We start from the raw sequence: 70,011 nt of genomic DNA, 5'->3' as shown, positions 1-70,011 counted from the left end.
AATTAAAGAAACATACACACATGCACGCACGCACACATAGGGAGAGGAAGGCCATGTGACCATAGAGGTACAGACCGGAGAGATGCAGGCTACAAGCCGAGGAATGTGAGGATTGCTGGAAAACCACCAGAGGCCGGAGAGAGGCAGGAACCAATCCTCCATCTGGATCCCCAAGAAGGAAACAACCCTGATGGCACCTTGACTTTGGACTTCTGGTCTCTAAAACTGTGGGAGAAAAACAGATGTTGTCTTAAGCCACCTGGTTGTGCTACTTTGTTACAGAAGCCTCAGGAAAGTAGTACAGTAAGTTATCCGGTTTTCCTCTCTATCTAGTTGCTTGAACTGTCTTGCCTAATGACTGGCTAGTCAGCCATTCTATGTCTATGTCTATGTCTGACTGTCCCCAGTACAAGAAAACTAACTCAGTACCTACCAAGGCAGCAATCCCCTCCATCTTTGAAAAAGTCTGTCATTAAAATCATTCATTCAACAAATATTTGATGAGCATGTACTATATGCCAGGTGTTCTCTGGGGCACTGCTGATACACTGGAAAATGGGCAGCAAACAATAAAAGCTTTCTCAAAGACCATTTCTGATATTGTTATGAAGGAAATAAAACACTCTAATATAATGAAGTACATGGGGTAGGGACCAGGAGGAAACTGTTTTAGTTGACAGGGAAGGTCTAAGGATATGATATTAGAGCAGTCTCTTGAATGACAGGGAGCCAGCCAATGGAAATTCTGGTGAAAGGACTTGCCAGTGCAAAGGCCCTGAGGCACAGTGAACCGGATGTGCTCAAGGCACAAGAAGAAGATGGGATTTTTGTGAGTAAGAGAGTGGTGACTTGTGAAGCTGGAGAAACAAGAAACATCAGCTAGCACTCACCTGGCACCTGAAGTAGAACACAATGAGAAGTGAACTCAGTCCCCAGAGTACTGGGAAACCACCCAGAGAGGTATGCTTCCACCCATAGCTTTTACAAGATTACTTTGGCATGATACAGTTCTTAAAACTAAAAACTTCCTGAGGTGCCTGGGTGGCTCAGTAGGTAAAGCATTTGCCCTTGTCTTGGGGTGTGACCCTAGGGTCCTGGGACAGAGCCCTAGTCAGGCTCCCTGCTCAGCAGGGAGCCCGCCTCTCCCTCCACCCCTCCCCCTGCTTTTGCACTCACTTGCTCTCTCTCTCTCTCAAATGAATATGTAAAATCTTAAAAAAAAAAAAAAAAAAAGAAAGAAAACTAAACTAAAAAATCTTCCTAACTATAACTTGTGTCCTTTGGTTCTGGGGCCACTATACAACAAGTTTATTAATGACAGCCCTGAACCTGTGACCATGCTCCCCAGATCCTCTGGCCCTGCTCCCCAGATTCTCACGCTTGCCAGCTCTAATTCACTCACCACCACAGCAATTTCCAATGACTATCCTTGATTTTTTTTTCTATGTCCTTTTTATATGTGATGTCCAGAAAAGAACACAATACTCTAAGCATGGAGTCATAGATTGGAACTGTCATCTTTCTCATTAGGGACTATACATCTATTGCTGTGCCCTAAGATTGTCTTGGCTTTTTTTTTTTAATTTTTATTTATTTATTTGTCAGAGAGGGAGAGCACAAGCAAGCAGAGCAAGCAAGCAGAGTGGTAGGCAGAGGCAGAGAGAGAAGCAGGCTCCCCGCTGAGCAAGGAGCCCGATGCGGGACTCGATCCCAGGACTCTGGGATCATGACCTGAGCTGAAGGCAGCCACTTTAACTGACTGAGCCACCCAGGCATCCCTGTCTTGTCTTTTAATTCTGTTTTCTACCACTGCACATTGAGGTATATCTCAGATAACCTCCCTCTGAAGACCTTTTCTAGATCTAGATGCCCACATCTAGAAAGTGGGATTAAAGCATGTTCTTCTCTAACAAGAACAGCTGTGCCCTGTTTAAAAAAAAAAAAGGTGGGTGCCTGGGTGGCTCAGTGGGTTAAGCCTCTGCCTTCGGCTCAGGTCACGATCCCAGAGTCTTGGGATCGAGCCCCGCATTGGGCTCTCTGCTCGGCGGGGAGCCTGCTTCCTCCTCTCTCTCTGCCTGCCTCTCTGCCTGCTTGTGATCTCTGTCTGTCAAATCAATAAATAAAATCTTTAAAAAAAAAAAAAAGGTGTCACCATAACCCAAACGATGCCATGTATCGAATACTGTATCCAATAAATAAAACTACTGGGTCAGCTCCCCTCGTTTCACAACCACCACACTCTTCTTGCGGCTGGAGGACAAGGAAAACTCTAAGGGACATTTCCCTAGAATTGCTTTGTTCTCTTGCGTCATCACCACCGCTGAAGACGCCTAGACTATGTGGCAACACGGGGCAATTGGGCAAGAGGCTCCTTGCAAGCCACTTCCTACTAGATGTCTCAAAGACGTATAAACAAATCTGAGTAGATGCAGACGCGCTGGGGCTGTGGTGGGGGAACCGATGGTGCAGGAGCACTGGGGAGCTGAGCTGACTTACTGAAGAGGCCTGTGGTGGCAGAGAGAGATGTTCGGCCCTTGGATGCTGGGGAAGCCCTCACGTCCTCCGAGGCACCGTAAACTGTCCTGTGCTTCCCTCACCCATTCCACAGGCTGATGGCAGACTGCTGCATCTGGTTAACCCCAGAAGGTGAGGCTTATCATGTTGCTTTGCCGCTAGGACCTAAGTGACTCTGGGTACTCACTTGGCCTCCGTTCTCTCATCTGTGACATGTGACTGGTAACACCACCTATCACTCCCAAGTTTATGGTGAAGCTCAATTGAGATGTTGTGCATGAGCCCTTCCTAAAGTACTCTGTCATGTAAAAGTGAGGGGTTGTTATGAGCAACAGGATTTTACGCCTCCCTTTGTGTATTTTTCCTGCTGCTGGTCGAATTTTCAGGACTTAAAAAATCTTCCCAAATTGCTTTTGATGTTTCTTTTAACCTGATTATTTTCTTTTTTTGAGGGAGGAAGCAGTGGGGGAGGGCATATAGTGTGACTCATTCCATTTTAAACCTTTCTTGGGATTATCCTAAAAGATGTCATCTCTGGAGGTCACCATAAGGCAATTTACCTCTGAAGAGCCAAGGTTAATTCTCATACAAAGAGAATCACTATTGTCCATTCTCTGGAATTCTGTAGCAAATTATTTAAGGTTTGTGATTCATTCCCATCACCCAGTAGTAGCTTTTTACTGCCTTTTGTTGTTACATTTTCAAATAACAGAAACCATCTTCACACTGACACATGCCATAGGAGAGACACATGCTACAAAAAAAAAAAAAAAACCAAAAACAACCATGGGAATGCATCCCAAAACCATACAAGAGGCTAGAGATAATCTGTAATCACTGAAAGTGCCTATGTGTGAGTCCCCAGTCGTTTCATTTCTTTTATAGAAAAAGAAAATCTCATGAGTCAACTTTTTCATTGTGAGCAGGTCTCAAAAGCCTTTCGCCCCAAGCTTCAAATGCGTAAGCGCCCTATTTCTGAACAAATGGACATAAAAACAAGTGACAGGGGTGCCTAGGTGGCTCAGTCATTAAGGGTCTGCCACCCGCTCAGGTCATGATCCCGGGGTTGGGGGACTGAGCCCCGGATCCAGCTCCCTGCTCCGCGGGAAACCGGCTTCTCCCACTCCCCCTGCTATGTTCCCTCTCTCTCTATGTCTCTCTGTCAAATAAATAAATAAAATCTTAAAAAAAAAAAAAAAAACAAGAAACAAAAAATGAGTGACAGTGGAAGGGAAAGACTCTGAACAAAGAGAAAACAGAAACTTCCAAACGGGAAGGTGTGAAAGACCAAGGAGAGCGTTCATGTGTAACCAATCAAAATCATCCTTTTTCTCTTTCCTTAACTCCCTGTTCTGTATCTTGGCTGCCCTGGTTTGGTTCCGGGAGGGGGTCCCTCTCATGAAATGACTCTGAAACATTAGCATTAGGTGGCAACGGTCTGGGCGGCAGCCCGTCGAAATCAGCCGGGTCCCTGACAGCTGTCCGCGTGCTTCCACCACTGACTCACCCCAGCGACAACCTCCCCACCAGGCGCCTCACCTGCCAGCTCCGAGCCAAGTTCCTGCTCAGTCTGCAGGTCGGCACCCCCGCCCCACACTCAACCCCAGAGTCAGACGAGCAGGCCAAGACTAGTGCCCACCGCAAAGTCGTCCTCTGAAATCCAGTCGAGTACAAGCCAGGGAAGGGCAAGCCGGGTGCCGGCGGGAAGAGGCTCCCAGTCCCGGGGACCACGGGTTCAGGCCGCCCCGAGCCAGCTGTTCCGCAGCTGCCAACCCGGCGCCCGCGCTGCCCTGCCCTCTGCAAACCTTGTCTGCTTACCGGCCCCTCCGGAGGGCGGGGGAGCCCCGGGCAGGCCCAGGCAGCGCTGGCGCGGCAGCACCCGGTCCGGAGCCCCCTCGCCCGCACCCCGCACCCCGCCCGCCGCCCAGGAGCAGAGAGGCGGCGAACTTGCGCCCGAACACACCGCACGACTTGGCTAACGTCCTTCCCATCCTGGCTCCAGGCACCCCCTCCCCAGCTTGCGCTCCCCGGAGTCTGGGGGCTCTTGCTCCCCGACACTGAGGACCTGACTCCACCCCAAAGCCACCTGACGACACCATCTGCCACCGGGGGGGTAGGGACCCCCTGTCCATCCCCCCCAGGTACTGCACCGCCCCCCGCACCGCGGGCTCCCGGCTCCCCTTCCTCCTCCTCACCCCCAGCTCGCGCCGACCCTGCAAAAGCCCCCGAGGCCCCGACCCCCGCGCGCGACCCCGCGTCATTCCGCGGCCCCCCTCCCTCCACCCGCGGCCCGTCACCCGCCGGCCCTCGGAGAGCCCCGCGCGGCCCGGACAAGGGATGCGTGTTTCCCCTCCCGGGCGCCAGCGGGAGCCTCTCTCACCGCGGCGGGCACTGGACGGCGGGTCCGAGCCGGGAGCGAGCGGCTGTCTCCGGGGTCCGCGCTGCGGCCACTGCGCGGGCCTGAGAGCCGGGTCCTTCCGAGGCGCCAGCCGCGCAAGCTGTCAGTCAGGCGGCCGTACCCGCCCCCTCCCGGCGCCGACTGCGCAGGCGCGAGGGCGGCCACGCCCCTCCCCACGCGGCCGGCCGGAGCAGGGGTCACGTGACGGGGCGGGGCGGCTGCTCGCGGGCGGGGCAGTTACGTTCCCGGTACCCATCCCGGATCTCTCGGTACCGGGGCTATCCCTGGGCGGGAAATCTGGTCCCGCGGCCCCCGGGAGCGCGCTCGGACGGCTCCGGTGGATCGCTGTTGCGGAAAGTCGTGGAACTAGGGTTCCCCGGGGGCAGCTGGGTGGGACGGGCCGTTCTGCGAGCACAGAAAAGAGGGATTTAGGGATTTGGGGATTTGGGTCCGGAGGGCTGGGGGAGCCCCGGCCGGGAGCCGCGGAGTGAGACCGGTTCTGGCTGCGACGGGGCCTCAAGTGTCTCCACCTTTGAGACAAGATGACGTTTGCCGTTTCCTGCCCTCCAGTTCCAGGGATAGGGTGAAGTCTTGACCTTAACGAACACGCTTTCAGAGTGAGTCGGGCAAGGAAGCAGGTACCGAAGGGCACGTGGAGGCCTGATTTAGTTTTTGAAAGGGGCATCTTGAAAAGCTGATAGATCCCACCTCGCTTGCCCCGAAATTTCTAGGCCAGTCTTCATCTTTTCAGCAGATACAGCAAACAACTTTCAGGCCATTTGGTTCCTGGTTCCCCCACACCTCTAAAATTAAGAGAAAAGGTTAAAAAAAAAAAAGTGTCTCCTGTGGAAGCTTTTCTCAGTTCTAGAGGAAGGACGTATAGAAACATAAACTGATGCCCACTCCCAGTAATTTGGGGGGTACGTCATACTTGGGTCCAGCACCAGCAAGATCCTAGACTGTGGGCGGACCTCCCCTGGCTTCCAGCCTGCATTACAGAGCTCTAGGGCTCCATCTGGTGGTTGCTTGTATGAAATGATAAAGCCCGGTCCCAATAAGCGTAGTGTTCTCTGAAACGGGGCGGAGGGGTGGGGGGGATGTCAGTGCAGAATTTCTATGCAGAGAACTGCAGGTTCTCTGAAGCCCTAGGAGTTACACGGGAGGATCTGGGGTTCTGCCACTTTTAGGAAAAAAGGCCACATGGACTGATGACCAAACATGTTTGCTATGCCCCAAGTGCACCTGCTAGTCCCAGCAGATGGTTGGCAAAATTTAAGAAAACGACATGAAGGAAAAAGCCGGGAGCTTTACCCACAAGAATTATGGGGCCTTTGGTGTCAGAGCTACTTCTGGTCCATTCCAGATTTGCCTGACCAGCTCAGTTTGGCCATCATGTATGAGAAGTATTTCAAGTTTAGTATGAACTCAGGAAGGGAAGGAGTGTAAGCTAGCCTTCATTCCCTTAAGTGGACACTACAAAAAGGTGGGCATTGCCGTTGATGCCTCCAGCAGAATACGAGCCCATCTAGTGGACTTTGTGGGAACAGGATTGCATCTGTGGTTGGACAAACCCTCACATAGTTTGGGGAGTGAACACAGCATGAGGCAAGGATCCAAGCAGCCCCGACCTGACTCTGGTGATAACTACTCTTCAGGAAAACTGGAAAATGTGAGCTCATTGAGGGTCAGATTCCATTCAGGCAAAGTATCATTTCTTAAGAGATTCGTATGAACCCTGCCTCGCCATGCCTCAGAAAAGGTCTTCTGACCTTGCCAGCAGGTTGGAGAGAGGCAGATACGTGGCCATTTAAAAAAGGGTGGGGAGCAGAGTTCTGCAAACCACAGGCCAGCGAACTGGACATAGGGCGTGGGAAATAGGACAGATTACTCACAAAATAACTGTGATCCCTCAGAAGAGGAAGCACTGATGACAAAGACCAGGTCATCGCTAGGTTGACCATATTTCTGTTGTGAAATGTACAGACTGCTAAGTCAGGAAATAGGATAGACATAGTGTATTGGGGCCTGGGAGGTGTATTTACCAGGATTCTTTCAGTTAAGAGTGACAGAACTCAATTCACACTGGCTTTTCAAAAAAAAAAAAAAAAGAAAAGAAAAAAGAAAGAAAAAGAAATAAAAGGCTTACATAACTCACCTAAATTCTGGGGTTGGCCCAGTGGGATCCAGGGGTACCAATGATGTCCTCAGAACTCAGTCTTTCTCCCCTACTTGACCGCCTCCCTCTGACCTGGCTTCACTCTAGGATCAGTGGCTTTTTTATAAGGTAGTCTCCAGGAGCGACGGCCCAGGTCCTTTCAACTTAGAGACCCTGGGGGAAAGAAGGACTCTGTCCTTCAACAGTTCCAGTAAAAGTCTTAGGATTTGATCTCAATGGACCAACACTGGTCATGCGCTCATCCCCTCGAGCCCATCTCTTAGGCCAGGTTGTTGGGATGACTGGACAGGAGTGAGGCTCAGCCCCACCCGACTCCTTTGGTAAAGAGCGTGGGGATGGGGGCGTCGCCACAGGGAACTGAGAAGATAGATTCTGGGCAGGTAGGGGAATGCCACAGATAACCAGGACAAAGTGTGTGCTGAGGTATCTCATGGTATTGTATAAAGGACATGAAGAAAGGGTGGGAGAAATAGGAAATTTATTGGATGGCTGAGTCCATACTCCAAAATACCTTCACTAGAGGATGGCTCCGAAAACGAATTCTATGAGATCAACCAGGCAACTCTTCCGCTTCTGGTTGCCCACCATGCCTATTTCCCCCTCCGGCTCTGTAACATATTGCCACAAATGCTGCGGCTTCAAATAACATAGATTTACTCTTTTATAGCACTGGAGTTCAAGTTCTAAGTGACCTACCTCTAAATCGAGGTATCAGCGGGGCTGTGTTCCTTCTGGAGGCCCTGGGGGAGGAGGGCCTCCTTGCCTTTCCAGTTTCTGGGGGGCTTCCAGCATCCCTTGGCTGGGGGAGGGGTCTTCTTCAATCTTCAAAGGCAGACCCCTTTAATAGTTCCTGGTTCTTCCGAGCCCTTCTAGGCACTGATGAGTATTTAGGGCACAGGCTGGTGGTTTTGTCGGATGTCTCAGTGTAGGGTTCTCTGTCTGCCCCTCAAAGTCAGGTGGCATAGTGTGGGCAGCAACAGCATGGATGTGTGTCCTCAGGGCATCGGATCAGGAGGCACAAATATCCCTCTGTCTCATTGCCGGTGCTATTGGCCCACGGTTGAGATGGTGACCTATTTTTCTGCTGTAACAGTATCTTTTCCCCTTTGTCAGTGACTAGTCGTCTGTGGGAAAGATACTTTTAGACTACTTAAATATCCTCTTTCTCCAGTGAACTTCCATCCAACGGCTTAGCGCCCAGTATGATAATGCCGGCTGACTGCCGGATGCTGAATGGTCTTAATCCGAGGACTCTGTCGACAGAGATCGCTTGACATTTCCTTGCGTCTGTCCTTGACCTTCTCCGGTTCTTCTCCGCAAAGCAGCTGAAGTCACCTTTAGAAACCACACATGGGACCAAATCCTCCAGTGGCTTCCTACTGCCCCTCAGATGTGGCTAGAATCCTTCCAGTTGTTTGGGCCATGCACGGTCTGGCCCTTCCAAGCTCTCCAGCTCAGTTTCCTCACTCCCTCCTCGCCGTCCACACACTGGCCCCTTCAGAACTTCCCGCAATCCACGCTGCTTTCTTTTGCAAGGCCTTCCTACCTACTCTTTTGCCTGGAACCCTCCACCTCCGTCCCCTGCATGCCTTTGCTTATGAAATACCCATGTGTCCTTCACCTATCACACAAAAGGAAGCTGTGTAACCCCAGGCCAGGCCAGATGCCCAGGTATACCCTTCTACCACGCGATGTCCTTTTCCTTTATAGGAACACCCCTGTTTGTAATCGGGCACTTATTTACTGCTTCACTTAGTCTCTGTGCTCTGTAAGAGGCAGGGACCGGCTGGTTTGGCTTACTCATGTGTCTGCAGCACCTAGCAAGGCCCAAGCACAGAGCAGATCACTAGATGCTTGTTGAATGAACCAACATGAGTTTAAGAAACGGGTCTGGGGAGGAGAGGACAAGAAGATGATGAGCACACGTGGGCAGGGCCTTGCTCCCAGGAGACTTGGTGATGGGGCCTTGGGCAGCAGGAGCAAGCAAGCCATCAGGGCCTGGTGTAGAGCCGCATCGGTATACAGCCTGGCCTCTGGCTCCTTGGAGGAGGAGTCTGGCACAGTATAAGGAGTAGGCTCTTCGCAGGCCGACAGAAAGAGGTCTGCAAGCTAGCTGGGCTTTCTGCTTCTGTGGCGCAGTCACTTCACTCTGAGCCTCAGTTTCCTTAGCCCTGCAAGGGATCACACCAGCTTCCCAGGGCGGTGAGGATGAGGTGAGTTTATGGGTGTGACAACAGCAAAGAGGACAGATCTGTGTCCGAATGCTGGCTCTCCCCCTCCTAGCTGTGTGACCTTGAGCACACTGCTTAACCGCATTGAGCCTGTCTCTTCACCTCTGAAAGGGGTCACCCATAGTGTGTTCACTCCCTCATTCAGTGCAGGTTTTTTGGTTGACAGGAGCTGGGGAAGCACCAGTGGACACGAGCAACACGGCCCGCAGTAAGTGCTCCACGCAACGTCCACTAGCCATATGCCTGCCCCACCAAGTACAGGCACGGGGGTCCCAGCAGGCTCTATCCACAGCTGGAGGTAAGATGGCCCTGTGCAGAGGAATTAGGACACATCGTACCACTCTGGGTTCTTCAGACTCCCTGGGCTTTGTCCAACACCATGGGCTGGGGAGAGTCAGCCTTCTCGCTTCCCTATTCTGGCCATTGCGTTCAACACCACAAAGCCGTGGTAAAAAATGAGGAACAACCCCAACACCCTTCTGGAAGAAACCTCTGATTGTCCACTGTACAACCATTAGAAGCATCCCTCTCTCTCCTTCTCTCCCGCTGTGTGCTTGAAATCGAGCACACAAATCCCAAGTGTCCAGAGGCGAATGAGTTGACCCCGAGTGGGCACCGATACAATGAGCATCCAGATTAAGACGCGGAATATTATTACCCCCTGGTCACCACTGCCCTGCTTTCTCTTCCTATGCCAAACATCAGTTTTGCCCCATTTTGAAGCTTTTAGTAATGGAATCACATAGTGTATCTTGCTTCTTTTAACCCAGCATGTATTTGAGAAGCTGATTTCGGCTGTTGTGGGACAGTTGGTTGTATGAATGTACACGATCTATTTCTCCTGTCGGTCCCAGATGTTTAGGATGTTTCCAGTTTGGAGCGACTGTGGACAGCGCTTGGGGAACATTCCGGTGCGTGTCTTTTGGTGAACACAGGTTCACGTATGCTCAGTTTCAGCAGATCGTCCTAACAGCCGTCCCCCGTGGTTTAATAATGACATTGCCTCCAGCGGTGTACGGACGTTCTAGTTACTCCCAATGCTTGCTAGTGCTCGGTGCCTTGTCATTTTAGCTGTTCTGGAGGGTGTGTAAATATTTCTTTGTGGCTTAAGTTTGCGTTTCCCTGGTGACTAATGAAAATGAACGCTTTTTCATGTTCTGGAGAGTCTCTTCTGTGAAGGGCCTGTTTGAGTGTCTTGCCCATTGTGGCACTCTCGTTTCGTCATATTTTATGTATTTAAAAATAAATACGTGGTTAAAAAATTAATGAATTACAGACCCATTTCTTGTATCTCTGTCCAGGGATATTCTATGTACATAGAAACATATACATCTCAAAATAAAATAAAAGAAACATATACATCTCCCCATTCTGCTTTCTTAACAAGAACGCACACAATTGGACACAACAGACCTGATATGCCTTGAAGACCAGACATCTGAATTCATGAAAATTGGCCTCATTTTTTTTTCTACAATTGTACATCGCAGCATTCCCATTTGTATGTACAACCTGTCCAACGAATATATTCACAGGCCTCCAGCGTGTTGCCTGTGTTTTGCTTCTACAGCACGCTACCGTATGCACGCAAGTGCAAACAGCTTCATGCATGTGGGTAAGCCTATCTGGAGGATAAACTCCTAAGGCTGCTGGGTCAAAAGGCACATACGCTTACACATTCTGTGGTCCATACTGCTAACTCGCTCTGCGGAGAGATGAACGCGTTTACAACTGCATCAGCGGAGTCTGTGCACCAACACAGTGTTACCAAACTTCCAGCGTTGCCAGTCTACTCAGTGAAAAATGGTATCTCCTTTTTCTTCAAATTTGCATTCTTCCCTTTTACTCTGAATGAAACCTGAGCGTCTATTCACATGTTTGGGTCAAGTGTCTGCTTTGAAAGGGCTGCTTCCAGGGATGAGTGGTGAGCGGGAAACCAGCTCCTGAAGGATAAACAGAACCAACCCTGGACATGGGATGTTTCCCATCCCTGCAAAGGGGATGGGAAATAGTAGGGTTTCTGCTCCCAGGACCTCAGTGAAATCAGGGAGAGGTAAAAAACCAAAAACCAAAACCAAAAAAACTCACAGTCTTAAAACAGGAACAAGCGTTAGAAATAAAATCTAATCTCATATTTTGGAGATTAAAAAAAAAAGTAACAAAAACAAAAGCTGAGGCTTGGGAAGGGGAAATGACTTGCAGAAGGTCTTCTGAAAAAACATACAATTCTGTTAAAGAGATGAAATTTCTTGATAACAGTAGCATTGTTTGTGTCAACCTTTGCTGTCTGTCTTAAATATTTTAATGGATGATTTTACTGTGCCATTTCCTATAGTAAGGGGAGCACTTTCAAAGTTACAGTGGACAAGCTACAGCAGGATTAAGGGACACAGGCAACACAAACAAGTATGGGGACTCTAAGAAGAATCATGGGGGTAAGGATCCCTCCACTCTTCATTTTTTGGGACAGACTTTGAAATGGGTCAAAATGATTATTGGGTGTCTTCAGTGAACAACCAGAGGTCTGGAACACCCTTTGGGGTTATCTGTTCCCTGGGGTCTTCTCTTTTCTTTAAGCTATTTATAACTTTATAGGTTGCAGTGCTTGTCCACAGATATCAGACATAAAGTCAGTTCTTTCTGGTGAAAGTTCAGTTGATCCCCCCCCACCACACACACACACTGTAGAAGCCAGCTCTGCATCTATTAAGCAAATTCATTTTAGCATTCTTGACTGCCTAGATATACGTCTGCCTTTTGGATTTATCTCTGAACCAACCATACGTATCATCTTACATACTTCATTAATGGGTGAGTTACATTAAAACCTTGACATGTGTTTATGTTTGTCTCAGATAACGTTTTTTCTTTTATTTATTTTTTTAAAAGATTTTACTCATTTGACAGAGAGATCACAAGTAGGCAGAGAGGCAGGCAGAGAGAGAGGGGGAAGCAGGCTCCCTGCTGAGCAGAGAGCCCGCTCGATCCCCGGACCCTGAGATCATGACCTGAACCAAAGGCAGAGGCTTAACCCACTGAGCCACCCAGGCGCCCAAATCTTTTATCTTTGAAAAAAGACCCATTCTGGGGCCCCTGGGTGGCTTAGTTAAGCGTCCCACTCTTAATTTCATAGTCTCAGGATTCTCTCTTTTCTTCTCCCCCCCCCATCCCATCATGCTCTCTCTTTCAAAAAACAAACAAACAAAAAAAAAACAAAAAACAAAAAACCCCTATTGTTTTCACAGTGCTCCTAAGAAGGCTATCTCAAATATAGGGCTACCTGAGGTCTTGGAGTTATTCAAAGATAACCGTCCTTTCTTTCGGCCAATGCAGAAGGAACAGACACGGACTGAAGGCCTCGCTCACTCTCTGGCCTTGAGGAAGCAAATCCCCAAGCTAAGAGAGCGGGAGACAGGCGCCTGGGGAGGGATGACTAAATGCACACACAGCGCCGCTGTGAATAAAGAGGAACAAGATCCAGTAACTGAAGTTTAAACTTTTAAATGCACCCCATGACTTCGCACAGCTCAGCGGGAAGAAGAGCTTCTGGAAAAGCAAGGGCGGTAGCCGGTGAGCCGGCGCCTTGCAGAACGTCGGGCTCCGACGGACGCCCTGGCTGTCGCCCCCGCTTCCGTCCATCTCGCAATTCCGCCGGCCCTTAGCAGTCTCGGGACAAACACTGACCGAGCACCCGCTTCCCAGGCCTGCGAAAACGGCCCCGAACACTGCAGGAGAGCCAAGGAGATAACGAGCGCGTGTCTACCTTCAGAGCACTCGGGACCCAGCATCTGGAGGGGTCGCGGGGACGCTCAGGGAGGGCAGCGGAGGCTCAGCGCCCCAGGAACCCCCAGCCCGGGCGCTTCCCCTTTCCCCCACGTGCTTTCTGGCTCAGTCGCCTCCACTCCCGCTCCTCTATTTCCGCATTTTCGAAGTTGTCGCTCCGCGCGCCGCACCAGCCACCCCTAAATCTGGGCTCCGCGAACTGGACGGGCGGACGGCGCGCCTTGGACTGCGCGGCAGCCCGTAGCCCCCATCCTTCCTCTTCCGGACTTCGGTTCGGATGGATCCCTTTATTTTGGCGAGCGGTGCTTTCGACTAAGAGCTGCCCTGGACAGGGAGCTGTTAGTCTTCAAGACTCTCGGGTCCGCGAGGATCCCGGCTCCCAAGTCCCCACCGACAGCCTCAAGCGCCCTCTCCGCGGGGGCAGCGGCGGGCCCGGAACTGCGCAAGCGCGGCGCCGCCGGCCCCGAGCGGTTCACTTCCGGGGGTCGCGCCGCCCGGCTCTCCAGGCAGGGCTCGCTGCCCTCGTGTGTGCTCGGCGGCCGCCTCCCTCCGACCGGCCCGGCGGGACCCACCCGAACCGAGCCGCGGGGCCCGCTCCGGCCCGGCCATGAGCGCGGCCGCATGATGCGTCCCTGCCTCGGCCGCTGCAGTCGCCGCCGCCGCAGGCCGGGAGGAGCCGCAGCGCCGGGCGACTCCGCCCGGGCCTCGGGTGAGTGTGGCGGGCTGGGCCGGGCTGGGGCCGGGCAGGCTGCTCCCGCCCGGGGCTCCCGCCCGGGACTCCCGGCCGCTCCGGGTCCCCGGCCGCCCCTCCCTCGGCCCCCTGCGCCCTCTCCCCCACCCGCCGCGCACCTGCGACCTTTCCGAGCTCCTCAGGGGCACCTCTGTGCCCGTGCGTGACTTCCCTTCTAGGTGTCTCCCCGTCACTCCTTCGTTGATCTCTCGGGACCGGGCGCGAATTGCAGCCCTCGCTTTTTGCCTGACCTTGGGCAGGACACCCAGCTCTCGGAGCCGCGGCTTCCGCTCTGATAAACTAACCACGGGCTTGTTGTTAGGGCCGAGAGAGAGACTGACTGTAAAACCCTTCTGTGAGCTGTAAAGAGTGGTTTATAGGCATGTATTACGATGGGCTCCCCTGAACGTCGCCCGTGGCTCCTCGGATGCTCCTGGGCCTCCCTTCCTTTTAAAAAGTTTAACTGTTCTTGTATTCTTTGCCCCTCTTCGTGGTTATCTTCCCTTCCCCCATCAGTGATCTTTGGCGGCGGGGGAGTGGGGTGGGGGTTGCGGGGCAGGGCATCTCGGACAGTCTGGTCAGCCTTCAGGGCAACGTCTGCATGTCTTCTCGCTGCAGCCAAGGTCCATCTCTCCTGGGGAGTCATTGCTGCGGGAACTAAGTCCCTTTGCTGTGATGGACAAACTTTATTAGCTTATAAATAACCCGTTTATGATGGTAGTTAATGGGAGCGGAAGAGCTGTCGGGGCAGCTGCCTTGTAGCTTCTTCCGCTGACCATTTGCGCAGTGAGTCCGCTTGGTTTACGTACCTTCCGCACATGTATTTGTCTGTTGTACTCTTCCTGTCTGGGATGGTCGAGAAATCTGTGTCAGTAACTATTTCTTCCTAAACTCTTCACCTCACAGATGACAAGTTTAATCTTTTTGACCTTGTTTTACAACTTGTACTTACCCAAAGCCACCTTTAAAAAAGTTACCTTAGGGGCGCCTGGGTACCTGAGTGGGTTAAGCCTCTGCCTTCGGCTCAGGTCATGATCTCAGGGTCCTGGGATCGAGCCCCGCATCGGGCTCTCTGCTCAGCAGGGAACCTGCTTCCCCCCCTCTCTCTGCCTGCCTCTCTGCCTACTTGTGCTCTATCAAATAAATAAATTTTTAAAAAATCTTAAAAAAAAAGTTACATTATTGAACTTGGTTAATGTGAAAGAATCTTGGGATATTTGAAAAAAAGGGGGGATGGGACAGAAGGGTTCAGTTGCATTTCTTGAACATTCTGGAAGATAAAAGGGTTTGAGTTACTGAAGTTGTTTGGGTTGTATATTTTGGGGGGTTAGGCTGGTGGGTTCACCTTCACTTTTGAGTTGAGAAAGGGAGGAGAACAAGGTCATCTGAAAGGTGGTTTCCTGAAGAATTCATTAAACCGCGTGGGAACTTTTTATGCAACTGTCTCAGCTCAAAGCAAAGGGGGTATAGTGTGTGCTGAAGCATTCCACTACGAATGGCTCAGAGCCTGCCTCCAATGACGGTGTGCAGACTGGACGCTTACAGCTGTGCTGACCAGTCCGCCGTAAAAGCAGGTACCTTCCAGAAAGGACAAGCACTAGTATGGACAGAATGGGTCACACCGTATCAGCGTTGTCAGTTAACGGCCCTCTCAGTGAGAGAGAAAATACTAAAAAGAACTTAGTCTTAATTCAGTCAGAAGTACGGACTGACTTCCACGTACCTGCTGAAACTGTCACCTGTAGGCTTGGGACTTTTTAGTGGTGTAACTAATATATTTTTTGGTCGTTTGAGAAATGGGACTAGAAATAAGTTTACATGTGAACTTAATGTTTGGGATGAAGTGGAAAGTAGTTTTCCTGATTTGGGAGCTGTCCCGCTTCACTCCATGTTGGGCAGCTCTACAAGACAGTTTTCCCAAAGCAGCTTTTTGGAATTATGTATCTTAAAAATAATGTCTCAATTATAAAAATAATACAGATTATTTTGTTTAAAAAAAAAAGTCCAACACTAGAGCAGAGCATGAAGTCTAAATACTCATTAAATTTGAATTTCCTTTTGGCCCCAAAGCCAGTGTCCAGCGTCCGTATTGACCCCTCGCTTTGTGACCCTTCGGCTGTAGCATCTGAGAAGTGCTCAGGCCGACTGTGAGAGGCAACTGCGGAGTTTAGAGGGAGACAGTCATGCAAGACCACCCTCACTTCTGACATCAGGGGCAAGTTTCGGGGTTCTCAAAACCACTCTCAGGCTGGACGATCATTTAGAAGGACTCAGAACTTACTGAAAGCCGTTATGCTCATGGTTGTGGTTTATTACAGGTAAAGGATAAAGGTTAAAATCAGCCAAGGGGAGAGGCTTCTCACACAGAGTCTGAGGAGGGGGCAGGGGTGAAGCTCCTGTCTCCTCTCTCTGTGGATTCCGCTGTGTTACATTCCTAGCATTGATACGAGACAGTGTGCACGGGGTACTGCCAACCCGGGAAACTCATGTGCGCCTCGGTGTTCACAGAGTCTTTACGGGGTTCTATTTTGTAAGTGTAACAGATTCATTAATTGACCACGCGGATACTGTGTGACCCAGAGGCCCCCAGAGTCACAGTATGGGTCTTTCTGGTGTGGCCAGCTCCCACCCCGAGTCGGATTGTCAGCCAAGACCAAAGGCCAAACCTCCTTTTGGGCCAGGTTATATTTTTTGATTGCACAGCAACATCCTTCCTTCTTTCATGGTCCTTTTCTACTTAAAAACACACCCTTTTGTTTTACCTCTGACAGATGACTACCTTCTAGAACATGGAGGAAACAGAGGCTACTGGAAGAGTTCGCCCAACCTTGAGTCTTTTCTACCTAAAAATCTCTCTCAGTGTCCATCAGTCTTTTTCTTTCCTCTGCCTCTGAGGAAGAGAGAGAGTCCCATCTTCCAGTGAACTCTGTGTCTGTTCTTTGCCCTGCCTGTCACGGGACAGGCCATTAGGCATTTCCTCTCACTTTTGCCTCTTTGATTTCTTCCCACTCACTGACTTCGTTGCCTCTCTCTGCAAACACGTTCTTGTCTTGCTGTTTGTAGCTCTGCTTACCGCTGAGTTTTACTCCATTCCGGTGGAGCCTTCTTAGAACCCTGTTGTCTCATAAAACCCAGACTCCGTGTGGGCTCAAGATGGTGCCTTCCCTTGGTACAGCATCTTACGGTTTTGAAAACACTAAAGTCACCCTGGGATGCCTTCTACGTTAAGGGGGCTTGGGAGGTGCTTGATTAACGACTCAGCTGGCCGGGCAGAGAGTGAGTGTCCTCTCGTTGGAGGAGAGAGCAGGAGCAGAAGCACGGAGGGGTGAAAGGGCATGGAGAGGGGACCAGCATGAGCACCCCGTGGAACAGAGTGCGTGCACTGAGCCCGAAAAGGTAGGGGAGCCAGATTCACTGGAACCTTGAGTGCCACGGGCAGGGCTCACAGGTTTTGGACCACATTGCCTCTGTGACCCGCACTGTCTTTTTGGCCGTAACTCCTGCGGCTACCCAGAGGGTGGTGGTTGGACCTGGCGACTTTGAGATTAGGGTTCTGCAGAGACACCCACCAGAGGTGAGGGTGCCTGAACTTGGTTGTGGGAAAGGTCAGAAGGGAGGGGGCAGAGCCCTAAGCAGGGAGTGTCCTCACGCAGGTAGGAAGGGGTGAGGGGCTGTATGTCTAGAGGGTAAGAGGAACTAAATGAATACTGGTTGCATGAGGGGTGTTCTTAGGACGTGGGAGGAGAGGCCTGTGTTGCTGGTACTTTGGAAAGGGTGCGGTCCTAGGCTCCGTGTTCCGGGAGGGGTGCTCTTCCCTCACGGCACCCTGTAAGCGAGAAACAGTGGGGATGGAGAAGCTTCCGGTGTCTCTCGAGACAGGCTTCTACAGTATAATTTCTTCGTTGAAATGTTTTGGATTCTCAGAGTCCCACAGTCCCTAATTCACTTTATTCATTACAGAAAGCATTTTCTAAAAGCAGCTACTCTGCGAGGCAGTGTATTTTAATGGAAGAACGTGGGCTTTGGCGTCAGGACAGTCCTGCGTCCACCCTTTCCTGGCTGTGAGCTTGGGCAAGTTACTGCCATCTTAAGGCTTCACGGGCTCGTGGCTCTAATGAGCTGCAACTAGCGCCTTGCTTTTAGGGTAGCAGCGGGTTCTGGTGCACTGATGCGTGTGAAGCCCCACGCCGGGAGACGGGTAGTCGGAGCTGGCCTTTCCTTTCCCTTTCCAGTCTCTGGGCTGCCACTGATTTGCCGCTGACAGCTAGCTCAGGAGCGGTGGGGCCCATGTTCATAGCACTTCGGGTTCGGTGGAGTCTCATGTTAAAAAAGTTCATTTCATTTTAAACAAGGAAACCCTAGGTAGGAACATCTGGAAAGAGGCTGGGATATACGAGCCTGATTGAGGTTCCGCTAGTCCCTGGGACAGGACTCGTAGAGAGTTTGGAACTCTGGTGTTCTTTTTATTTCTGGATTTAGAATTCCTCGGGGTTCATTGACCTTCTTGGGATTTTGAAAAGAGCTGCTCCATTTGACTTTGAGAATCCGGCTGTGGCTACAGTACGGGGGTAACAGTGAGACCTCTGGTGTGTGGGTGAGCGTGCCCATGAGACCGCCTCATCGAGCCTGCACGCTCGGGTGATGCCCCAGAAAGGGAGGCTCCCCCGGAAAACCCCTGCAAGTGGGTTTCTCTCTTCCTCCCCATCTCCCTCTCTCTCGTTAACCTTCCACATTTCTCCCTGACTGCTTTTCCCCAAGGCTCCCAGACTCCTGACCTCACCTCCCAGGCCAGATCTCACTTGATCGCCTCCCTGATCTGTTCCTGTGGGCTTCCTCTGGCGCGCTCCCCGGTTCTCTCACTGGTTCATTCCACAGATGGGTGCGGAATGTGGAGCGTCCTGGGTGTGGGCGAGGACATGGCCGGGAACGTGGTGTGATGGTGATGAGAGAGGCGCCAGACGGCCAGCCAGGTGGGGAGGGTAAGAAGTGAGGTCAGCATGCCTTGGGGTGGGGGGGCTTTACACCGCAGGGAGGCCTTTGCACTTTATTCGAACTGCAGAGGCACTCACTGGGTGAAATGGAGGAATGTAATCTGATTTCTATCTGTGGGTCCTTCCTCGGGGCTCAATGGGGGTGGATTGTGGGGCGAGGGCAGCAGGGAGAGCAGAAAAGGAGCACGTGTAGGGGGCGCCCTGCGGACTGCCCAGGGCCAGGCTCCTGGGCCTTGGTTTGGCTGGGCGGGAGGGGGAGGAGGCCCCACTGGGGTTGGTTTTGGAGATCGTGCCCTCAGGACTTGCTTAAGGGTTTGGTGTGGGGGTCAGGGAAAGCCCAGGGAAGGGTGACTCCTGTGTTTTGACCTTGACAACTAGTTGGAGGTGCCTCGGTGCAGCCACGAAGGTGGTAAGGGCCGGTGGGTGGGGTGGTGGCTGAGCAGCGGCGGGATTTACCTGGGGTGCCTGCCTGGTTTGGGAGCTTCCTAGACAGATGTGTCTTCAGCAGTGACAGTGGGCCTGAGAGTCTAGAAGGTCGTTTAGAGAGAGCCTGTAGATAAAGGGAAGACCCAGGGTTGAGCCGGGCACTGCCAACACTGAGGTGTTCGCCAAGACGAGGACCCAGTTAGAGACTGAATTGTGGCCGGTGGGAAAGGAAGACCCGGCGCTGCCCTGCCCCCCATTCGTGAGACTGACTCCGTTCCCAGTCCTGTCGGCCCCCCCACCGCAACGTGGGCACATTCCTCCATTTGCCATCCTTCCAAATTTTAGTGTGGAAGGCCTTTCTAGAAACCTTAAATAAGTTTACCGTTCACAGTATGGGTAATGTGCCAGCATGTGATTGAGGCTTAGCTTTAGTTAGCTGCATATTCTGTTGCTTTTTTCCCTTAAAGGTTAATATTCTGTTCTTTAGATACAATAATTTGAGGAGACAGTGGTTTCGTACGGCGTACGCTGTTGGTAGGGTTTGAAAGCGCGAGCTAAATCTTTCATGATTGCAAATGGACGGAAAGAACATTTGAGAACGTAATTGCCATAAACACACTGTAGCAGATTATCTGAACGCTCCATTGTGGCTGCAGGTTCAGCTAAGACTGTGCGCGGTCTTCCCACTCCGTCCCAGCTCGCTTAGCAGCCAGGCAGCAGGGACGCCCCCGGATAGGCCGCCAGACCTTTCCCTTCACTCGCTTCCGCTCCCCTTCCAGGTGGGGACCTGCCGGCTCTTACCGTTACCCTGAATGGTGCCTCCGCTGAGTTCTTGGCACTGCCCTGCTGACCCAGCCTCAGTCCCACCTGGCTGCCCCATCACTTCCTCCCCACCAGGTTCTTGGTCTCCCCAGGACCTCCAGTTCCCCGGACTTCTCGGTCACCCAGCTTGTCCTGCACTCCGGGGCCCGGTGAATCATTTCAGCTCAGGTCTTGCCTTGGAGACCCTGGTTTTCTCTCCTGTATTCTTGGCCACTCTCCAGCCCGTTAAGCCTGTGGGTGCCGAGCCGGGCTTCTGGAGAGCAGCGCAAGTCCCTCCTGTCACGTTGTCAGAAACTGGGGGGTCTGCCGCACTGCCTGGGCCCACGGCTTCCTTGGTTGTCCTCCCCGCGGCGTCCCTTCTCCAGTCTCAGTTGCCTCCCGCGCTTGGAATGCCCCCAGCCCGCTCCTGACTCCGTGCCCAGGAGACGGTGGGATGGCGTGTGAACGGCTTTAGCGTCAGTGGTCTACACGGTTCTCCATAGACAAGCCCCTGCCCGCCCCACTGTTGCTTCCTCCGGCTCAGAAAGAAGGGTCATCCCCCGAGTCGGCAAACTTGGACACTCATTCTTTTCAAAAATAGAAAACCAGGGGCACCAGGGTGGCTCAGTGGGTTAAGCCTCTGCCTTCAGCTCAGGTCATGATCCCAGGGTCCTGGGATCGAGTCCCGCATCGGGCTCTCTGCCCGGGAGCCTGCGTCCTCCTCTCTCTCTGCCTGCCTCTCTGCCTACTTGCGATCTCTGTCTGTCAAATAAATAAATAAAATCTTTAAAAAAAGAAATAGAAAACCACAGAGCGCCTCGATTGTCTTTGTAGTTCCAAGAAGAGTTCCAGTAAGTACAGGATGAGAAAGCAAACGGGAGCAAGCGCGGCGGGGCCTCTCCGCCGACGTTCTCTTAGACCCCAGCTTAACTGGCTTAACTGCACATATCTTCTTCATTCTGTTTTCGTTAAGTCCCTTTTGGGGCTGTCCTCGGCTTTTAAAAGCTAGCCATGGTCAAGGCAGGATGCCCTGTGGGGGGATGTGTATGGAGCCCCAGGGACTCACGGGGGTCGGGGGTTGTGGGGACTTAACCCCTCGGGTCCAAGGCGGCCCGTGTGCGAATGTGGAGATGAAGCCCGGGTGACCCTTTAACAACATGGGTGTCACTGCGCAGTTACTTACATGTGAACTTTTTTTTTTTTCGATAAATACAATATAGTACTGTAAATGTATTTTCTCTTAGGATTTTCTTTTTTTGTCTGTTTGTTTTTAAGATTTTATTTATTTGACAGAGAGAGAGGGAACAAGCAGAGGGAACGGCAAGGGGAGAGAGAGAAGCAGGCTTCCCTTTGAGCAGGGAGCCCAGTGCGGGGTTCGATCCCAGGACCCGGCGATCATGACCTGAGCTGAAAGCAGACATGTAACCAGCTGAGCCACTCAGGCGCCCCTTAGGATTTTCTTAACACTTTGGTGTCTCTTGCTTACTTTGTCATAAGAATACATACAAAAATGGGAGCGCCTGGGTGGCTCAGTGGGTTGAGCTTCTGCCTTCGGGTCAGGTCATGGTCTTAGGGTCCTGGGATCCAGCCCCACATCGGGCTCTCTGCTCAGCGGGGAGCCTGCTTCCCCACCCCCCTTGCCTGCCTCTCTGCCTACTTGTGATCTCTCTGTCAAATAAATAAATAAACTTAAAAAAAAAAGAATACATACAAAAATTGTGGTGTTTGTTACTGTAAGACTTCAGGTCAACAGTAGGCTATTACGAGTTAAATTTGGGGGAGTCAGAAGTTGTAAGTGGATTTTTGACTGTTTGGGGCAGGGATGAAGACACAGCCCCCGTATTATTCCAGAGTCACGATCACGGTCCTAGCAGGACATGAGATAATACACGAGAGCGAAAGCTCAAGAAGGATTCCCTCGCCTTTCCCTTCTAGCTGTATATGTCCGGGACTTAACTGCATCTTTAAAAAGGTGTTTCTTTAATTTCCTCACCACCCAGTCTCCCGTGCTCACGGCACATGACGGAACCTGGTGGGGAGAGGTCCCTGCTGAGCCTCTCCCAGCGCCTGCTTTGAGGGCACGGACTGCTCCGGCCTTTGTGCTCTTAGGCCCCCCGACTCCCTTGCTGGCTCATTGGACCCTTGTCAGAGCTCCAGCCCCACACTGCTGGGGCCCCTTGGGTGGTCGCGTCCGTTCCCACTTGGTCTCTCTAGGATGGAGTAGCAGGAGGGCAGGTGATAATCTGCTAGTTTTCCAGAAGCTCCTTAAATTCTGTGAGCCCCAGTCTCGGTGGGGCTCTTCCTGATCTGCGGTTCCAGTGTTCCAGGAGACACAGGCGGGGCAGAAACGCCTCCGAAGCCCTTTCACTTCCCTGTGCTGCGCCCCAGCCACACCTCGCCGTTGGTGCCCGCTGGGCTTTTGCTTCCCGTAACAGCTCTCAGTCCCCTGCAGGCCCTGCTCCCCTCTTGGCCCCCTGCGGGTGCCTTCTCTGTTCTAGGTGGTGCCAGCCTCCGGGTTGTCCAGCTTCCTCCTTCCGTCCTTGGTGTTACCAATTATTTTTTAAAACACCTGTGCGTTTGCCAAAGATCTGGTGCCTCCCGTACTAGAACAAGTCCAGACTTCAGACTGCTCAGCTGGGCATTCTGAGTACTCTGTGAGGGGCCCCAGTCTGCCCTTCCCCTCTGTCCTTCCCTGCCTCCTTCACCTTGAGCCTGCGGCCCTCGGGCTCGCTGTGTTCCTGCTCCACCTGGGCCCTCACACTGTTCTCACCTCCTGTCTATACCTCTGTTGTCAGGGCCCACCATGCTGGTGGCTTTTCACACTTTCTCTGGCTCCTCCGGATAGAATTAGCTGCTGTCATCTCTCTCCCTCATCACACTTTGCTCCTGATTTGGGGATAACACTTAGCACATTGTTTACCGGCCTGATTCCCACCTCTGCTGGTCTGTGAGCTCCTGCGGGCTACAGCTCCCATCGGGGGCTGTGCATCCTGGGGCCCTGGGACGGAGAACACCGTGCTTGGCACTCCCCCTCTCCGTGTATGAATTAAGCGGCTCTCTCATGGCTCGCGCTGGCCTCATGTGCTGCTGCTGTGCCTGAAGCAGAGCTGCTGATTCCTGCTTTTTATAGGTCGTCAGTGGGTGTATGGATAGTAAAGCCGTAATGAGTTTAAATAGCACCTTAACATAAACATGAATATCGGACTCTAGGGTAGACATTCTTTGTATTGCAATAGTGAAAGTATCTTGATTCTTTTTTAAGATTTTATTTTTTTTTAAGATTTTATTTATTTATAATGTTTTATTTTTAAGTCATCTCTACACCTAGCCTGGGGCTTGAACTCACATCCCCAAGACCACGAGTTGCACGCTCTACCGACTGAGCCAGCCAGGTGCCCATCTTGATTTTCTTTGTAGTTACTGGCCACCAAAGAATACTGACGTTGTCTTGTTTGTTTTCAGTGTGTATTTGAGAATACGTTGTCTGTTCACAGCCAAGGAAAAGATGAGGAAAGAGGCTAAGAGCCCCGCCTGAAGATTCAGACAGAGTCGGTGAGAGACCTCCTGGGCCCTGCGTGAAGTTTCTGGAGGAAGCTTCTGGTTGGAGGTTGGCCTCCGCTTCACCTTTCCCACCCAGGTCCCATACCCGCGCTGCTGATTTTTCTCCTGTGCATTTTTTTTTAATCATACAATGAAATGTACACTTGTAAGTGTACTGCTGGTTTTTGGTTTTTTTTTAATAGCTGACTTTTGTTTTGAGAGACGCACATGCCGGTGGCACCAGTGAGGTCAGGATATAGGGCATTTCCATCACCCCAGAAAGTTACCCTGGGCTCTTCTCAGTCATCCCCCTGTGTTCAAACCCCTGTTCTGATTTCCTTCAGAATAAATGACTGCTGCCTGGTTTCAGGGGCCGTGCGGGTGACGTGACATCTTTGAGATTCATCCGTGTGGTCGCAGATCTCAGTAATTTCCTTCCTCTGTGCCACTGAGCAGTGTGCCCTGGTACGACTACGCCATAGTTTCTCGGTGCCTCTCTTGGTGGTGGATGTTTGGGTTGTCTGTGGTCTGGGGAGTATTATGGATGCAGCTGCGGGCCGTTGTGTGCGCATTTTGTGTTCCTATTCACTTCTCCTGGGTGAGTACCTCCAAGTGGAGCTGTTGACGCGCAGGGTGGGTGTTGAACTTGGAGAAGGTGCCAGGCCGCTTTTCGAAGGGCTTGCTGTGTTGGTTACTTTTTAAAATGCATAGAAGTAATTGAGGATTTGGTCTCATTGTAGAGATTCTTCTGGAAACCTGATGTCCGGGACGAGTAGTCTTGTCTCGCAAAGCCAGTTTTATTTTAAAACATTGTCAGCATAAGCTTATGTGCAAGCAGTTCAGAATACCATTCGTATTTAAAGTCGTTGGCTGTTGTATACATAGCCCGTGAACGTAGTTACTCTGCGTAAATACCGTATTTGAAAAGTCGCCTGCGTTAGTGTCAGCAGTGTGGGGTCACGGCCACACGCGTTCCTCAGACATCCAGAAGGGGCTCCGAGCTGGAAGGGGTCTGAGCCGGCAGGCGCTCGGGAACGCTGGGCGGTGGGTGGCGGTGGAAGGGCGGGCAGGCGGGCAGGGGGCTGTCGGTAAGCACTGGGGGAGAAGCAGCTCCCGAGGAGCCCTGCAGTGGCGGCCGGGCAGAAGGGCGGACAGAGAGCGGCCTCCGCTCTGCCCTGGGGAGTCTGGCTAGTGGCCGAGACTAGGGGGTTCCCTGCCACCTGCTGACCCCCGGCCCCTCTTCCAGGCCAGCTTCCTGCTGTCTTAGGGGTCTTGGTTTCAAAAGATAGACTCCGATGGAGCGTTGGCTTAAGTAGGAAAATCATCCCTTGGAAGGAAACGGGGTGAGCACGGAGCGGGCAGCCAGGAAGGCCTCCTGCTGCTGGGGCGCCAGGCCAGCTAGTTGGAATTTATGCTGTCGCCTAAGGTCTCTGTCTTCGTCACTTAATTCTCCTTTTGGGAGAGTTCCTCCTCTCTCATCCAGTCCTGTTTTTTGTTTGTTTCTTTGTTTTTAAATTTAATTCTCTCATTTTTATTTTTCAGTAACTAGGAAGTCAGAATGTTCCTTTTTGTTTCACAGATACAGTGTTTTAATTTTTAAGGTTTCTCTCTACATTTTACCTCTTCGGAATTCCTTTTCCCCCCTTTCTGGGCTCTGTCTCTCATGGGACCTAATTCGGCTCTCTTCAAAACCTCTGACCTGTAGGTCAGTCGAAGCATTCTGCTGTCCACCTAGAACATACACAGGGATGCTCGTCAGTTATATGACATTAAGACTGGAAATAAATGGACAGCTTAAAAAAACTCATGAAAAGGTTTGTGCTGGAAATAAAGACTAGTTTGGTTGGGGGCTCTCCCCCACCCCCATCTTGGTATCTTTAGGCCTTTCCTCTCAGGCCATAGGCATGCTTCTGGAGATGCCACATCAGGTCACTGGCCTGCCAGTGATCTGGGAGCCAGGAGGGAGATACCAGCTGGGACTTTCTTCCTTCAGTAGATGGACACGTTCGGTGCCCCGCCTGCCTTCCTGTGCCTCGCTCCCTCCTGCAGTGGGTCTCACCTCTTGGTCTCACTCTCTCCCATTTTCTCTGGAAGTCTTTTGCTGTGGCTGCTAAAACACTTGTTGACTTTTGAAATACAGGCTGATCTGGTTTGGTTTGGAGGATCCCTGGGGATCTTTCTCAGGAGATTTTGGCTTCTAGACTTGTATTTGATGCTGGGGCCCAGGTACCAGGAGGGGGAAACGGGCAGATGTAAAGTACATGACTTTGTTTTCAGGACTGTCCCATCATTTTGTAGTTTACTAGTAATGAAAACACAGAGGAGTAATGGTTTCGTGGTTACTTTACGTGTAAAATGTTATACTGGTTCTACAGCTCTCCAAATTAATCCTGTCCTACGAAGCATCACACACTTTGGTCATTCAATCAGTCACTTTTTTAATGAGAGTTTGTTGTCTTCCAGATCCTGTCACATGTGACACTATGCACCTTAAGATCCTGAAGAAAAGGCGCAAGATGTTCAAGTAATGTTTCGAGATCATCTGTGAGGTAAGCGAGTGACTGTGCGGGTGTCTCGTCCCGGTGTCCATTCCGCCACGGACACCGACTGCCTTCGTTGGGAGGGTAGCACGGGCCGTACAGAAGGCCGGTCTGTCTACCCGCCGGCCGCCGGCTACGGTCTGCTCGCCACTGCGCGGGGGGATTCCGGGAAGTGACTGTGTAAGTTACCAGCAGGTGTTACAGGGCGAGGCACGTGCCGAGTGACATTAGTGGAACGTGTTGCTCGTGTGGTCGTCCCGTCAAGCTGTGGCAATCTTTTTGTTTCAAAGATAAAGTGTTTTAATTTTTAAGGTTTCTCTCTACATTTTACCTCTTCGGAATTCCTTTTCCCCTCTTTCTGGCTCTGTCTCTCAAGAGACAGTGGCGCTTGCCGTGTTCTGGGAAACGGGGCTTTCTCTGACACGAGCATCAACTAAGCTTAGGTTTGGGAGTGTGGACAGAATCCCGTTAAATCGGCCACTAAAGTCACAAAATGCTGACGTGCCCTCTGATGGCCCATGGTGCTTTCTGGTGTCTCTCTGAAACGGTCTTCAGGAGATCGAGGGCAGTGTGGCACTGAGTGTGGAAGGAGACGTGCCCCGACCCCAACGATGGGCTCACTTAGTGTCACATCGCACACGGCCGAGCCGCTGCTGTCCTGTTTCCAGAAGACGCAGATGGTTCCATGTGAAGGGGCTACTGCCTCCTTTCCTCCCTGCCCTTCCTCCGGCATCCCCGAAGGAGAAGCGCGGTGACGCAGCAGAATGCCCGTGCCGTGGGCTATGGAGAACGGACTCTATGCACCGTACCCTGCTGTGTTCATTGACTGCTTTCGAGTGTCGGGATTTTCCCGTTGCCTTCTGGTGGGCTGTACAGATGCCGCTTTGTAACATCTGCACGCAGACTTAATGCGTGCTGGGAGCACGTGTCTGGGAAGCTCCCACCACGCCCAGTGCTGGCATGTTTGCAGCTTCTCTTCCTGTAGGAACAGACCTGCCACGTGGCGGGGACATGCCATGACAGAGCTGTACCCTGCTCTCGGGAGGTGGGGGTGGGGGGGGGGGCTTCTCACCAGCGTCTCCACCGGGAAGGTTCCGCCTCCACTGTACGTGCCGCCAGAGGACGTGGGGGCTCGGGCTTTCTGGATGGAACTCAGACTGTACAGACACGCCGGGACAGGAAGCGAGCCTGTCGCTTCCCATCTTACTGCGCAGCAGGTGGGCGCCCACTTGTCACAGGCGCTGTCCCGCTGGAGGAGGAGCCATAAAGCAAAATGATTTCTGGTTGGAGGAGTTTCTCTGCTTCAGTGCTTGGTGGTGTGTAGTTAGGACTCACTCGGACCCTCTTACGGAAGTCACTGGGAGACTTCTGGAATCTGAGCAGGAGACCAGGTTCTTGCTGGTGCTTCTGCCTAACAACAAACAGGCACTTGCTGGGGGCCGCACCGCGTGCGCACAGTGGAAGGGAATATGGGGAGAGAAGACCAGAGCCTCCGTGTGAGTCCGTCGGGAGGGGGCACACGAGGGCTCTGTGCGCGACACGCGGGGCCTGGGAGTCCCAGGGAAGGGGACAGCTTCCGCCCCCATCTCAGCCCCTGATGGGCGGGTGTGGGCAGAGCCAGGGTCGGCTGTCCTCTTCAGGTCATCCCATCTGCAGTGCAGAACCCCCCACTCAGCATGCTCTTGAGAGGAAGGAGAGCCCTTTGGGGTGGCTTGCTTGGTGGGGAGGAAGGTCCGGCCCCGGGGGGCAGGGAGGGTCCCGGTGCGTGCCATGGCGGTGGTGGATGGGCTGGGACGGCGGCAGGCTCAGCAGGTGCCAGCCATGAGGTCGGCCGGCCGTGACCCGTGCGCGATCACTGTGTCTTTAGTTTCTTCTGTTTCTCCTACGAAAAACCTGAAAGCTGTTTTCGTCAGACCCAGGAGCAGGGTTAATTTACTGACAGTGGGAAACCGCTTCAAGTGAGTGTTTGCACAGCAAGAGGGAGCTCCGCCAAGGTCGTGCCGCATGACCTCCCGCAGCTTCCCACGGTCCTTGTCACTACGGTGCCTGTCACGGCAGTGCCATGGTTGCAGGAGGAAAGGAGGCCGGCCCGGGCTGGAAGGATGGTGCGTGGAGGGTGTGTGGCGGCCTGAGGGCATCCGCGGCCGCTCCAGCCCCTGCTCCACGTCGGGCTCTGGCCGAGGAAGTACTCCGGCCGCCAGTGCTTCTCTCCCTAGTGCGAGCGCCTCCAGGCCCGGTGAACGGACCCCTGATGTTTGCCACAAGCGTCCTGCTGCTGCTCGGTCACACGCTGGTGACAGAAGGGCGTGCATGAAGGCAGCTGTCAGCCAGTCCGGGAAAGGCTCGGGAGCTCCCGCACCCCCGCTATGCGCCTGGTTCCGGCACTGCAGGAAACGGAACGGTGCCGGAAGGAGAGTTGAAGGAATGGATTAGCAAGTGAAGAAAGCTTGTAAGAGGCGAAAGCAGAAAGGAAGGCCTTCCAGAGGGTGCCGAGCTGAGGGCGAGTGCACCGTCAGCCGCGGCCTGGGCACGGTGGGGGAGGGCGGGCAGGAGCTCAGAGCTGACCGCAGAAGGTGGCTCGGGGGCCGGGTCTCCGCACCCATGGGCCAACGCGGGCTCGGTGGCGAGGAGGGCGGCCGCGGTGCCACTCACTCTGTCTCCCCTTGGGCCGGGAGTCTGCATCTGGCCTGTCCTCCTGTCGTCGTGGCTCCCCCATGGCTGGCTGCAGGGGACAGTGTGCGCGCGTCTTGGCATCACCCACACGGTGGGGCCGATAGTGTCACAGGCTGTCAGCTAGTCACGAAGGTGGAAGATTTTAAGGTTCAGATCTTGTTCAGTTGTCGTCTTTTTTGTCACGTGTATTTAGACGGTCCCCGTGAGACAGCCCAGAGCAGGGAACCCATCAGGTTTCAGGGGGCACGTGAGCAAGCGTGCATGTGTCCCCCGATCCTCACCGGCTCTCTGTCCCCTCTAGGGTGTGCAGGGAAATCATGCCGTCATCAGGACACCGGCTCCGGGATGTCGAGCATCACCCTCTCCTGACCGAAAATGACAGTTACGACTCTTCGTCCTCCTCGTCCTCAGAGGCCGACGTGGCAGACAGGGTCTGGTTCATCCGCGACGGCTGCGGCATGATCTGTGCCATCATGACGTGGCTCCTGGTTGTCTACGCGGACTTTGTGGTGACATTCGTCATGCTGCTGCCTTCCAAAGACTTCTGGTACTCTGTGGTCAACGGAGTCCTGTTTAACTGCCTAGCAGTGCTGGCCCTGTCGTCCCACCTGAGAACCATGCTCACCGACCCTGTGAGTACTCCCTGTCGCCCCGCACTTCCCCTCATGTCTGGTTGTGTGGCCCCACAGACCCTGTGGCCTCAGGCTTTTATTTCCTGGGCATAGGCTTGGTGTTTTTCATGTTTTCTTTTTTTAAGTTTGTTTATTTATTTAAAGTGATCCTTACCCCCAACACGGGGCTTGAACTCACAACCCCAAGACCAAGAGTTGCTGCTCCACTGACTCAGCCAGCCAGGCGTCCCACATTTTTCGTGTCTTACTTTAAGATTTATTTGAGAGAGAGAGCAAGCGAGCGAGAGGGCCCGTGCACAAATCGGGGGAGGGGCAGAGGGAGAGAATCTCCAGCTGACTCCCCACTGAGCACGGATCCCCTGATGCGGGACTCTGATCACAACCCTGAGATCCTGACCTGAACCGAAACCAGGAGTCAGACACGCAACTGACGGAGCCACGCAGGCGCCCCACGTTTTTCATGTCTTAACTGGGGAATAAACATTGCTCAGACACAAATGATGTCACAGTGCACGAATGGAAAATATCCCGTTGGGCAGTTTGTACGGATGGACAGATGGTAACTAGAAGATTCATAAATTCCTCCCAGTTCAGATACTGTGTTCCTCTAAAGAAAAGACTCACGGCCAGAGATGTGGGTTCTGGATTTTACCACGTAACTAATCTTGAGTTCCCTGCAGCTCTACAATTCTCTGATCGTTCTCTGTCATCTCGAGTCTGAGACCAGGTGGGGTCCTTTGGGAGCAGTTTCCCTAAGAGTCAAGAGGGCAGACCTAACACCATGAGCTGCCCTTGGTCCCTGAGGTCTTGAAGGCCACTAGATTCAGAAGCTCTGTGTCGGGCTTCAGGCTCTTTCTCTGAGGTTTGAGACTTCTCGGGGTAGGCAAAGCGGTACGGACCCTGGCAGCTCAGCCACGAGTCACCCCCAGACGCTGGGTTCCAGGCTTACCGCAGAGCCCAGAGGAGGTGCCGAGGGCCCCAGGGAGAGGTGCCCACCATCAGCGGGGCCATGCGACGGGCAGTACCACCCAGTGGTCCCTGTGGAGCGGTGTTAGAGAAAAGCTGCTTCCCACGACAGTAAAACCACAGTTTCCAGCTACTGGCACAGGGGCTCCTGACGGGTGAATTAGCATCTACCCGGTTCATGTCTGTTGGTAGCGTTCTCTGCAGAAAATACTGAGAAGTTAATATCTTGTTGGTACAGATTGTTTTATAAATCATATTAGGAATCCGTCTGAGGGTGAACTGATACCGATCGGCCCACCCTGTGTGGTTACGTGCGCATTTATCTGACTTGTGCTGAGTTCGCACCCCAGGGGCTCTTCCTACACTGTTCACTTAGTCCCTTGCTGAGGGGGACTCTTGGGCAGAGGACAGTGTCACAGACCCGGCCGGTGAGCAGCGGGGAGCAGCGCCATGGGACAGACTCGGATGCAAGGTCTGCTGATGGCTCCAGACTCACCTCACAAAGATTGTGTCATCTCTGGCCACAGCCCCGTCTGATGTCCCCTCACAGACTTCTCTGGGGCCCTCTCCTCCCTTTCACGCAGCAAAGCCTCTCTCCAGGAGCGAAACCTTGCTCCTAACACCCGCAGTGCTGCTCCTGTCCCAACCTGCCTACTCCTGTGGGAGAAGGTCTCACTCTTCGCGGAGGGCCCCAGAGCTGGGCATGCTGCGTGGTGGGGGGAAGGCGTGTGCGCAACGCTGCCCCTCTCCCTTGTGGGCACGCTGATTCTCCTTGCCAGGTCACTACAGAGAACGCTGGGCGAAGCGGTGGGAGGGAGGGAGATCCAAGGTCAAGGAGAAGTTTGGGGTCCTGGATATCAGCGTTGGAATTCAGACAATTCACACAGCACAAAACTTAGGCTTTTAAAATGCACGGTTAAGTGGGTGTTACGTATTCCGACTTGTGCATCCACCACCGCAGTCAGTTTTAGGACATTTTCATCACCCAGAGGAGAAGCCCTGCGCCCCTTAGCTGTACCGCCCGGGCCCCTCTCCCCCCAAGCCCTTGACACCTGCCAGCTCGCTTTGCATCTGCGGACGGGCCTGTGCTGGACACATCATCCGCACGGAACCCTGTCAGAGGGGCTCTGCCTGCCTGGACCGTCCGCCTCGTAGCCATGTCGGAACTGTGTTGCTTTTTACGGCAGAAGGACGTCCGTGGTCTGGATACGCCACGTTTCATTTCCTGGCATGATCCGCCGAGGGACGCTGGGGTGCTTGCACTGTCCGGCTCTTACGGAGGACGCTGCTGTGCACGTTCCCCCGCGGGTGTTCCGGAGGTGCGTCTCGTGTCCCTCCGGGAGATGCCTCGCAGTGGAACTGCTGGATCCCGGGCGAACTCTACGTTCAACGCTGGGAGAACTTCTGGACTGTTCCCCGCACCGGAGAGCACGTGCCCAGCAGCGGCGTGAGGGCTGCAGCTCGTCCACAGCCTCAGGCCCTGGTCCGTCTTGCGGACGACCGCAGCTCTGCCAGGCGTGAAGCCGAGTCGCGCTGTGGTTTCCGTCTGCGTCTCCCCAGTGACTGAGGATGCTGAGCGTCGTTCATGAGCTTACTGGCCATTTGTGTGTCTTCTTTGGACAACTGTCCCTTCAAGTCCTTTGTCCCTTTGAAGTCGCTGTTTCGTGTCCGGACGCTGCTGGAGGCTGCAGACACTGCTGGAGTCAATGTACATAAAACCGGGGACGTCCAGGGCAGCCTGAGGAGCCCAAGGACAAGGACACGCCTGGCTCCCGACAGGCCTTGGAACTGGGTCGTGGAGGCTCTTGTCAGGGCAGACCAGCAGGAGAGCGGGTCAGGCTCCTCGCACGTCTCTGTCCTTCGGGTGTCTGTCTCTCCTTGTTGTCTGGTGAGGAAGGGGAGCCCCGCAGACCAGAGCGGATTGGAATCCTTAGGGGCCAAATCCCCATGGCTGATGGGAGAGGGCATGGCCCCGCGGAGTCACGCATCCGTCCTTTGTCCCTCAGCACAGGGAGTCTGCTGTCTTTGCGGGTCACAACTTCACCGTCCCGGGGTCCAGTCTCGGCTGCATTGGAACCGAGCTGCCGCACGACGGCAGGGCACAGACCCCACTGGGACCTCACAGTTTACGAGGCAGCAGGACCAGTTAGCCTGTGCCGGCACTGGCTTCGGGTCACATCGTTCCTGAGAACAGGCACTGGCTCTGAGGAACAGGAAGGAAGCGGTGTCCTTGAGAGGGGGCAGTCTTCCCATCAGAGGGTGAGACAGTCACCGATCTTAACATTCAGGAACACGCTGAGGACTAAAAACTGAGAGAGACCACCCACCACCCAGAGCCCACTGTCCCAGACCCCGCTCTGTGTTCACGAATGTCCACCTTCTCAGCAGGAGTTGGCCTAGCGCCTGGCGGTGACCGAGCCCTTGTGGCGCCTGCGGTCCTGTCCCAGGCACCCGATGGAGGGCATCCCTCTGGCAGCCCACCAGCTCGCAGAGGTGGTGGTCAGTCCGCACCAGAAAACAAGACCCTTCAGCTGAACAGGGAACAAAGCGAGGCTTGAACAAGCTTCTCCTGTCACCAGAGTCCGTCTTTCTGTTCACTTCCTGCAGACCGTTTGCAGCACCCAGAAGTGGAGCCGGAGCCTTGCCGGCCTGTCCCGGCCAGTCTCACGTCAGCGGTACCCTCCCTGCTCCCTCTCTTCCCCTCTCCAGAGCACTTGGAGGTAAATCGCAGACGCAGTAAAGCTTGCTTTGTAAACCTCGGCATGGACGTTGTGAGAGGAGGGGCTCTTCTACTGCGCGGCGGCTCCCGCGGACGGCGGGGCGACCCCTCTGTCTGTGTGCCCGTGTGCCGGCGGCCTCAGGGTCTCGGTCCACCCAGTCCTCGGCAGAAGCAGGCCTCCGGTAAGGCCTGCACTCGGATGCTGGGTGACCTGTGTCTTACGCCTCTCAGTCTCTGTGTCTCTTGGGATTTTTTAGTAGAAGAAACACGGGCCTTCTGTCCCAGGGCTTTTGTCGCGCTCTGGAGTTTGCAGCTTACACCCCATGCCCGTTTCCACACGCGGCCTGTCCCCTGGGCAGTCGTAAATGCGTCTGTAGGTCTCGGGGAAGCCCAGTTCTCAGCTGGCCCTTGTGTAGGTCCTGGGGATCCAGAATGCATGACAGGAAGCAGGGGAGACAAGATGGGAAGATACGAGGGAAAAGAAAAAGAAGTACATTGCACAGCGTCACCTCCCTGGCCACAGGCTGCGGCTGGAAGCCGTGTCCCCGAGGGCAGGCATCTGGCTCCCCCCCGGAGTGGCAGAGAGCTGTGTGTGGGTGGCGCAGGGACCGGACGCTGGGAGAGCAGCAGTAGAGCTGAAAGCTGCTCGGGGTTGCGGGGTGCCCGAAGGCGTGGCTGTGGCCCGGGGAGCCGCTGCGAGGCTCGCAGATGGGTCTCCGAAGAAGCGCCCCTGACGGGTAATGGCCAAAGTAGGAACACAAGACTGAGCACCGCGTCTCCAGCCTTCAGCTTGTCGTCTGCTCTGTGAAGGCACAGCGAGAGACCCAGAATCTGAGGGTGGGTCCCCAGCTGCTGGGCGTCAGCTGGGTGGCCCGGAAGCCCTGATCAGCTGTGCCGTCTGCCCAGGTTCTGAGCAGCGGCCCAGAAGCTCTCCAGCAGGCTCCAGAAGATGCCCAAAGCAGCGCGTGGCGGCCCCCAGCAGCGGCGCCACCTGCCCTCGCCTAAGGAGACGGACCTTGGAAAGACAGGCACTTACGGGGCCGTGCTGCTTTACGCAGGCGTGTTGCAGCGGATCACACGTTTACTGCAGAAGAAGGCATGAAAATGAAGGTGTGCGGAGTTTGAAAATCTGGTGCGTTCCCTATCACGGAAACATAGAGCGCTGAGCTGTCACCAGGAGTGTGCACGATGTCACGGGATTTCCAGAATCACTGTATCTTTAAGACTCCTGGACCAGTGGAGGAAACTTGATGAAAGACCCCACATTGTGGTATGTAGGTTACGTCATAAAATGTGGTGCCTGACGTTCTGGTTTGTTTTCAGAGCCAAAACATCTTAAACCCTTCACTTTTTAATCTTGTTTAAGAAGACAATTAGAGTGTTAGGAAACGCTAGGACCAGAATAGCTTCCCCGTGTTAGGACAGTGAGGGGACCAGCGGCTGCGCGGAGGGAAACGCACTGTGGTAGAAGGTGGGCAGGAAGCCGCCCCTCCTGTCCTCAGCTGGCGGGACGCCTCCTGGAGGCCTTGCCTCTCTCGCTGGCGCAGGGGCTCTAGGTCTGGCTTGCTGGGGGCCTGGAGCCAGCAGTCCTCAGTCTCTTGGCCCAGCACAATCACTACTGTGCCTTGTCAAGCGTGGATGCTGGCCCCCATCCCACCAGGGTTCAGATCTTTGGGCCTGGCACCCGCCTGAGCATCCGGGCTGGGAGGAGTCCCTTGCCGGCCCCACTGCTGCTCACACCCGCCTTGCATCTTCCCTGGCTCGCGCTCCCGTCACAGCCCTGGCCTGCTCTTCCCAAAGCGCATTTCTGCTCCAAGTGCAGGCTCCGCAGCACTAACCAACAGGAGAGGAGACCTTGTTCCCGCCTGCTGCGGGCAGAACCTCCTGCACTCTTGTGGGTTCCCGTCCTCAGTGCACCCCGCATGGCTCCTGGGGTCCCGTCCCACACGTGTTGTTCACTGAGCATCTCCACTGCCCAAAGAACAAGGCCGTCCCTGCCCGCTTCTGGCTGCCAGCGCGCTGCCTCGGCCAGCGTGTGGGACACCGGCAAAAGCACTGCTGCCACCTGGGCACCGCTCCGCCCAGGGCCCTCCCCACCCACCGCGGGTCGGGTCAGGAGCTCAGGGCCACACTTCCCAGGTGTGTGTGTGAGCCCTCCTGATGAGGCCTCCGGCGCAGGTGCACTGCACGACTCTGCAAACACGAGATAAAGTCCCTCTCCTTATCACGGTTGTGTTCAGCGCTGCCCTGTGTAGCTGATAGGAAAGCTCTGTGGGACACTCTTATCATGAAGCCCCGCCCGGAGAATGGGGTGACTCGGGAGTGGTGTCCACAGAACATTCCGCCCTTTGGGGACAATGAGCCGCCCTTGAGCTGGAATGACTCGACAGACCTCACCTCTGGTGTGTCCCGGCGTGAAGCGAGAAAGAACTCAGGTGACTTACCAGCTTAAGAAGGATAAAGCATTTTGAGTTCGTTTTAACACATGTGCTACTTTTCTTGGAAAGTAAAACTCCTGATCATGTCTGAGTTATACAGTCACTTCTCATTTTTGTCTTTTGGTTTCTAAGTAGGCTCCATGCCCAGTGGGAGCCGTGGTGGGGCTTGAACTCACGACCCTGTGATCAAGACCTGAGCTGAGATCAGGAGTCGTCCCCTCACCCGTGGAGCCACCCAAGCACCCCTTGTTTTCACACGAGCGTAGCTGGAGTGGCAGCCCCAGCGCTGTGGATTTCGGCGCAGCTGTCAGATCCGAACCGCTGCACGTGCTGAGTGCTGATCTTTCCTTCTCTCCCACCAAAACATCCTCCCTAAACTGCAGGGGGCAGTACCCAGAGGAAACGCGACGAAAGAGTACATGGAGAGCTTGCAGCTGAAGCCGGGGGAGGTCATCTACAAGTGCCCCAAGTGCTGCTGCATCAAGCCCGAGCGCGCCCACCACTGCAGGTACGCGGCCCTCCCGGAGAGCCCGGGCGCCCCCGCTGCGGGGACCGCAGCCCCGCCCCAGAGCAGGAGACCCTCGGCCTCTCGCCAGCGCCGAATTGTGTGTATCGCATGTGGGACCGGGGTTGTGTGTTCTCAGTGTGGCACACTGAAAACCCATTTCTCCTTTTCAGTATTTGCAAAAGATGCATCCGGAAGATGGACCATCACTGCCCGTGGGTGAACAACTGTGTAGGAGAAAAGAATCAGAGGTTTTTTGTGCTCTTCACGGTGAGTGAAGCGCGGTCACGGGGGACTCATGGAGTGCTCCCTTCTCTAATCGGAACCTGGCCCGCAGCAGGGGAATCTGTTCTCACGGCAGACCAGCTTCTCTAAGCTCCTCTCCGGGACGAGACCGCGATGCCACGCTGTCCTTGGCCGCAGGCGCCTGCCGCCTGTGTGACTCGTAGGGGATTTAGGTCAGAGATGTGGTTTCCGTCTCTCCAGCACCGTCAGTCCCAGTTGCTCACAGGGTTTGCCGAGACGCGCTGGGACTCCCTTCCCTGCTGCGGGTTCGGGGAGGTGGCACCTCGGTGTAGAGTGACCTTGGGCGGCCACTGCCCGCTGCCCTGATGGGGTCCCCCCTTGTTCATTTCCTGAGGAACAAAGCGGGACGGTGGACAGCCAATGTGGCCTTTGCTCCTAGAAACCTGTGGCTGCTCCCCGGTTGCTGATGGGCTTCTCTCGTTCCAGATGTACATAGCTCTGTCCTCCGTACACGCTCTCATCCTCTGTGGGCTCCAGTTCGTCTCCTGTGTCCGAGGGCAGTGGACTGGTGAGTCACGCCCTGTGTCCCCTTCCCGCAAGCGCGTGCTGTTGGGCAAAATGGGAAGAGCCAAGAGAACCGATGTGCCAGTCCGTTCCTAAATCCTTTTAGTGACAAATATGGGTTTCAAGTCTGTTTCACTCGTGTATCAAAGCCACAGACACACAGTCCTTCCTTAGCCATGTCATAGTTCCTGCGAGATAGTTGTGCCGAGTCTGAGACGACCTGGAAATGAGTGTCATTCTGCCAGAGCTCGTGTTTGTTTTCCGGCTGGCTAGCTGGGAATTCAGTGTGGTCCTTGCCTTCCTGGCCGGGAGCGAGCTGCGGCAGTTGCGCTAAAGCGGGCAGTGATCACGCCTCCCTGGAGGGGACGGTGGGTCGGCCAGACGCACCCCCTGGGGGCCCGTGCGAGTGGCCACGCAGGGCGGGGACGCAGGGCTGTCCTCTCTCCTCACCTCCCCAGAAGGTCCGCGCACAGGTTCAGCTCTCACACAAGCCTCGGGTGAGATGGAAGCGCTGCCCCACAGCTGGTGGGGTGGGTTTGGGCCCGGAAGAGCTGACCACCTCCGCCCCATGGTGCGCAGCGAAGGTGCCCGTCGACAGGCAAGCACGGCGGTCGCTGGGGCCGGCTCCGGGGCTGGCTCCACGAGGATCCTTCTGTGAGCCGAGCACCACGCTCGCCTGCGCTCTGGGTGTTGGTGATGCGCTGGGGCACACTCACAGCCCGCCCTCTCTGTCTGCAGAGTGCAGTGACTTCTCACCCCCCGTGACTGTAATCCTGTTGGTCTTCCTGTGCCTTGAGAGTCTTCTGTTTTTCACTTTCACTGCAGTCATGTTCGGCACCCAGATCCACTCCATATGCAACGACGAAACGGTACGCTTCCTTCACCGCCACGCCTGCTTCACGTTACTTGGCTTGAGTACGTGGGCAGTCCCAGGGTCAGGGTCACCGGCAGGTGTGGGCATGCTAACTCGGGAGATTGCTAGGACTGCTCCTCTGTGTCTGTCCTGCCTTTATGCGTGGCGCAAACGCAAGGATCCGTTTGGTTAGAGAGTCAGCGGACCCAGGCAGGTAGAGCCAGGCCGATTCCCGGGTTCTAGGAGACCCAGCCCCCCAGAGCAGCCCCGTGAGGTGCGTCAACAAATTGCCTTCATGTCTTTGAACCGTATATCTAGAGCAGGCACTTGATAAATACGTGTAACAAATGAAAAAAGGCCAGTGGCCTGACCCTGAGGACTGGCTCCTTCCTGCCACCACCGTAGCTGCTGGGCTGTGTGTGGGGCAGGGCTTGGTGGGGGGCACTGGCCGGCCATGGGGCTGGCACAGCAAGGAGGGTCTGTTCTGCTGACCACTGGGGCCCACACGTCGCCAGAGCTGTCACGTGGAACCGGATTTCAGACTCTGGGTCTGACTCCTCTGCGGAGAGCACGGGGCCTGGCCTGCGCGTGGTGGGCATTCTGGGGGGCCTGCTGCCCACCTGCGATCCTCTCTGCTTCCAGGAGATCGAGAGGCTGAAGAGCGAGAAGCCGACGTGGGAGCGAAGGCTGCGATGGGAGGGGATGCGGTCTGTCTTCGGGGGGCCCCCCTCACTCCTCTGGATGAACCCCTTTGTTGGCTTCCGGTTTGGGCGGCTGCAGACCAGACCCAGGAAAGGGGGCCCAGAGTTCTCGGTCTGAGGCCTCATCGTGCCAGGACTTGTCACCAGACTTAAGTTATTTATTTGGGGTCTGAAAGGGTATGAGCAGCTCACCTGTGACCATTAGGGCAGACGGAACCTACACAGACCGGCTGCTTGTGGCAAGCAGAGTTTTCTAGATTTATAGTCACAGACCACATTTTTCCAGACCAGTGACGGGGTGACGCTCTGGCCAGTTTTTGCCTGTACGACTAACGAGAGGTACGTGGCCACGTGAAGAAGCCAAATGTCATTATCTTCCTCACGGTTAGGGTTTTTGTTAAGAACACTTGGCATTTTCTGAGAAGTCGCATGGGCTGTTCCATGGTGATTGAAGTCCTGTGTACTAAGCTGCTTTTTTCAATCATGAAGAAAAAACAAAAGTCAATCCAGTGAGTGAGATTTCTCCAGCTAACGGTTTCAGGGCGTTTGTGTCGACCCGGGGCTTCATCAGTGCCCTCGCTCGAGCAAGGAGGGGCGCTTGCACGGAGACACATTGTGATCTCAGTGAGCTCCGACACTTTGCACTGAATACGCAGAAGACCGCAGCAGTGGCTTCAGGTTCGCTCGCACTGCCCTGGAAGCGCGTGCTTGGACCCTTTCGGCAAGTCTGTGCGTGTGTGTCTGTGTGTGTGCGCATGTGCGCGTGTGTGTCTATGCGTGTGCGCTTCAGCATTGGCCGTGTTTTCTAGGGGACGTGACCGGTAATAGCCGCGTACAGCCAACAGGCTGTTTTTTAGAAGCCGACGTTTCAGGGAAGAGGAGAGAGCTGCCACGGGACCCTTGTCCCGCGGGCATTACTATGAATGTATTGCATTTTGGAGAATATCTTGATCCAAAGAACAATCACTCGTGTGTGGTCCTTCGTTGCCTGCCTGCTTTAACTTTATTTTGAAGATCTTGGGTGCGTGAGGGCCTTGGAGCTGCCGTGGTTTTGTTCCAGCCACGTCAGCAGAGTACGGACGGCACCTCAGTTAAGGGAACAGTTAAGGCTCGTGCCGGCCTCACCCTTTGTGCTGCCAGATGTCGGTCTGGGTGTGGAGGAGGGCGGGCCCGGCCACGGGGACTCACATAGCGAGCCGGGGCGGGGGGGGGGGGGGCCCTCTGGGCCTCCCTGAGCACGTGAGGGGACCCAAGGCAGAGCCCCGGACTCTGAGCCTCACTCACTGTCCCAGAGTATTCAGGATGGCAACAGCTTTATGTTTTGTATCATTTATGTTTGTTTCTCTCCCCAAGTCGTGAGCGATCAGACAGGCCCTTCAGTGCAGAGCTGAAAATGCTGTCAGAAAGCAAACAGCTCCCCTCCCTGGGGACTCGCCTTAAACTTGCCTGGCCTGCGGCTGTTCTGCGGGACCTGCGAGGACGCGAGCCGGGACGCGGTCCAGGGCGCTCCTACAGCCCTGCCTGCGGGCCGAGAAGAGTTGGTGTTTCGTTCCTGGCTCGGACGCCTTTCCGTTCATCTGTGAACTGTTCCGTTTCTGTTTGGAATTAATCCGTATCCTATCCTAATCAGGGCTTCTGCCGCTGCTGACGCGGATCCACAGGGGGCCCTACCTGAGACACAGCTGTCGCCAGGCGAGCAAAGCTGGGGGACGTCTCGGCAATGGACCGAGTCTGCACACACATGTGAGCCGTGGGGGAGGGGCCGTGTCCCCGCCAGAGGGACGGGCCCGAGGGGGCCAGACACGACACGCGTCCAGAGGTCGTGTTGCGTGTTCATTTGCACATCTGTTGTCTGGGGTGGACGTGTGTGTCCAGCTTCAGTGTGAGGCTTTTAACATGTACACCTGTTTATCAATAAAAACATGGTCGAAGTGGTTGAACCCGTGAGACTTGCAGGTGTGCAAATCCAGTGTCGACTTCCAGCTCTTCAGCGTCGCTTTTCTATGAAACAGAGTCGCTGGTGATGGCTCCACACAGCTGGGCAAGTGGCGCGAGTCCACTGACCAGCAGCACCAGCAGCCTGGCCGCCACTGTCCCAGAGCCCCAAATGCCCCTGTGCTGTGACGAGTGGCGTGGCCGGCGGGCACTGCCCTCCCAGACTGTGCCCGGCCCACATTTACTGTCTGCTCCAAGTTGGTGCGTGTCACCCGACTTGACTTGGTTCGAAGCATTCCTGTCATTTCTTTAGTGCACTTTGAAATAAAACCAATTTAAAAAAAAAATCTCTTTCTTGGATCCAGAATCTCGGGCACCTACAACTTCATTCACCACATGTGTTTGTGCCCGAGGGAGCCAAAGGGCCGTGAGGAGGGCCAGCCTGCCGGTGCTCCGACCGCCACGGCGGGAGGACGGGCAGCTACGTTCGTGACCGCGGTGCCCACCGGCAGGGACGCTGCCCGGATGCTGTTCCGCGAGGCCCCTGCTGGCGTTCTGGATACACCGGAGCACGGAGACACAGCCCTGAGCCTGGCAGCCAGGCCGGTGGCGGCTCTCGGTGCAGGGTTTTGCTGCCAGATCCCCTGTATTTCGCGTTGGGGTGTGCGGGTAGACTGCGCATAAGTAGGACGTTGGCGTTAAGACGGATAACGGAAGTGGTACCCACATACGAAGGTGGCCGACTTCGGTCTGTGTGTATGCGAACTTGGTGGGCTGCCGAAGCAGAGAAAACATCCCATAAGGTGGCCCGGAAAAAGCCCATGAAGAGCGGCGTGCCCGCCACACCCACGGCGGTTCCGAGCGGCATGCCGCTGCTCTTGGGGAAAGGGTGAGCTCCCTACAGCCCTGACCGGGCACCAGATTTAAAACCACAGGGCTTCTTATCAGCTGATAATGGAAGCAAAGACAGCCTGAAGACAGGAAGGGACGATAAGGTGATGTCCGTCTGTGACTGGATTTGCTTTTGATCCAAGGGAAGCACAGCTCGGCTGCCAGGCCTGCTGGGAAAGACCGGGAAATCTGCAGGCCCAGGAACACATGGTTTCCCGGGATTCCCGCCCGCCCCCTCCCCCAACCCACTCCCCCAGCGTATTCGCAGCCCCACATCTTGCTTGTAGAGTTCATGTTGGCTGCATAAAAAACTGCTCAGCCAAGTAGGGTCTTTGCTTTCCTTAGAGAGAGAAGTGCAGTGCATGCGCTGGTCCCCATTACTAGGCCTTCCTCTCCCACCCCGCAAGCCTCTCTGGTCTCAGGGAGGTTCTGCCAGGCCTCCCCGACCCATTCCTGCTCCCAGAGCCCAGCTTCTCCAGCTGTGTCACGTAGCTGTCATCCTGAAGCACGTGTGTTCGAGCCTCCCCTTTCCTGGGTTCCACATCTGGGTCCTGCAGCTGCTGCTTCCTCGAGAAGGGGTGTTGTTGGTCAAGGTTTCCAACACAGTAGCCGGTTGGAAAATACTTATATTCTACCTTCACCTCGGCTGATGGACAGTATGACCAGATCACAGGTTCTAATTGTGGTCTCTTCAGTCCTCCTGCTGGAAACGCCATATCGTCATTTCCCCCAGCACAGCCGCCGAGAGGGTGTGTGCCCCCGGGTTCCCGTGTGTCTTCACGAGTCTGTGCGTGTGTTTCCGACCACAGGAAGCCTGTATGGTCCTCGGACGTCCCCGCGGTTGGCCTTGTGCACGTGCACCTTCCCATCCCAGACATGTCCTCTTGGTCCTGGCAGATGACCTGTCTCCCGCCTTCGGGAACCCATCCTCTCCATTTTCTTGTTTCTTCTAACTCTTACAAATTGAATGTTGCCCTGCCTAGACTGGTCCTCTGATTTTCTTACTGTCTATGCTTTGTTTCTGAAAAATACTCTTAATTTTGTCTTCTAGCAGAATTATTTTATTTAGGTTATGATAGTGTCCAAGGGCTTTTTATAGTTCCTTTGTCCTTATTTTCTTTCTTAAAGAAACACACACACAGCGTTTTTTAAAAAGAGGTTTCAGATTCCCAGCAAAACTGAGGGGATGGTTCAGTGGGCTTCCATATGCCCCATATTCCCCCCATCAGCATCCCCCCCCCAGAGGGTACCGCCACCCCAGCTGATGAGCCCACAGTGACACATGACCCAAAGGCCACAGTTTACATTAGGGTTCGCTCTTAGTTACTTCAGTGGGTTTGGAACAATGTATAGTGATGGGTGTCCACGTACACGGTGTCTCCACTACCTGGAAAAAGCCACGGCTCCACCTCGTCCCTCCTTCCCCTCCACCCTGCCGGGCATCCACTCGTCTTTTCACGGTCTTTGTAGTTTCATCCCTCAGAAAGGAGGTCATCTGGTCAGAATCTCACTGTATGTGGACTTCTCACGTGGGCTTTGGTCGCTCAGGGACAAGTATGTGAGTGTCCTGTCTCTCCCTGGCTTGATGGCTTTCTCTTTAGCACTAATATCTGACTGCAGGTGCGGGTGATCCGGCTGCTCAAGAGCGTCTCGCTGGCCGCCCAGTGCTGGAAACATCCACGTGCAGGTGTCTGTGTGGACCTATGTGGACCAAAGTCTTCAAGCCCTGTGTGTTCTGGGGGGAGTTTTACAGTTTTGGGTCTCCTGTTTGAGTTGACGTTTGTGTATGAGGGAAGGTCAGGGGTCCATTTTCATTCTCCTGCATGAAGATCTCCCATTTTCCCAACTCATTTGTTGAAGAGACTGTCCTCTCCCCTCCGTGTTTCTGGTACCCTCTGTCGAAGCTCAGTTGGCCACAGATGCCCGGGCTTATTTCTGGGCTCTCCGTTCTGTTCCATTGGTCTCTGTCTCTATGCTGGTACCGTACCTTTTGGATTCCTGTGGCTACAAAATCTATTTTGAAATCAGGAAGTGTGATCTTCAGCTTTATTCTTTGCTTTCATGATTGGTGGGCTAGTTTTAGTCGTCTGTGGTTCTCTGTGAGTTTTAGAATTGTTTTTCTGGTTCTGCAAAGAATGGCACTGGGACTCTGATGGGGGTCACATTGGCTCTATAGATGGTTGTGGGTGCTGTGGGCATATTAGTAATACTTCTTCCGATCCATGAACATGGGATGCCTTTCCATTTGTGTCTTTGATTTCTTTTACCAGTGTTGTTGGAGTTTATACAAGTTTTCCACTCCCTTTATTCCTAAGTATTTTATCTTTTTGAAGTAAACGGGATCGTTTTCCTAATTTCCTTTTGAGGTTGTTTGTCATTAGTGTATAGACACGACTGACTTTTGTATGTTGATTTTATATCCTGCGACTTTTATTATTACATTCATTAGTTTTAACAGTGTATTTATTTATTTTGGCTTGTTTTGGGGGTAATCTTTATAGAGTTTTTGATATATAAGATCATGTCATCTGCAGACAGGCATGGTTTTCTCTCTTCCTTTCCAGTTTGGATGTGTTTTACTTTTTTGTGGTTAAGTGCTCTGGTTAGGACTTCCGGTACTGTGCTGAACGAAAGGAGTGAAAGTAAAAGGCATCCGTGTCTTGTTTTGTATTTTTACTGCTGAGTGTGATGTTAGCTGTGGGCTTTTCAGACATGATCTTTTTATGTTGAGGTACTTTCTATTTGTAGTTGAGAGCTTCATTTGTTGTTGTTTTTAAGCATGAAAGAGTGTTGAGTTTTGTCAGACATCTTTTGTCTGTTGACATGATCGTGTGAATTTTATGCTTTATTCTGCTAATGCAGATGAATCACATGAGTTGACTTGTTTGTTGAACCATCCTTGTATTCAGGGGGAAAATACCACTTGGTCACAGTGTATGTTTGTTTTAATGTGCTGTTGGATTTGGTTTGCTGTTGTTTTGTTGAAGACTTTTATATCTGTTTTCATAAGGGACATTGGGCTGTAGTTTTCCTGTAGTATCTGTGTCTGGCTTTGGAGTCAGGATAATGCTATCCTCATAGAATAAGTTTAGAAGTGTCTCCTCTTAAATTTTCTGGAAGAGTTTGAGAAGGACTGGCACCAATTCTTCCCTTAATGTTTGGTAGAGTTCACCAGTGAAGCTGTCTAGTCGTGGACTTCTATTTGTTGGGGGGGGGTTGATTACTGATTCAATTTCAGTATTAGTTATAGGTCTGTGAAGACTTAAGAAAATCAGAAATGAAGGAGGAGACATTAAAACCAACGCCACAGGAAAAAAATGGCTATAGGAGACTACTGCAGACAGTCCTGTGCCAACAAAGGGGAGAGCTTAGAGAGGATGCACTCCTAGAAATGTACAACCTACCAAGACTGAATCACGAAGAAAAAGTCACCACTTACGGGGAATGATTCCACCTGCACGAGGGCCGTGGGAGGCCCCCCCCAACTCCACCCACTGGGCACAGCTAACGTCCTGCAGGAGTGTCCTGGGGGTCAGGCGTGTTAGTGGCAGGTCTTTATCTTGAGGAAGGATTTTACTGGGAGGAGGGACTTGAGACCACCAACAGATTAGGAAGCAAAATTCAAACTAAATGAAATGTTTAGATTTCACTATCCTTCCTTTTATTGCATCCCCTCATTTCGATTGTCATCCTTGAGAACGTCATAACGAACATGCTAGGAAGGAGGAAACAAAGGCTCCTACCAGCCAAGACCAAGGAGACCAGTTGCTGACAATTTCTCCAAAATAGGCACATTCACAAGCCTGTTGCAAGACGCATGAACCTCCAAGAGCTTTAAATGAATGGGGCCACAGGCGCGTTGGCAAGCATGCAGGTCTGAGGTGAACGTGGTCACTGCTTGTCTTCCAAGTAACACAAACAGAGCAACCACGTAAGCCCAGACAACCGCAGAGACCCGCAGGGACCTCACTTCATCCAACTACAGAGACTGGGGATCTCCATTCTCACCCGACCTCCCGTCTCGTGTCCATCCACCCGGATCCTAAAAACACCTTGGTCACGTGCAGCCCCCTCTCCCTGGACCAGGTCTGGCGGCAGAGCTTTGCCCCACGGATGTGATTTTTTTCAGTTCTGGGACATCCTAAAGGAATGTGACTTTGCAGGCTCATGAGATGGGAGCAAGCAGGTCCAGTTACTTGGGGCCCCAAAGCCCCTCGGGTTCTTCTTAACAGTCCCGCACATGAAAACCTGCAAAACGGACAGCCTCGGAAGGCCTTATTTTTGTAAGGGCATCGCCACGCTATGCGAAGTAATTTCAGCATTTTACAAGTTCTGAACGAGAGCTGCGCACACCGTAATGTACATACACATTTCCTGGCATCCTGGTAAAGGTTAGATCCTGACTCAGCAGGCTTGGGGCTCAGCCGGAGATTCTGGCATCTCTAACCAACCCCTGGTGACACCAACACTACTGGTCCACAGACCCACACTGAGTAGTAAAAGCTAAATGTCAGCCAACATGGGGAGAGTTAATTAACCCCCCGTAGCTCCTCAGTGAAAGTATTAACCATTTGACACCGCTGGAATACGGTTGCACAAGTGAAGAAGCCCATCTTCTCCCGTGTCAAGATCACGTGTGCATGTATGTACACACACACACACACACACACACACACACACACACACCCTTGTAAAGTCAGACCAGGAAGAACAGAGAGAAAAGTAAAGCAACTGGACTTGATGAGGTGATGAGCCTTTTGGAGAATTTCAGTTTCAAAGTGGGCAGATGTTTGCGGAATCAGCAATTAAAAGGAAGGAAGTGCTCGATCCCGAAAGCAGACCATTCCTTTGAGCTCTTTATCGTCTACTCTAAAAAGTTCTAAAACTTAATCATTTTGGGAAGAGTTCCTGGCTTACGGAGAAAAGCCTAGAAGTTGATACAGGTCAGGTAGGAGTGTGGCTGAGGGACGAAGCAGGAAACGATTCAGTCAGCGGAGAGCGGTGCCCTCCACGGTGTCATGTGGGAGGTGAGAAGCGTTTTCCCGCAGAGCCCCGCTGGCTGCTCTCGGACGTGGGTGATGTCACTCTGGCAAGGCAGGGTGCTCCCTGGCGTTCTGTCGCAGCACGACTTTGACCGCTGGCCCCAGCCCAGCCATCCCGAGGACAGAAGTCACCCAGCTGTGACGGCACCTTCCTCATCTGAAGGACTGGTTTAGCCCCAGAGGCCGCATCGAATCAGCACGGAGGTTCCCAGGGGCCCACTTGAAAGGAAATGGCCCTCTGGGGGCAGAAGCTCTACATGAAGACACGGCATTATCCTGACTTAGCAGTCAGGCTTTGCCACGTCCCAGGCAAGACCTGCAGGATGGCACGCCAAGTCTGAAATCCCCTCTTCTGACGACCGCCCGGCTCAACACGCCATCTGGCCGCAGGTGGGCACGCCCGTGTGCACCGACGGGGACGCTGTCCCCCTGCAGACCGGCCATCTTCCTCCGGCCAGAAGATTTGGCTTGAGCGCTGAGAAAAGCTCCCAGGTCAAGGTTCAACAATGACAGTGATCACCAAGACACCATTTCAGCCCTTCCGGTTCTAAAATGCCGTCTGGCCCATGATCCCATCCCATCTCACTGGAGCCCTGTGGCAGATAACAGAATGCCCATTTCACAGACCAAAAGACAGGCTCCCTACAGTGACCAAAATGCCCCAGTCCTCATGGGGAGGGAAAGAAGAGGACCCCACATGGGCATTCAGGCTAGAATAAAACACTTTTTCTAATCTAGCTCCTCCTCTGTTTTTATTTTTCTAATTACTGAGTTTAAAAAGTAATTTCAAAAAGCCCTTTTGAGTAAATAGGTCCAAAACGGTAACACAAATTGCAACCTTCACTGAGGTTATTTCAATGAAATATTTTTAGTTGCGTTTGAACTGCAAATATATCCTGAAAACTTCACTGCTGTTTCCAGGCTAAGTCATGTCCCCCTGGGCGCGGGAGCAAGGCCTGTCCGTGTCCTTGTGACCCCTTCCCTCCGGGGAAGCCTTTGTGCTGGTCTTTACACCTGTGCCGGTGCAGGGCCCAACCTGGAATTTCGGCTCCGCTCTGACATTCAGACCCTGATTTTTCAGTGTCTGGGATGTGTGTGTCCACAGCTTCATCCTCCCTGGCTCAGACTCTAAAAGCCTGCAAATCTTTTCTCCGTGACCTTTAATGCAAATCCTGGGGGAAGGAGGGGACAGCTGGGTCAGTGGCCAGGACCTGCCTACCACAGCCTCCGTCAAAGCCTGGAGGAGCCAGCTGCTGAGAAAGGGAGGGAACTGGGGTCCTGGGGGGTCCCAGAGGATGACCAGGAGAGGCTGCTTTGCAGCCCACAAGTGGCACAAAATGACCATTTTATGTTTAATGTTAGCAGTTTAATAAAAACATAAGAAGCGGGCTGAGCTCCCAACTCACCTGCTCCTCCAGAAGCAGCTCACAGGACTCCAGGAGGACCAACTTCTTCTGCCCACAGGCTCACATACGTCACCTTGGTGGCCAGGGTCCTGCACAAGTGGGCGACCCAAGGGTAGGGAAGCTGAAAAGGAAAGCAGCTGGCGTTGGCCCTCAGCTTGGCATCAGCGTAATGTCCACCAGAGGGCGCCACCAGACAGCAGATGTCCACACAGGGCTGCCCCTATAGACACTCCCCGCCAGGGCTCATCCCCCTAGGCCGTCCACAAATACTGAGGAATGCCTACCCTGTGCCAGTGAGGCCTCTGCCCTCAGCAGACATGGATACAAGAAATTAAATTATATACTGTGATTCATGCTATAAATGAACAGCAGCAGGAGAGGGAAGACCAGGGTGGACTTCTCGGAGAATGAGGACTCAGGGAAGGGCCCTGAGGGAGAGAACATCGCCATCCAGGTGGGGGTGATAGCACATGCAAAGGCCCTGGGGCAAGGAAGGGCTGGCTGGTGTTTTGCCTAACATCAAACTGGAAGTGGAGCTGCTTAAAACAAGAGAACGCTGGGGTGGGAGAAGGGGGCAGAGCTCACGTGGCCCAGCCTGCTGGGCTCGGAGAAGGTGCTGAGCGTGCTAACACGTGCATACACCAAGGGTTACCAGCCAGGTGGGGCGGAGGCTCATCCAAGTAGGCTTCCTAAAGAACAGGCCAGCTGTCCCCCAGAGCCCAGCAGCAAAGCAGATGGGCTTCTGAAGATCGGGGGCTTCAGACATTCCCCTCCGGTCTGGGGTGTTAGGGGTCCTCAGGTGGGTGGGGGGGAGCAGAGAGGCATCTGCTGTGGGACGTGCCCCAGAGGTGCAGGGGAGCAGGTCCGAGTAGTCAGGAGCGGCCTGTGCATGACCTTTCTCTGGCCTCGGTCGAGGTGAGACCCAGTCCTCTGGGCACAGGGGCAGTGGCTTACTGGATGGCCTTGACAGCTGCCTGGCAAGGGACTACATCCAATCCCCCAGAAAGCTCGGCCATCGGGCGGCCTCCGGGAGCCTCAATCCAAGGTTTGGCTCTGGGAGGCCACGAGATCAGGCTGAAAGAGCGTATGGGACGTGGCTGCGGTTCCCACCCCGGCCACCTTCCAGCGGTGGGACGTGGGGCAGGCACTTTCTCTCGGTGCCTCGGTGGCCTCAGCTGCGAGATGATGCCATCGCGGCCCTCGCTGTGCAGACTGCGGGAGGCCTGGGGCTGTAAGCGCGGCAGAGGTGCCCGTGCGCTGTGCTGTCTGTCCCTGGGTCAGGGCTTCGCGGCCACCGCACGACCTCACGCCCCACCGGACGAGCAGCGGGTGCTTGGACTCCACGCCCACGTCTTTTGCCCTTTTCTTGGTTTTTCTGGACTAACATAGTGTCCTCAGTTAAGACGGTCTTGCGGGACTTTTTTTTTTTTAAACACAAAAACTTAACCAGCTAAACAAAACCAAGTCCATTTATAACAAAGTCCCACCAGAGTAAACATTTGCAATCCCCCGCAAATTTAAACAGGCTGTGGCTCATGTCTTTAAAAGCCACCAGCGTCTTCATGTTTGTCTGGGCCTTTCTCTGCTGGGAGGTACTTTTCCATCTGCCCTCCTTTCTCCCGGAGAGCCCGAGGACATGGGGGCGGCCAGCCCACGCGGGACCAGGGGCGGGCACTCTGCCTCTGGCTTCGGCAGCGGCTGCAAGCCGGTGGTGTGACCTGGGCGCGGTCCCGTGGTGCTGGTAAAACACCCCGTCAGTCAGTCCCACGTACAGATGAGGACAGCTCACCTGCAAATGCAGATTCACGGGCTCCCGGGGTGCACTCCTGCCGGCCACCCTGCCTGGAGCTGGCGGCCATTTCCCTAAACGCACACGTGCCCGTTTCAATCCCCCTCTCTCTTTTTTCCAGTGAGCTCTATGCCCATCATGGGGCTTAAACCCACAACCCCAAGATCAAGAGTCACACTCCAACTGAGCCAGCCGGGCGTGCCCTGTTTTCCTTTTTCAACAACCTATTGAAGAGAGAGTCACATAACCTACAATTCAGCACTTTCAAGCAAACAGCTGAGGGGTACTTTGGGCCTTGAGAGTGTCGAGCACCCACCCTGAGAACCCCCGTGCCCGTGAGCTGTCCCTCCCCGCTTCCCCTCCCCTGGCAACCACCTGTCTACTTCGCCTCTAGGATCAGCCTCTGCGGGCCTTTCTCACAGCCCGGATCACACAAGCGAGCTGCCTTCCTCGCTGAGCCTGTCTTCAGGGCTCCTCGGGGTCGCAGCCTGGATCCGAGCTCTGTTCCTTTTCCCGGCCCGTGTGCACGTTACACGCACACAGCGCAGTTACGCACAGCAGCCCCTAGGAGCCCAGCCCGTTTGCCCCTCAGGATCCCCCTCTGACCCCCCGGAGACTTGCTCGCTCACTGCAACCCCGGGGGGCCCCTTGGATCAGCAGCCAGGATCCTCTCAGGGGCACAGCCTCAGACCTCAGTCCCTCAGACCGAGGGATCCGTGAAGCGGTTTCTTGGCCGGTCCGGGCCCTGGGCGTCGCTCACACCCGCGCATACACACACACACACACGTGTGCACACACATTTGTCAGTGGCATCGCGGCCACACAATGTGTGCCAGGCACTGTGCTCGCTCTCACGCGTCCACACAGAGCTCCATCCCATTCCCTGCTGCACGCGCAACCAGTGCACGGCTGCTGTCAGGTGAGGCCCCCCAGGACCCCTAGGCGCTGTGAGCCTCAGGGGTGGGCCAGCCCCGCCAGCACCCGCACCCCCAACCTGGAAAGGGAGGTCAGAGACGGCCTCCGGTTTCCTGGACTCCGACTTCCCAGAGCCAACACCTGACCGCGCTGGCGGCCCTGGGGCCCCATGGACACAAGGGAGATGCCTGGTAATCAAATGAGCGGAAAAGTGAACAGCTACTTATCACTCATTGTTTAAGGCCTAGATCAGATGCCGCCTCCTCCAGGAAGCCTTCCCAGGGTCTCGGCTCTTCCTTGAGGCCCAGGGGCCTGTATGCACAGCACAGCACAGAAACTCATTGGTTGTAGCCGATAGCACTGTGTCGGCAGCCATCACGCGGGCCTCCATTCCTCCTGGTACCTCCAGGAGTGGGCAGGACCACACATGGAGGTGAACGGCGAGCCCACAATGCCTGGCATGCGGCCAGGGATGAACAGACAGCAGGAGTCACCTCTGCCATCATCAACACCGCATCTGAGCACACCTAACAATTTGTTTCCACCCAGCTCTGCTGTCACACCCATTTTGCAGATGGGAAGCTGAGGCTCTGAACGGTCCACATCTTACCCGAGGCCACACAGCTCCTAAACGTGGGAGGCAGGTTGACCTGCCCTGGACCTTGCTTCCACCCTCCTGTTGGGGCCAGAGGGGACACACAGGAGCAGAGTGCGCTGGGGAGCCTGGGAGTGGGGGCTGAGGCTCGGGGAAATGGGAGACGTGGCCTGTGTCCTGCCACTCTCAGAGACGCCGGCAGGGAGGGTAGACGAGGGGGAGACATGATCCTGAGGCACGGTTCCCATCTGCACACACAGGCCCTCGGTCAGTGGGAGGGAAGAGACTCCCCAAAGCAGAGGGCTCACCCCCACCCCCTTCCCCCCCGAGGCCGGGACTGCCATGTTGGCCACAAAGCCCAGGTTAGGATCTGCCCCCTTTCACCTCTCCCTTGGGGAGAGGGTGGGAGACCCACGTTCTCTCAGGGGAGACCCTGAAGATGTCAAGGGCTTCAGTTAGAAGAGAAGCTGAGAGGATCCCAGGGCTGGCGAGTTGGGGGCCCACATACTCGCACGGGCCCCCCACCGATTACAGGCAGTCTTGCCCCTCCCCCGCCCCGGCTTCCTCCTTGCCTTCCAAACAGGATTCTGATGTTCCCAGGCTGGTTCCAGGTTCTAGGCAGGACTGGGGGGAGATGGAGGGAGCCAGGACCTACCGGGGCAGGAGAACACAAGTGAGGGCTCTCTCCCTTATTGCGGAGAATCTAGATCTTAGAGGAAGGGACAAGGAAACAAGCAAAACTGGGGGCAGGAAGCTCATCTTCATCAGAAAGCAGGGCTGAGGCTGGGAGGGGGCGAGAGGCAAACACAAAAGCCAGATTTGGGGGGTGAGGTCTGGAGTGAATGAGGGAGGCATCCCGGGTCGCTGCAAGATTTGGGAAATAAAACTGTGGGTGAAGCAGATGCCTTTCATGTTTTAGGGAATTGCAAGTAAAAATCCAGAGTCTCTCCCCGGTGGGTGCCTGGATCGCCCTTCCCTGCAGCTCTCTCCGGACCGTGCCATCTGGAAACGTGGCTCATAGTAGGGTTACACCCGCAAAGCCCATCTCACGACAAGGAAATAATTTAATCCTCATCACGACTCAGAGAGACCAGGGCTGTCGTTATCCCACATCAAAGATGACAGAACGGAGGCACGAAGAGGTCAGGTGAGTTGCCCAAGGTCACGGAGCCAGAAAGGGGCCACGCCGGGACAAATCCGGGGTTCTCCTGCCTCCAAGTCCCGACCTCTTTTCTCTACCCAGCTCTGCCCCCAGGGAAGGGTCCAATGACACTGAATCGTCTCTTTTTCAGAGTTTAGTATTTTGGGCCAAATCTGAGTGAGGTTTGCTGTTTCCCCTGAAAAGCCTGGCCTGACCTCAGGGCACCGTGGCCGGGTCCCTGGCAAGAGTCATCTGCTGGCGGGGATGGGCTAGTGGGCAGGCTGCTGTGGACTCGAGTCAACAGAAACTCAGATAACGCAATAAAAGCTCTTATTTACCTCTGTGGCCAAAACACACAGGACAGTTTAAAGGTGTCCAGCAGGCGAATGCCCACTGCGGGCACGGAGGTGGGCTCCTCCGGTCTCTGCCAGTGGAAGGTCAAATCCGTACAACTTTTTGGAGGGCAACTCGACACTACGAATCCAATGTCTTTAAAAATACGTCTTTGACTCAGCCGCTCCACTTCTAGGAACATAGCCGAAGGAAATAATCCCGCACAGCGTAATTGTTCTCATTCCCACGGGGACGGAGCTCAGACGGAGGGTCCGGTGCGTCAACGGAGAGCGCATCTGATCACTTACTGGAACAGGTGCCCTTCCACAGGCTGATTTTGTTTCCCCCCAACATGGAAGAGCATTTTGGCTATTTTTAAAAACCAACACCTAACTATGCATATAAATTTCTATTGATTTCACGGCCTGGCTTCCAATTCCAAAAGCAACAGGATTTTCAGGCTGGAGAGGACCTTCCCGCTTTTCAAATGCAACATTTCCCAAAGGGTATCCCATAAGAGGTTCAACGGGAGATGGCAATGAATGCTTCTGCGTTTGAATCCGTTCGGGAAAATGGAACGTACTCTTCCCTGCAGGACTTCTCAGGGCCTTTGCTATATGGCAGGCCATTCCAGGTCTCACCAGGCAGATGGAGGGTGCGGTGGGTTTCTGCGCCATGTTTGGCCACTGCATTCCTTTTCTGGGGCTGCTGTAACAAAGAATCAAGACCTGGGTAGCAAAAAATAAAACACATCCTTTCTTAGTTCCACCGGCTGGAGGCCCAGGAGCAAGGTGTGAGCAGAGCCAAACTCCCTCTGACAGCTCGGGGAGAGGATCCTTCCTTGCTCTTCCAATCCTTGGTGGCCCCAGGTGTCCCTTGGCTGCCTTTGCACGCTCATCTGCCCTCCGTGTCTGTGTCCAAATTCCCTCTTCTTATGAGGACCGCAGTCATCACGCCCACCCGCTCTAGTAAGACCTCATCTAAACTTGACCTCTGCCAAGATTCTATTTCCAAACAGGCTCTCACACACACACACACAGGTTCCAGATGGACGTGAATCATAGGGGACACTGTTCACCCCAGCACAGATGGAAAGCCCTCGAAGGCTTCTAAGCGGGGCAGACACGGGAGCATCCCTCCGCCTGCCGCACTTGGCCAGATCATAGAGGAAGGGCGGGCGCAGGGTCAGCAGCAAGGAGCTCCCTGCAAGGTCTGGGCAAGAGGCGTGTGGCTCAGGCCGGGTGGAGGAATGCAGGTAGGGGCGGGTGCCTGGCCTTGGGCTGCTGCATTTTGAAAGTGGAGTAACAGGTAGTGACCCAGCATTTGAATGTGTGCCTCAAGGAAATCCAGGGATCTGAGCCTGAGAAACTGGAATGACAGAGGTGCCATCCATGGGGAGAACCAGCTGTGACCAGACGGAGTTCCACGAAGCATGGTGTGCACCAGCAAGGAAGGACAGGGCCCCCAGTGTAGCTGAAAGCTACGTACTGAGCTGACCCTATCAACCCCAGCTACGGTCTGCTTGGCTTTCCAGAGAGTTCCGACTCCCTGATGGTCCACGACACCCTTTGTACACTGACGTCAATGCCCCGCCCCCCCACCGCAAGTCATCTCCAATGTCCTGGCCCAAGGGCCCACGCTTCTCCCAACGTTCTGTGACCGACCACACGCCGTGCAGGACACACTTGCCCCCTGTCACCATGGGAGGCTGAAAATACTGGGACCTTGAGGGAGCCGCTCCTCCTCTCGGGGCCCTGGTGTCCTCTTCTGAGATAAGGGGTTCCAGGGCTCGAAGGGGCCCATTTGGCGGTGGCCCCCGCCCCGTGGCTCTGCAGACGCCCACGCGCCTTCCCAGCAGCCGGTGTGTGGGCGGCGCGTTCGAGGGAGGGAAGGCTGGACCTGGTCTGACCCTCCCTGGGGTGGGCACCTGTGAGTGCTCGAGCAGACAACAGGTCCTGCACAGTGCAGGCGAGGTCACCTGGGTGGGGAGACTCCTGTGGCTTCTGGTGGCTTTCGGTGGCCATGCGGCTTGGGCTGGGCTGCCCAGCGGGGCTCGCGGGAGTCCGGCGGCCACAACCTCAGGCCTGGAGCCTGCTTCTGTTTCGGCAGGGCTCTGGGTGGTTTGCACCCATGGAAACGGGTCGTGCTGCCCAGGCTGGAGTCCCCTCCCAAGCTCTCCACGAAGCCGGTCCCAGAGCCAGGCAACTGTCCTAATTTGAGCTCTGAAATTTCTTGTAGACCTCTCCCTTCTGCCGGGAATTCGGAGGACTTGGTCCAACATCTGGAGGCAGGAGGCTGACCTGGTTCCACGCTGGACTAGCAGGGCGGCGAGGGACATGGCAGGGAGGTACGGAGTGATTGCGTGGGCAGCACTTGGAGCCTCAGTTTTTCCATCTGCGAGATGGGCGATCTCTGGCCGCCTTCCCTGCACCAAAGGACAGCTTAACCCCCAACAGCAAAGAAAGCTCACAGGCTGTGAAGAGAGGCCAGCCCCTGAATCCCGACATGCTCCGCTGTGGGGACGCCAGCCCATTCGCTCGGGTTCCCACAGAGCGCTGAGTGTGGGAAACAGGTGACAGGGGCCGTGAATGTGTGTGCGTCCTGGGCCCGATGTGACAAAGTGCTACAGACTGGGAGCTCAGCACAGCAGACCTGTGGTTCTGGAGACTGGAAGTCTAAGGTCAAGGTATGGGCGGGCCATGGTCTCTCCCAAGAACCTTTGCCTGCCGTCCTGGTTCTGGGGCCACCAGCAATCTTGGCGTCCCTTGGCTTGCAGACCTGTCCCTCCAACCTCTGTCTCGTCACCACATGGCCTTCTCCTGGGTGTCCAAGTTCCTCCCTTCTCATCAGGACCCCCGTCACCTGCTTCAGGCCCCCCATCATCCAGCATGACCCCGTTTAACTTGACATTGGCAAAGACCCTATTTCCAAACAAGCTCAGTCACAGCTTTGGGGGTAATGGATCTTTTCACAGGGTGGGCGGCAAGAGCGAGAATTCGTGGCGGAGAGAAATCAACACCTTTGCCTGTTGGGTGGCAGAAGGACTTAACCTTGTCTAAGGGCCCCGTGGCACTTCCCAGGCACATGCACAGAGCCCACAGCAGCCGCCACCCCGACCAGTCCTCTGGACAGGGACTGGGGACAGAGCTGGCTCACAGGCTCCCGGGAGGCTGGCTCTGCGGGGAATGCTTCCCAAGCCTGTCAACATACTTCCCAGAGAGGTGTGGGGACCTGCCCGAGGTCACACAGCCATCAGTCAGGGCCTGTGGGGGAGGGGCAGGGGCACTGCCTCCCGTTCTGCCAGTGGGAGACTCGCAGCCTTCGCCCACCGAGACGGCTTCCGTCGGGGAGCTCTCCGCACAGGCGAAGCCGGGGTGGGCTTGATAAGGGTGCCCCAGTGGCCGTCGGGAAGCAAGCCTCACCCGAGCATGCCCGTCCTCCCTGCGAGCCGCCGGACGCTCCAGGCCACTGGACTCAGCCAAGGGTTCTGTCCCCAGCAGGCCTCTCGGGGGTCCCATCATGTCATGGAGCCTCAGCTTCCAGAGCCAAGACGGGATCACAAGTTCAGTGTCATTGGGAGTCAGGAGCACTCGGGACTCCCTCCCAGCAGCACCGGCACACGGCAGGTGCCCGAGACGGGCGGCATTTCCGATTTCTATCACAGCTGGACTCAATTTCCACAAACTCACCAGCTTAAAAAGCATAGATTTACTGTCTTCAGCCTAGAGGTTAGAAGGGCAACACAGGTGTCCCTGGGTTCAGTCAAGGTGTCAGCGGGGCTGAGTTCCCTCTCGGGGTTCTGGGGGACAGTCTACTCCTTGCCCATCCAGCTTCTAGAGGGGGTGTTCCTGGGCTCACGGCCCCCCAGAGCTCACAGCCAGCAACACTGTCTCTGTGAGCCTTGCCCTTCCTCTGATCACAGCTGGAAAAGTTGAGCCCATCTGGGCAACCGGGGACACCCTCCATACCACAACGCCCCGAACTCAATCCTAGCTGCAAAGTCCCTTTTGCCGAGCAAGGTCACATATGCACAGGTTCCGGGAATTAGGACAAGGACGTCCCTAAGGGGCAGGGGTGGGGTGTTGGTTTGCTGACCACAGGTGAGTGGCGTTGAATTCCATCAAGCAAGGGAAGCCTGGCCTGGTCTCTGGCAGTTCTTTTTGGACCAAGAGGATTCCATTCCAGAACCATTTCCCATCCAGAACCATTTCCCATCCTTCTGCTGTTTTTGACTCTCTTCAAAGAGGTACTGTCTAGCCAAGGAGACTGGGGCAGGGCTGCCAAAACTTCGCTTCAAAATAAACCCTACTAGGAAATTTCCATGATATTGGACCCTTTTCTTCCCCCAGAGCCCTGCCTGGAATCCCAGACCCAGCCGGGCTTCTTATGGAGGTCAGCTTCCATAAGGTCAGCCTTCCAGCTCTCCCAGATGGGGCTTGCGTTGTGGTTGTGGTGGTGGTGGTGTTTCTTTTCTTTTGCTTGTTAGTCTCCCCCCGCCCAACCCTGAGCTAAATGGCCCCAGGTCTATGGCCATGCAGGCAAAGCGAACCTGACTCAGGACATCACCGACCTGGAAAGGGTTCGCCAGCCCTCCTCCTCAGCAGGGCCTCGGCCATCCCCACTTAAATTCTTCGGGGGTCCGTCCTCTGGTTGGGTGGGGGGGGTGCTCCGCCATCTCGCAAGCCCTGCACATTTGCAGGGAGACTATCTTATGGCAACACGGATGCAGGCAGACACATCCCCCCGGCCTAACACCCAGTAGCTTTTGACCTTGATTTACCCAGAAGCACCTGCACACGGGCTTAGGGTCGGACGCTTCCGCACGGAGGAAGGGCACATTTTTGGATTTCAAACAGCTTGTAAGGCCACACGTCATCTCGTGAATTCATCCCCACTGTCCTGATGAGGAAGCAGGCTGGGACAGGGGAGGGGACTGGGTCACGGTCACTTAGCTGCTAAGTGGCAGGGCTGGGGTTTGCAGCCGAGTCTTCTGACTTTAAAAAATCTTTCTAGTTTACGGTAGCAACACGCACTCTCCACTGTGGTAGGAAATACATACGTGGTCTTTGGCCCTGAGACCCGGGTAACTTCCTCATAGGGGTGGGACGGGCGTCTTAGTTTATCCTGAGCAAGACCCCTTCCACCACACCTGAGCCGAGGCCAGTGAGGTGACCCTTGGTGGCCCCTAGGTAGCTTCAGCATGGGGTTGGTGGGCAGAGGAACCAACTGTGTGAGGAGAGGCTTGGAATTTGCAGCCCCATCCCTGACCTCCAGGAAAGGGAGAGGGGCTGGGACGGAGTTAATTACCAGCAGCCCATGACTGAGCCGCTCATCCCGTCTACATAATGGAACCTCTAAGAACATTCTGAATGAGGGGGTTTGGAAAGTTTCTGGTTCGATGAAGGCACTCACGTGCCAGGAGGGTGACACACCTCAAGCCCCAAGGGGACAGACGTTCCTTCTGGACCTCCCCCGACGTACCTCTGCACCTGGCTGTTGGTTTCTCTCCTTTATAATAAACCAGTAAACGTAAGGCAGTATTTCCCCGCATGCTGTGAGCTGATAGCGCAAATCATCAAACCTGATGGGGTGGGGGGACCCTCCATGTGTGGCCACCTCGGACAGAAGTGCAGGCAGTGTGGGGACCCACTGCTTGCACTGGCCTCTCTAGTGGGGGCAGTCTTGTGGGTCTGGGCTCACTCCAGGGAGCCTGAGAATTGAAGAAAGTCGTGGGACACCCAGCTGGTGTCCGCAGGGAACTGGAGAATGCCTGGGTGTGGAAAACCCCCACATTTGAGGACTTAGAACCATTAGGAGTGAGACACAGATCTTAGTCGAGTCTGTATTCATTTGTGCATTCTCTCATTCAGGGTCTCATAAGTTCTACAGGTCAGCTGTGTACGTTCCCTGTGCCCCACGGTGCACCGAGGGGAAGGGAAGCCCCAGGACCCTGCATGCCAGGACCACTGCGGAACTTACGAACAAAAACAACACAGACTCTGGTTCAACCAGTGTGGGGTGGGCCTATCACCCTGGGGATTTTTTAAATTTCTTTTTAATTTAGGCATGTGGCAGGCTTCATAACGGTCCCCAAAGATACCAGGTACTAATCCCGGAAACCTGTAAATGTTTCCTTCTGTGGCAAAGACTTTGCGGATACGACAAAGCCTCTTGAGATGGGTAAGCGGGATCCTGGGTTCTCTGGTGGGCCCTAAAGCACTTGTGTCCCCACAGGGAGGCAGAGGGAGGTGCGCCACACAGAGGGGAAGATGGTGTGACCCCAGAAGCAGAGACAGGGGGATGGAGCCACAAGCAAGGACGTGCCAGCAGCCACCAGAAGCCAGAAGAGACGAGAGCTTTTAGGCCTGACACCTGCATCTCACATTGTGGCCTCCAGAACTCAGAGACCATCGATTCTGTTCTTCTACACCCCAAGTTTGCCCTAACTGGCAACCGCGGTCGCAGCAAACGCCCACGAGGAACAGCTCACACACAGCTCCCATCAGCCACAGCCCGATGGACGGTTATGTGCACGTGCCCCTGCGTGACCCCCTGTAGATCATGACAGAACGTCCCCAGCACCCCAGAAGGCTCCCCAGAAATAACCGCTCTCCCAGCCGCTATCGCAAGGCTTCACTGTGCCCGCTGTGGGCTTCACACACATGGGACCGGGCGACAATCACAGTTTGCTCATCTAGTTGCCACTGATGGGCACCGGGACCGCCCTCAGTTATCTGTTATTATGGACAGATAATAAGCGGATAGGAACAGGGGCCTGTGGTCGTCTGTGGGAGTATCTGTCCACCCGCCTTGGGCACATACCTAGGAGGGGACGTGCTGGGTCTGGACCAGTCCATTTCTGTAGCTTCACAGGGGACCCAGATGTGTAATCAGGTGCTGAGAACCACGGCTCCAGGTCAATGCTTCTCAGCTGGGGCCGCCTTTGCTCCCCAGGGGGCACCTGGCCACGAAGAGAGTTTCTGGTTGTTACAACTCAGACTGGGGGAGTGGATGGTCTCCAGCGGACTGAGGTCGGGAGTGCTGCTCAACAAAGCTCCTACCGGACACAGCAGAGCACCCCCTGCCCCACGGCCGTGGATTATCTGGCCCCATGGCCAAAAGGCCTCAGAAAGCCTGCTGTGCACGGAGGAGTCACGACCCCGTGCACGCGTAACCCACCTGCACGAGGCGGCCGCTCCCAGGGCCCTGCTCCTGCTCCGAGAGGTGCGCGGGCGGCCGGTGGCGAGGGTCCACGGGGCGGGGGGACAGAGCAGGCTGCGTGCCCACAACGTGGCGTCCTTCCTGGGGCCTCCCTCCGCTGGGGGCCGTTGGCCGGAGCTCCGGGGACAGCCTCCCGCTGCACAGGCGCACGCAGAGGGTTTGCGCCCTCGCTCCCGTGTGCCGCAGTTCCCTCTTGGGTCTGGTGGCTCTGCACACACGGAAAGCCCTCGGGGGCGGGGCTGGGGGGACCAGCGCTAGCCACGTGGCAGACGCGCGCTCAGTGCGTGGAGGGCGGTCCAGGGGCACGTCCAGGCCGCGTGGCGCAGGGAGAGTCCGAGTGAGAGAGGCGTGGTGACATGGGCCTCGGCCGCGAAGTTCTAACCGGTGGGCTTCCAACCAGCTCCATCTGCCGGGATGGGAGGAGACGCTTATGGCCTTGTCCGGGCACTCTCAGGAGGCCTCTGGGTGAGTGTGGGGGCCACCGGCCTGCTGTTCATGTCCTCTTCCCCCTGGGCCCGCTGGACTACATTTCCCAGCATCCCTTGCAGGCAGGCACCGTCCTGGGCCCAAGGCAGCGGGTCTTAAACACCTCCCACACCTCCCACGCCTGCTCCTCCTTGCTCTGCGCACCCGCTAGGAGCCTGAGGCCGAGGCTGCTGGTGGGTGGCCCAAGCCAAAGACAGGAAGAGCCTGGTCCAAGTCCTCCGGTGGAAAGTCACCCACCTAACACCTGCTTTGATCCGCTGAGCCGAAAACAAACTCCAGGTGTGTCAAGTCACCGAAACGCGGGGACTGGCTTACTTCCGCAGCTTGCGTGTCCTTGTGCCTTGTGCCCTGTGCTTCTCTGAGCGGGGACAGGGCTCCGATGTCACTCCTGGTACGAAATGACCCCTCACGCCCAAAAGGACTTACAGTGCAGAATGAGGACAAGTTTGCAGAAAAACGCACAGGTGCCAAAGACACGCAGGATGACGTGTAAGTCAGGGCAGCGGAGGCGGTGGCCTCGGGCCTCCGTTTATCAACCCCCGCAGTCCGGTTGTTGAAACCTGTGGATGGGCGTTCAGATGTGCAAACCTGAGTCAAATATTCCTTGCTCTTGTTTTGTTTTTGTTTTTTTTTAATTTTAGCATTTTAGCATTTTTTTTTTTTTTTATTTTACATTGGCACGTGATGAAAATCAGATCCGCTCTTCAGAAGTATTTTCTACTCTCACATTTCCGCAAACCTCTTCAAGTGGCTCTCAGGCTCCGGAGGCAGTACTTCGGCGGCCTAAGGCCCACCCTGGTGTTCGGTCACTCGTGTTCCATGATTTGAGCCATGGAACCCTGAACTCAGATACTGCGTTGATCCCTCCCCAGCTAGTCTGTTCTGGGTCCTCAATTGGGGTCAGTTTGCTCCTTGCACTGGTGACCCCTCTACCCCCCCCGCCCCAGGAGTGAACCAACCTGCCTGCTTGGCCATATCCCCCTTTCCCCTCTGGGGTCCACGGGACTTCTGAAGCCCAACACGCCATGCACAAGCCGTAGAAAGCTGGGCTCTCGGGGCAGGCTCCTTCCCGGGACCCCACTTGCACCCTTTCTCCTCTAGCATCCAGGCGCATGTGGAACTGGTCCTGGGCTGGGGGCTCCAGGCCTTCCCCTCCTCTGGATCCCCAGCCGCTGTGTTTCCCAGATGCCTGGTCTGCCGATGGAGGCCAAGGGAGGCACTGGAGGAGAAGCCGGCTGCCCCCTCCTCCCCTGTGGGTCTGGTGGCCTCTTGCGCTTGCTGAACTCAGGTCGCGGCACAGCCCCGTGGCTTCTCAGCGTTCTGTGGCCCGCACGGCCAGCTCCCTGCATTCCATGACCTCCGTCAAAGTGCTGAGGGGAGCCTGTTTTCTGGGCTGGCCCCGATGGCTACACCGGGCTCCACTTCCCACGGTGCCACCGCACCCGGCCACTCGCCTCACCCGCTCTCCCTTCCAAGGGTTTTTTCCTTCCCTTGGATTGGGGCCGAGGCCGGTCCTCCGCGTGTGGCTCTTCATGGGAGAACACCCAGGTCTGGTAATTACAGAAACACTAGGTACACTTGGGTGCCTGACTTCCAAGAACACTGAGGATGTAAGAAAACCTCGGAAAGTTACTTTGAAGCTCAAAGCTGAGTGTGTCTCCTTTTGTGTCTTTTCTTCTCCTCCCCGAGCGATAAGCTGCATTTTGTGGTAGGTTTTCGACAGCAGTAGGGGGGCTGATGAGGGACACCCCAAAAGAAAAGCTCTGAGCTCTTTCAGAATATTCTTCCTCTATAGAAGTGAAACCAGTCGCCAGCGAGCGACAGAAAGTATCCGCAGGAGCAAATTTCCATAGAGACTAGTGACATGTGGCTGCCCCTATGAGCCAGGTCTCTCCGGAAGGACAAAAGATGCTGCTACCTGGGAGGGCAGCGGGGTTTGTGCAGGAGGAAGCCAGGGTCCCTGACCATCCCTTTGGCTCTGTTTAGCTGGGCATGGGCGTTACCTTCTGAAAATGGAGGGGGAAGAACATATCATCGCGCTTTCCAAAAAATCCAGTTGGCTCAAGTCATCCTGTCTGAGATACAGGAAAAAAATGAAGACAAACAGCTGCTTAAAGTCTCCAGCTTGAGGCTATGCTCTGCCAGACCCCTCGCTTGCCGTTTGTGATAAGCATTTGTGGGTTCAGGCAGAAACAGGTCAGAAGTGTGCGAGGGAGGGTGAGAGCAGCCGATGCCAGATTCCCCCGTCTTCTGGCTGCCTAGGGCTTATCGACATTTGGTGACAGGGAGGATTACAGTTGCCATCATTCTGTCTGCTCACTGGTCTCTGAGCACTCACAGGCATACACTCCTCTGAGGTCTGGGATCAAAGGTTGGAGATGACTAAGGGGACGGTGATCAGGATGGCTCCCTTCCCGGGCCGCAGACAGACCCAGACTGTCCAGGCCAGCCTGACCTGCTGTGTGCATCTCTTTCATGCCGTAGTGGCAGGCAGGTCCACTGGTGTCCCCTGGAGAGCGTGGCTTGGTGGCATGTCTTGGGAGGCTGGCCTCTGCGAGTCGCGTCCACCAGCCATCACAGGACGGACATCTCAGAAGGACCACAAGGAACACTTAGAACCAAACCCTGGCTACAGTTTCTACAGCCCGGGCCTGCGGCAAGCATTGAAGAGGCCATTCCTCACAGAGCCAGCAGAGGGCGCTGTCCATTGCCACATCACACTCCCCTTCCGACAACTTCCATGGCTCCCCAGTGCTCTCCGAAGAAAGGCCAGATTCACAGAGCCGGCTTCCTAGGCCACGGATGATGTGACTGCCGGCCTTCCCGGCTTCTCCTCACCCTCCATGCTCTGCTCAGGCAATAAGGGCCGTCTTGCCGTTCCTGGGAGAGACGATACCTCCTGTGACCGCAGGGCTTCTGTAACCCCTTCCTCCCCAGCTAGACTGTCTGCGAGCCTTGTTCATGGCAGACTCCCCAGCCCACATGATGCCAGCATGGCCTTGGCCCCTGCTGGAAGGCTGCCTGTGGTGGATATGGGTGCTGGCCACCAAATACTTCTGGATTCCCACCTTCCTGGGCCCCTGGGAGGACTCCTTGTCAGAGACGAGCTGTGAGCAGCAGAAGCCTGCCGCTGCACGCACAGCATCTCGTGGCCAGGCACGCTCCTCCCGCACGGTGTCACGACAGTCAGGTGACAGCGGCTCCTCTTGCTGGCATCCCTGGTGTCGGTGAGGAGCCCACCTCTGCTCGCCTGTGGTGGGTCCAGACAATAAGCAAGGAGCAACCCTCAGTGTGTTCAGCCGCCAGGAGTCAGGGTTTACCGGTTAGAAGCCGGTCTGGACGGGTATCCGCCTCGGGCCCAGCTGCAGAACAGCTGGTCAGCAGCCGCACCAAGACGGCCCAGTGCCAGGTCTAGGAATGCTGGATGGCAGTCAAGCAGTAATTAGTTAAGTAGTAATTAATAAACCAATAGCAGATTTACACGAACATATAACTTTTGTGTTAATGTCACAACATACCAACCGGACTTGTATTTATTCATTTAATAAAATACATGAATTTAAATTAATAAAGTAATTTAATGGCTCAGAGAGGACCTTTTATTCCTTTTCCCACCTGGCCTGAAATTTCACAGTTAGAGGGTCATTTCTTTGGCGTGAGAGCCATGGGGCCCAGTAGGGGCTGAGTGGTGAAGGACGATGGGGACAGCTTGGTGGCCCTGAGGTGGCATTTGAATCTCTTTGCTGTCAGAGTCGTGCTGGTTCATTCCTGCCAGCCCGTGACTCTGCTTCGGCTCTGCCTACCCCATGGGGGTGGGACGCTGGGAAGCAGGCCAGGAAGGCCAGCGGCCTCCCCCTATGTGGCTTCCAAGCACCTTCCCCAGGCAGTGGGGTCAGCCATGCTGCTGTCTGGATGGTGGGGGGGCGACCCAGTGAGAAAAATTCCACATGAACGAATGCCTCCAAACACTATCCAGCCACACGTGAACCGTAACCCTGGGCTGGAGCCGTTCATTCATTGTTCTGTTTCTGCCTGTGAATTCGCCCTTGAAAGCAAGGGCCGTCGACGCCTCCTGCCCGGGTGCCCACTGGGACAAGCTGAGAAACAGAACCAGCAACGGTTGCTCACACACCATGCTCCCCTGTCCCCTCCCGGGGCCACGGCAGACATGACAAATGGATCACAGTTCTCCAAACAGGCATTACTAATCAGGCGAAGCCTGCAAGGGGATCTCTCGCCGTCGCGTGTGACCTGCTGTGCATGGCCTGGCGCTCGGCACGTGTGTTAGGAGCTTGGTTAGAGTTTGTTTAAGGAACACAGGTTCCTAACATCTGGTGACCGGGGCCCCCTCTCCCGCCCTGTAGCTGTGTAGTTTCTGCACTGAGCGAAAGCACCCGGCAGGGAGGGGCAGCGGGGACTAGAATCCGGCCATGAGCGAGCAGTGGCCTTGGCCGTGGGGGACATGCCTGCCCCACGTGGGGCAATCCTGTCAGATGTTCTTGATTTTACCCGGCCCTGCCTGCCGCTGGCTTGGGAGACGGGGCCCAGAATCCCAAAACCGGAGGCTCCAGACAGACAGTAGCCTCTGCTCCCGAAAACAGAAGCTGGGCACGGAGGAGAGTCCTCAGACGCGAGCAGGCTCCGTCCGTGGGGCTCTGGAGCAACGCGGCGGCTCTGGAATAGCGAGGAGGGTGGTGTGGGCCACGTCCACATGTCCACACCAGAAATGTGGTCCCTGGACCACGAGAAACACGTGACCTTGGCTTGGGCTTGGCTGGGCTGACTTCCCCTCACCCTCTTCACTCACGGCCCAAGACATTTAATGGGGAGGGGACCCCCTTTCACGTCCCTTCATTTAAATGCCTCTTCCCTTTTTCAAAGTGCGAGAGAGCGTTGGTTCGCCCATTGAGACCAAACGTGGTAAATTCTGTTTCTTTCAAACCTGACCTTCATTCCCGCCATTCCCGCTTGCCTCGGCCGACGCAGGGTTGTGTCTGCAGCGAGAGGCCTGGTCAGATCCGGCCCCATGCGGGTGAGCAGCCCTCAGGCTGAGCGCGCAGCCTTCCCTCCCCCCGGGCACGAGAGGCCACGCTTCCTGCCCTCAGGTCTCTGAATGGGTTTGCAAGTTTTACATCACCGTCCCACAGGCGGTGGTCAGCACGCAGGTGCCGCGGCCTGAGCCCTGTGCATTTGTCCCCAACTCCTCCCCATTCCACGTCTCTGAAGGCAGGTCTTGCAAGTCATGATTCGGTGAAGATGGTTTAAGGCTTTGGTCCTGATGCTCGGACACCTGTAAGGACAGCCATCGGCCCCACGCCCTTGGGGACGAAGAGAAAACAGGGACCTCCATCACTGGAGGGAAGACCCCTAAAGGAATAAGGAAGGAGAAAAGAGAGGGGATTACCTGGTGGCCTCCATTAGGGTCAGGCGGGAGCCGTGGGAACCTCAGTTTCCCCCTTTATAAAATGTGTGATGACCCAGAGGCCTGGCCTGCGAGGCCGGCCAGGGGCCTCATGCGGCCGGGAGCAGGCTGGGGTTGTCTGTGAGCTGTTCGGATTAATCCACACCCGGACCCCAGGTGGAAGGTGTGTGCCTTCTTTCTGGCTGGTTCCCCGGGCCCATCCACTGTGTCACACTAACCACATTCCTTTCTGACCAAGATGAGGGAGGATTAAGGTCTGATCAAGACAAAGTGCCAGCCTCCGGCTCGGCCCATCCATGGAGCCCAGCTCTGCTGGTCCCACTGAGGATCTGCCTGGCAGCCTGGACCCCAACTCTGCCTCTGGTTAATGAGAGGCAGGCGGCCAAAACTGGACTAGAGCAGAGGGTCACTGAAACGCTCGGAGAGTGTGCAAAGCCAGAGCTGGCCGGGCGCGGGCCCCAGCAGAGCAGGCAGTGTAGACAGGAAGTGTGCAATGGGCTTCTTCGGGCCGGACAATCTCTTTTTAAGTGGAAATGTCGATCAGCTTTCAGAAGAGAAGACAGTCTTTGGAGAGAGACCAGGTCTTTCCCTGGCCAACAGCCTTGCGCTGAGCGTGGGCTGACCCAAATTGGAGACCAGCTCTCCTACGTGGCAGTAGGAAGCTGGGGGGACTTGGGGGCCCTCAAATGGGTCTGAAGAAGCTTTTTGGCCAAGGAGAAGGGGAGGTGTGTGATTATGCCCTTCCCTCTTCCCTCCCGTCTTTCCTTCTCTCCTCTCCCTCCCTTTGTCCCTCCCTCCCTCTCTTCCTGTTTTTTTGATTTTGCCAAATGTTTACTAAATGCCTACTATGTCCCAGATACTCTGCTACGCACTGGGGATTCAGCAGCAAATGGAAAGAGCAAAAAATCCTGTCTCTGTGGAGTTTACATTTTAGTGGGAGAAGGACAAGAAAATAAATAAAAATAAGTTCCAAGGGGCTCCTGGGTAGCTCAGTCGGTGAAGCGTCTGACCCTTGATTTTGGCTCAGGTCATAATCTCAGGGTTGAGAGATTGAGCCCCGCATCGGGCTCTGCACTGGGCTTGGAGACTACTTGAGATTCTCTATCTCCCTCTCCCTTTCTAAAAGAAAATAAATTTCAAAAATAAATTTCGAAATGCACTCTGGGGGGAGAAAGTAAGGAAGGGAGTTGCACTTTGTCAGTGAAGGGTGAGGGACTCCTGGCTGGGGTAGCCCGGGGAAGGAAGGTCTCACAGAGGGTGGTGAGGAAGTAAGGTCTCTGGGGAAAGGCATTCCAGGAGAGGGCACAGCAGATGCAAAGGTCCTGGGGCGGCACTGTGTCTGGCATGTTTGAGGACCAGCAAGAAGGCTCCATTCACCCAGTTCCTTCCCTGGACTGTCCCAGAACCTTCTCTTCGTCCCACTTGCTTCTGGGACTACCTCTCTGACCCAGTGACAACTTCTGAGCTGGGACATTGTTCTCTGTTCTGGGGACTTGGGTGAGGAAGCTGAGACGGGTCTGTCCTCGCCTTGGTTACAGGCCAGTCCCCATCTTGAAACCTGGCAGCCTGTGGGTTCGCCTGGCCCAAACGCTTGCTTGTTTTGGCCTGCACTGAATATTTTTTCTTTTAATTGGGAACCTTTAAACTGGTGTAATTTCAAACTCACAGAAAATTTGCAAGAACCGTACCGTGGACCTCCCAGGAGCTCTTCACGCAGACTCACCAGCTCTTTGGGCTTTGTTCCATTTGCTTCACACCCACGTGTTGCTCTGGGTGTGTGTGTAGGCTTGTCCCCACCCCGAGCCACGTGACCGTAAGTCACAGCCCCAGACGCGGCCACCTGTACACACTGCAGTGTGACAGAAGCAACTGACATGTCCCCCAAAAAGAAAGCGTGCAAACACGTGTCACAGACGATTTCAGAGCCCGAAGAAAGGAGGAGGGCCTGCTGTCTGCTGCCACGCGGCTGCCCCCGGAGGGCGTGATGCTCAGAACAAGCAGAACGAAGAAGGACAAACGCCGCAGGTGACCACATCCGGGACCCCAACAGTCAGACTCGTAGGAGCAGAGAGGGTCGTCGAAGGGCACGTAGCGTCAGGTCCGTAAGATGGGGGCCCTCCCATGGGCCCACCGCATGGCACAGAGCTGTCGGCAAAAATGGGGAGCTGTGTACTAGGAGCGTGGCTCCCATGTCAAGCGTGGTCATCACTGAAGGAAGGAAGGAAGGAAGGAAGGAGGGAGGGAAGGGAGCTTTGGAGGTGATGCGTATGTTTACGGCATAGACCACGGGCCTGGCTTTGTGGGTGTAGCCTGATCTCCAAACACATCGAGTCGTGCGCGTTGAACATGGAGAGCTTTCTGGGTGTCAACCGTGCCCCGACAAAATGGTGACAGAAACACATCGTGGGCAGTTCCCGAGAACGAGGACGTTCTCTTCCTTAACCGGATCGAAGTCAGGAAATTCACGCAGCCACCCTCTCGTATCTAACCCATTTCACGTGGTTCGTATTCAGATCTCACCCCCGTCCTGTTCGTCTCCTGTGGCTGTGTCTGCTGTTTCTAGAATGCGGCCCAGGACCCCATATTTACGTGCCGGATCTCCTGAGTGTCCTTTCCTTGTGCATGGATGACATGGCCTTTTCTTCTTTTCTTGGTCTTCGTGGCGAACGTTCTGAAGCGCATGGGCCCGTTATTTTGTAGAACATCACAGTTTGGGTTTGTCTCACACTCAGACCCTGGTTCTGCGTTCGGGGCAGGGATCCCGAAGAAGGGATGTTCCGGTCCCCTGAGCACGTGTCCTCTGAGGACATGATGTTGGTTTGGTCTAATACAGGTGACGCTGTGTTGTTTTGTTTTGTTTTTTTTTTAATATTTAAAAGTTAATTTGTTTTAGGAAAAAACAGATTCCTCAAAATCAATTCTTAAATTCCCTGCAAAACTGTAAGCGAACAGAAAATGTCCCTCTCGTGAATAGAAAATCACAATCCTTTGGGCCCAAGATACATTGCATGTCTTTTCCTTCTGCAATGACAGACGGACGTAGCTCGATCTGTGAGTGAGCACACTTGCCCCAAATGTCAACAGAGATACAGAAGCGACGAACAGATGACTCACGTTCCATTCTGGAGCGGGGCCAGCTTCGAGCCCAGACAAACCTTCTAGAAAGAACGGCCACACACCCGGTGGCCTGTGCTCCCCGTTCCACAGCTGGTGTTTCTCTCTGCCCAGGGCGGGCGGGGGGGGGGGGCCCGCTGCAGAGCCGCGTGAGGGCCGCAGGGCTCAGGCCCCACCTGCCTGGGGTGGCGGGGGCTGGTGTGGAGTGGGGGCGGGGAATTGCTGGTGTTGGTTCCGACCACTTGGTTAGGCTTGTGTCTGCCTGTTTTGTCCACGGAAAAGTTACCATTTCCCCCTTTGTAAATTATAAATAATTTGGGGAGGAAAACGTTGAGATTATATAAATACCCCGTTACTCCAAACATCGTCTCTCGTGAGGGACCCCATCGCACCGTTCCTAACGCATTCGTTTGTTGGTTGGATACGCGACCTGGCAGATAAATGGTTGTCAGGGAGATGCCTTTTCTTTCCAGAGAGAGTTTTCTCTTCCCTTCAGTTACTCATTTATTCTTTCCTTCCGTTGCTATCCAGGTGGCACATATGTTTCACCCATTCTACGGCTGGGGTGTCTTAGCCAGCCACTGCTGCGTAACAAACCACCCCGGCACCAACGTGGGAACATCTATGATGTCTCGCACTTTCTGTGGACCAGGCGTTTGGGAGCGGCTCAGTGGAATAGTTCTGCCTTGGGGTTTCTTAGGGCGAAGGTGCAGGCCTGAAGGACGGCAGAGAGAGGAGCCACTTGTGGCCGCCATGTTGGTCTCCCTCTGAGAGGGCTCTCCACAGGCCGCCTGAGTGTCCTCGCGGCGTGGTGACCAGCTTCCCCCAGAGCAAGTGACCCAAGGGATGGGGAGGCAGGCAGAGGGGTCTCCTTCCCAGGACCCAGCCTGGGAGGTGGGACAGCATCACCTCCACCACGTTCTACTGGTTAGAAGTGAGACTTAGTGAGTGGGTCCACACGGAAGGGAGGGGAATTAGCCTCCGCCTTTCAAGGAAGGAGGTCAAAGAAGGCGCAGACATACAGGGGCTTCTCAGAAAGTTACACACAGCATCACCTTACGACCCTGCCACCCCCCTCCTAGGTATGTACCCAGAATTATGAAAGCAGGGACCGAACAAGGGCTTGTACGTGGATTTCCCAAGAGCAAAAGTCGGAAACCACCCAAGGGTCCCGCCAGCCGATGACTGGTGAATGGCACATGGTCTGGTCAACAGTGAACTTCATTTTGTCGTAAACAAGACGGAGGCACTGACACGGGCAGCAACATGGACCAACCTTGAACCCGATGCCCCA

The 70,011-nt window shown here is 54.8% G+C and overlaps 1 protein-coding gene across 1 annotated transcript; it reads left to right on the top strand.

Annotated features, from left to right (window-relative positions):
• The first annotated feature begins 13,505 nt into the window (after positions 1-13,505).
• LOC111152820 (zinc finger DHHC-type containing 7) lies at positions 13,506-39,633 on the top strand. Its single transcript, XM_022511478.1, has 8 exons — positions 13,506-13,811; positions 26,054-26,139; positions 29,105-29,435; positions 35,942-36,066; positions 36,237-36,333; positions 36,796-36,877; positions 37,612-37,742; positions 38,369-39,633. Exons 3-8 carry the CDS (start codon positions 29,121-29,123, stop codon positions 38,543-38,545), a joined length of 927 nt encoding a protein of 308 aa, XP_022367186.1. The 5' UTR covers positions 13,506-13,811; positions 26,054-26,139; positions 29,105-29,120; the 3' UTR covers positions 38,546-39,633.
• The last annotated feature ends 30,378 nt before the right edge of the window (positions 39,634-70,011 follow it).

This window comes from Enhydra lutris, unplaced genomic scaffold (genome assembly GCF_002288905.1).
Source record: "Enhydra lutris kenyoni isolate GAN:26980312 unplaced genomic scaffold, ASM228890v2 scaffoldscaffold30, whole genome shotgun sequence".
NCBI classification, from domain to species: domain Eukaryota; kingdom Metazoa; phylum Chordata; class Mammalia; order Carnivora; family Mustelidae; genus Enhydra; species Enhydra lutris.
This window is presented reverse-complemented; position numbering and strand designations above follow the sequence as displayed.

Bases quoted from the DNA above. Each gene is read 5' to 3' on its own strand.
- LOC111152820 (XM_022511478.1), top strand. From the start codon at position 29,121: ATGCCGTCATCAGGACACCGGCTCCGGGATGTCGAGCATCACCCTCTC. The intron at 36,067-36,236 runs GTACGCGGCCCT...TCTCCTTTTCAG, and splicing joins GAGCGCGCCCACCACTGCAG to TATTTGCAAAAGATGCATCC. The intron at 36,334-36,795 runs GTGAGTGAAGCG...CTCTCGTTCCAG, and splicing joins GGTTTTTTGTGCTCTTCACG to ATGTACATAGCTCTGTCCTC.